This window comes from Silene latifolia, chromosome 8 (assembly GCF_048544455.1).
Source record: "Silene latifolia isolate original U9 population chromosome 8, ASM4854445v1, whole genome shotgun sequence".
In the NCBI taxonomy this organism is placed as follows: domain Eukaryota; kingdom Viridiplantae; phylum Streptophyta; class Magnoliopsida; order Caryophyllales; family Caryophyllaceae; genus Silene; species Silene latifolia.
This window is the reverse complement of record NC_133533.1, coordinates 103,047,015-103,119,103: the sequence shown is the minus strand read 5'-3', so window position 1 is coordinate 103,119,103 and position 72,089 is coordinate 103,047,015. Positions and strand designations below refer to the sequence as shown.

The following is a 72,089-nucleotide window of genomic DNA, read 5'->3' as shown; positions in this document are numbered from 1 at the left end:
CTTTAGCTATAGATCAAATCAACTCAACCCCCACATTCGTTACCTTAGACTAGAATTAGACAACTAATAATTACATCTGCCTCTCTGTGGTTCGACCTTGTTACCACTAGCTTCTGTTAGTTTTAATAGGTTTATAAATATTATTTTTGGTATTCACAACGACGGGTATCAAATTTTGGCGCCGTTGTCGGGGAGGCAATTGTTCTAATTTTTAGTTGTTTTATTTTAGTCTATTTCTTAGTTTAAGGGACATTCGTTCCTTAAACTATTCTCATATTCTTTTTGTAGTTTCTTCTTATGCGCAGGTCACAGGGTGGTGAATTAGTACCGTTCAATCCTGAGATTGAGAAGACTTTGCGCGAGTTGAGACGATCATCGAGAATATTACCGACAGAGGAAGAGCTGAGTACTCTGTCTAGTTACTACGAGAACGAGCTGTTCGAGGAGGATCCACCTTCATCTCCTATTTCCACTTCATCAGCTGAGACCGTCACTTCTCCAGATTTTCTAGAGATGGCTGAAGAAGCGACTATAGCAAGTCACTCTGAGCCGACAACTGCAAATCTATACAAGGGGTTCGAATTATCGAGAGCTGATAGAAAATTCGAACCGAAGTCTTCTTATATCAACTTGGTTGAGAGGAACCAATTCGGGGGAGCTGCAAATGAAGATGCAGCCAAGCATATGGAGATATTTATCGATTATATTTATATGTTTATATTCTCACTCCGCGATGCTGCAAGGGAATGGTACAGAGACCTGGACCGAGCTGCTAATGGGATCACCGACTGGAATTATTTGGCCTTGGCATTCTACAAGAAATACTTCTATGCCTCGAAGACAAATGCCATTAGAGCTCAGATCACGAGCTTTAAACAAGGTCCTGATGAGAACTTTCACGAAGCATGGGTCCGTTTTAAGAAGCTGGTGCGAACCATTCCGCATCATGGGTTTGAGAAGTGGAGCCTATGCAATCAGTTCTACAATGGGCTTTATGACGATCAGAGGGCTATCCCGGATGCGGCAAACAAAGGACCGATTCTAGGAGAATATGGGAGAAACTAAGGGGTGGAAGATCATTGATGACGTGGCCACCCACAAAGCTGAGTATGGAAATTCCAGGGGAAATCAAAGGAGAGCTGCTGAATCTCCTTCCGTAGCTGCATTAGAGGCTCTCACAGCGAGATTTGATAAGTACGAGTTGGCAGGAGCTTCAAAAGAAGGGATCTACCATGTGAATGCTGTTTTAGACGGTCCTTTCGTCTGCAAAGGATGTGGAGCTGAGGGACATATATCAGACAACTGTCCTAATCCCTTTGAGTCCTGTGCTGCCTTTCAACATTATAGGCAGACAAACACTTACTATGAGCCGAATGTCCATCCGAATCTGAGGTAGAGCAGCCAAAATGTCTTGAATCCGACTCAACCTCCACAGCAGCAGCAGCAGAATTATGTGCCCCCTCATAAGCAACAACAGTTCCAAAAGCCCCCGTATGTCCCTCAGCAGCAACAACAATCCCAAAATTCTAAGTTTGCCGAACTGAAGAACTTGTTGCTGAAGGAGTCCCAAGCTAGAGAGGTCGGGATGAAGATGTTAGAGAGCCAAATTGCCTAATTGGCTAGCAAGAATACAACTCTAGCTCCGGGGCATTTACCGACTCAAACTGATCAAAATGAGACCTTAAATGCAATTATCTTGAGGAGTGGGTCTACCCTTGATGGGCCCATTATGGTTGAAGACGTCACTGAAACGGATGAGGCGGAACCAAGCAAGGAAAAGGCTGTGACGAACAAAAACAAGAAAAAGACGACCAGCAGGTATGTCAGTCGATCGACTGACATACCCAGTCGATCGACCAGTCTGCGACAACCGTGGCTATCGTTTCTGTAGAAGTCAGTCGATCGACTGACCAACCTGGTCGATTGACTGACAGTGCTGCTGATAGTGATTCTTTTCGTCCTCCGATGCCCGATAACTTGAGGGATCACTTATTTCGGGGTACTACTGCCCCGAAAATATTGAGGCCAAATCCGACTGATGATGGGTCCGTTCCGGTTCCGAAGTACGACCCTTTGTCGATTAATGGCTCACATTTGAGACGGTCTGAACAAGGGTCAAGCTACAACAAGGAGAAGGTGGTGGATTTTTAGCCTAAATCCACCGATGCCGACATGAGAGATTTAGAGGAGAGGGCTAAGTTGCTACTTTCAGCCCCCTATCCGGAGAGATTAGTGCCGACGAAGGAACATGTATCATTTAATAAGTTTGAAAATGTTGTCCGTAGCTTAAATGTACAAGTTCCTTTTCTTGAGTTAGTAAATCAAGTGCCTGCTTATATGAAATTCATGAAGTAACTCTTATCTAAAAAGAAGTCACTTGAAACTGTGCACACTGTCGCACTCACTGAGGAGTCATGCTCTTATTTGACCCATACTACACCCCTTAAGCTAGAAGACCCGGGTAGTTTTTCAGTCCCATGTAATATTGGCACCTTTCCTATTGAGAAAGCCTTATGTGACTTAGGAGCCAGTATTAGTGTAATGCCTTTGAGTCTTGCTAGGAAGTTAAAGTTGAATAGGTTTTCAGTGACCAACATGACAGTAGAGATGGCTGATCGCTCTGCGGTACAGCCAATAGGAGTCTTAGAGGACATTCCTGTGCAAATAGGGAAGTTCTTCTTCCCTGTTGACTTCGTGATACTAGATATGCCCGAAGATGCCCACGTTCCTATTATTCTAGGTAGATCATTTCGCACACCGCCGCAGCGATTATTGATGTTGGTTCGCGTACTTTGACCTTTAAGGTAGGGAAGCACTCCATTGTCTTTGCCCGCATGCTAGGAAGAAAGACACCATGTGGCCCATCACTTGCAATACGGTTTTTGAAAAGAAATCTTATTTTATACTTCCTGATATGCCTATCTCTACCCCTACTCCTGTTGTGACACCTCCGCCCCAGACTGGGAGCAAAGTGGAGGAAGCTCCTTCTGTTTTAGATATTGCAGGAGCTGGTTTGGGGAAGGAAGAGCCACATGTCGCTCCAGCTGTGAAGGAGCCAATAGTTTAAAGAGGCGGTCTAGGATGCCTTAGCTATGGCACGGATGAGGAGCCCGAAGATGAGCCAGTCAAAGCAACGGAGTCCGATCTGGATTCCGACGAGTCCGAAGAGGTCATTGAATGGGAAGATGTCCGACATGTTGATTCGTTGATTTCTCATGGATCTTTGGAGCCGAGAAGAGTGCAAACGAGAAGATGAGCACTATTGAGGCTACCTCTTGTATCCAGAAGCTGACTAAGTGGGCCATTCCGTGGCCATTCTTGATCAACTATTAGTTGATTAAGACTTTTTCAAAAACTATACACTTTATTGCTTTCGTTGAACTTTTTATTGTTTTGTGTGCGCGAGACTTCGCATTTTAAGTTTGCTTAGGATTTTTAGTACTTTATACCGTTACTTTGGGTTTTGCGCAATTTTTGGCGCGGTATTATGTGTGTATGCAGGTTTATAGACCATACTAGCTCAAGTTCTCGAGCTAATTCGAAGAAATCAGAAAGTTACAGCAGTATTTCCAGTCGATAGACCGCCTACCCTGGTCGATCGACTGAGGTGCGACTTCCAGGAGCTTCTGTTCCTGTTCATTCCAGTCGATCGACTGCCTGCTATGGTCGATCGACCGTTGTTGTTGCTGTACCTGTTCACGACCTTTCCCCTGCTGTGTTTAGTCGTTTTGCGGAATTGAGGGAGTCTTTCCTCCTCTTTATTTTCCGACATAATTTTGTTTTCTTCAATTTCTTCATCTTATGCACGTAATTACCGCTTCCATATTGCTTTCTCGGTTTTATGCGTGGTATTGTTGTCTTTTCAGGTACCTATTAGTAGCACTGCTGGCTACTGAAACCTCCTAGCTCACGCTGGTTTGGGGAGGTTTCCTTTTGCTGCGCTTAAAGTCTTGTGAGTTCCTGTTCTTACTTCATATCTTATTTACTTAATTTTCTCGCAAATTCCCGTTTTCCTTTTCTTCATTACATGATTTTGCACAATGGGGACATTGTGCGGTTTGGTTTGGGGAAGGGTTTTGCGTCGCTTCTCATATGTTTTGTTTGCATTCACGTTTACATTTTGTCTTGCATTGTTGTTTAAATTTCTCCACTTTTTACAGAAAATTCAAAAAAATTAATTAAAAATTTCATCAAAATTCAAAAAAAAAATGCACGTTTATTTTAGCATACAGGTCGAGTCGGAACGGTAGTATTTCAATGATGACATTGCATTTGCATCTGTTTTATCGCCTAAGCCTTGCTAATTGACATGTTATTAGTAGAATCAATCGCATGGTCTACGAGTTTTCGACTTAGAAATTTGGCAAACTATTTATATTTTCTGAGATTTAGAGCCTATAACTGGTGTCATCTATGACCAGTTTATCTAGGATGTGAGTAGTTACTCTTTATGAGACATGTTTCATTAATTTGCATAAATATGAACTTAATCTGCTTAATACCTGTGTGCATTCGGTTTGTGGTTTGTTGACACATGTGGTAGAGGTCCCCTTTTCTCGTCTTACCCATAAGCTTCACACTGCCAAAAATAGCCTTTTATCCCGTTTACTATGTCCTACATTTAGCCTGCCCTTGTCAAGCTAGTAGTTTAGTTTTTGGGATTGTTACTACGTTTTTGGTGGCATATGCTCATTTTGAGATGAAGTTGGGAAGTTGGAAAATGGAAGAGGAAAGAAAGGAACAAAGAAAAAAAAGAGAAAGAAAAAAATGACTCGAAAAAGAAAAGAAAAAAAGAAATAGTGTTGTACTGTTCAATGCAGTCGATCGACTGCTCTACTTGGTCGATCGACCGACATTCGAAAAAGAAAAAAAAAATCAATCAATTCGCATAATTCAAAGTCTTTATTATATGGCGATTTTTGCTCCCATGTTGCATTTATATCTTATGGGGAGTTGATTATTTCGGAGATTGTGAGTTTTATGCTTGCTATAGCACCGTGTCGATTGAAGTTTGGGCAAGAAGTTAGATATTGTCATATGGTTTTGTTACGGTACTAGCTTGATCACCTGTACCCCCACATTCCCATAAATGTTTTGCCTTTCCTGCCCATTACCTCACATATCCCTTATTTACCTCGGCATGTGTCATGGTCATTTGTTCGGTTGGAATGCATATGTTAGTTAGAGATTACTTTCATATTATTTTGCAGGCATGTTCTTATAGGCCGTAGTTAGGTGAGTGTCACTAACAAAATGAATTCTTTCTATCTTTCACATATATTCACCTGTATTTATTGAGTGATTTGAGCGACCCGTGAGAGTCCAATTTGATAAGTCTCTATAGTTGACGGTTCAGCAGTTTTTGACGACTACATAACTCGTTTGCATGATTCACATTTCTAATTGATTGTTGGTTGTCGCATTAAATTGGTTTAGGCTTTACTTGTGCATTTCGCTCTGAGATTGAACTCGTTCCATTAGGTTTTTAGGATCGAGTCTAGTTCTTGCTTGGGGACAAGCAAGGGTTTGGTTTGGGGAAGTTTGATGCGTGTCAATTATATGATGTTTTACACCCTATTTTACACGCATTTCAGAGCTCATTTATGTCGATCGACTGGCCACGTGAGGTTTTGTTTCGTTTTAATTGTTTTAAATTCTATATTTGAGGAATCGAGTGCACGCGACTAGTTAAATGTTTAGTAATTGACTGACCCATTAGATCGAAAGATAGGGAAGGTTGTCAGACTACCAATTAAAACGACTAAATTATGCTAAGATCGAAAGATAGGTAAAGTTTAGATTATTAGTCACTTTTCAGGACGAGAGTCAGTACTAGTGATATTAGGGACCCGTAGCGAGATCGAAAGACGCTACTTGTTGAGAGTGGACCGAGAGGACCTCTTGTTTTCCCGCCTCATGTGTTTATTTCAGACCTACTTAGTATGCTGCTGCCGAAACTACAGTGAATCGACCATCCTTACACCCTTTTAATAATTGTTTTATCCGTTTACTTAGTTTGTTGTCTTTTGTTGCCTTTAGCTATAGATCAAATCAACTCAACCCCCACATTCGTTACCTTAGACTAGAATTAGACAACTAATAATTACATCTGCCTCTCTGTGGTTCGACCCTGTTACCACTAGCTTATGTTAGTTTTAATAGGTTTATAAATATTATTTTTGGTATTCACAACGACGGGTATCACTCACTATGTGAAAGATCACGATTGGGAGTGCTGGAGGATTATTCAAAACGGAGCGCACAAAATTCTTGTGGCATCCGAGGAAGTCACTACCTATGAAAAGAAAGAAGAGGACTATGTCGAGGCCGACTACAAGAAGGTCGAAAAGAACTTCAAAGCAATAAGTCTCCTGCAAAACGGAATGACTTCTATTGAGTTTGATCGGTTCTCTTCAGGTTCCACGGCCAAGGAGATATGGGATGGGCTTGAATTAGCTTATGAGGGTACTTCCATTGTTAGGAAGCACCGAATAGATTTGCTTATGCAAAAATATGAGCTATTCATTATGGAGCCTAATGAGTCCTTAGATAGTATGTCTGCAAGGTTTTCAAGCATCATAAACGAACTGAAAAACCTAGGTAGGAAATTCAGTACAGATGACATTGCTATAAAGGTTCTTAGGAGCCTTATTAAGAAGTGGCGTGCTAAGGTCACTGCAATGGAGGAATCACGAGATATTGAAACCCTATCCTATCAAGAACTCATTGGTGCTCTCATGGCCCATGAAATTACTCTTAACAAAGATGACGTTGGACCAAGTCGCAATAAGAGTATGGCCTTAAAGAGTGAAGAAGTTGACTCTGAACTAGAGGATGAAACTGTTCTGTTTGGACGTCGTTTCAAAAATAAGATATTTCGAAACAAACAAACAAAATCATCCTACAACAACAACAACAACAAATCTTCCAATAAAAAGGTTATTGAATCAAAGTCATCTTTTGCAAATAGAGGTTGCTTCAAGTGTGGAGAATCTGGTCATATGATCAAGGATTGTCCAACATGGGAGAAGATAAAGGACAAGACAAAGCGTAAGAAGACAAAGAGAGAATTCAAGCAAGTTATGATGGTTTCGTGTTGGGGAGACCTTGACTCAGAAGATGACGAGGAATCTGAAGACAACGAAGTAGCAAACCTTTGTCTCAGCAGTGTTAGTCTTGACCTAATCTCCGACAGCGACGATGAAAGCACAAACTCACATTCAAACTATTGCTTTCTCGGAGAATCAGACGAAGATGGCGATGAAGAGGTAGGTTACCTTGAGCTTAAAAAATGCGTTAAGAAATTGTCTAAAAGTGCCTTAATTGAATTCTTTGAACAATCTCTTGATAAGTGTCACGAACAGGATTTGGAATTGAAAGATCTAAAGGAACAGATTCTCGAAATCGCAGAAGAGAATCATACCCTCAAGGCTAAAGCTAAGAAGTTGAAATCTAAAGTTATAGCTGAGAAACCAACAACATTAGATTCTACTATGGCTGAAAAGAAGGAATTAGAGTCCAAAGTTATAGCTAATGAAGCTATAACTTGCGACCTAAAGCTTAACATCAAGCACCTTCAAGCCAAAGTTATAGCTAATGAAGCTATAACATTAGAACTTAGAAAAGCGAAAGAACTTTTGGAAGCTAAGGTCACATCTGATGAAGTAGTGATCTTAAACCAAAAGAAAGAGATAGATTCCCTTTCAAAGCAATTAAAGGAATCTAAAACCGATATGGTCAATGTTAAGAAACAACACACCGATGTTGTGCTCAGTCTTAACAAACGATTCCAAGACTTTCGTGATAACTTTAAAAAGGACAATAATGTAGATCACACGAAATGTCAAGAGGAAATTAAAAACCTAAAAGACTTACTTCTACACGCTAGAAAGGTCCATGATAAGTGGGAAGGTAGCACAAAAGTCCTAAACTTCCTAACCGAACAATCTGACAATAATATGAAGATGGGGTTAAGACATGAGTGCTACAGCCGTAGAGATCACTCTAAATGCAAATCAACACCTTTGGATTTTGATTTCAGAAAAAGGAAGTATGCTGATCTTCCTGAATACCTGATTTACAATTACTGTGGTCATACGGGTCACATCCAAATCAATTGTGTCAAAAAGGCAAATGATATACGAAAAAATACCGATCATGCTAAAACTGTTGACACAGTTGACGAGGATAAGGAAACCCCCACTAACGAACCTAACGAAGAAAGGAACAATAAATTTCGTTGGTTATATGACATGGCCTTTGACTACACCAAGAAACCTAGCACTTCACAAACCCTTGTCGATCTCAACCTAGTAAACCTACTTACAAGGGAAATAGTCGTGAAAGACCAAGAGAAATTCCTAGACCTAGAGAAAACCCTAACCCTAGAACTCCTCCCAAGCCAAGTAAACCAAGGGTTATAGAAATGGTTATTAGACAAATCTGGATTCGAAAAGATCTAGTATATAGAGAAACTAATCATAAGGGGCCCAACTTAGCTTGGGTACCTAAAAACTGTATCTAATCCTTTATGCAGGAAGAAGTGAAAGAAAACAATCAATGGTATCTTGATAGTGGATGCTCAAGACACATAACCGGAGATAAGAACCTGTTTCTTTCACTCAAGCCCTTCAATGGAGGAAAAGTGACGTTCGGGGACAATAAAAAGGGAAAAGTAATCGGCATTGGCAAAATCGGAAATTCTAAATCTCACGCAATCAGTGATGTCTATCTCGTGGACAGTCTAAAGCATAACTTGCTAAGCATATCTCAACTATGCGACAAAGGTAACAAAGTATTTTTTCATACTAATAGTTGTCGCATTATTATTGAAGGAACTAGCAATGTTATTCTAGAAGGCCTCAGGAAAAGAAATGTTTATATGGTAGACTTAAATGATGTGCCTACTAACTCTTTTTCATGCATAAAAGTCACACTTGATGATCCTTGTTTATGGCATAAACGCTTTGGTCACATTAGCTCACTAACCTTGAACAAACTCAAGAAGTGGGACTTGGTTGAAGGGTTACCTAAGATCAAGTTCGACCAAGAAAAGATGTGTGACACGTGTGCAAGGTGCAAACAAGTAAGATCATCGTTCAAACCGAAAAGAGTAGTAAGCACAATTCAAGCCTTGGAATTGGTACATATGGATTTATGTGGACCAATGAAGGTAAGGAGTGGAGGAGGATCCAGATACGTCTTTGTTCTTGTAGACGACTACTCAAGGTATGTATGGCCTATCTTCCTTCATTCAAAATACAAAACATTTGATGAATTCGATTGTCTTATGAAACGTGTTCAAAATAAATATAAGATTAATCTAGTATCTATTCGTACGTATCATGGCACCGAATTTGACAATCAAACTTTATAGAATATTGTAGAGTTAATGGTGTATGGCATAATTTTTCTGCACCAAGAACACCTCAACAAAACGGTGTTGTTGAACGTATGAATAGAACTTTAGAAGATATGGCACGTACAATGCTTTTGTGTAGTGGTTTACCTCGTAACTTTTGGGCTGAAGCCATTAGTACTTCTTGCTACATCCATAATCGTGCTATGATCCGACCTATTCTTAACAAAAACCCCTACGAACTCCTTAGAGGTCGAAAACCTAATATCTCCCATCTTCGTTGTTTTGGGAGTAAATGTTTTGTACACAATAACGGTAAAAACCGGTTAAGTAAGTTCGACCCTAGGAGTGATGAGGAGATTTTCATAGGATATTCATATCATAGCAAGGCTTACAAAGTCTTCAATAAAAGAACTCTCTGTATTGAAGAAAGTGTCCATGTTATCTTTAATGAAGATAACGTGTTTGATAAGCCTTTAAAGGATGAGGAAGAAGACTTGGATGAACCCGACTTTCGTCTTTCAAGAGACGATCCCCCGGAATTGGAATTGGAGGACAATGAGGTTGAGGGAACGAAGGATGAACTTGATCGTTCCTCAAAAGATAAAAATGGGAGAAAAACAAAGTTATAGTTGATGAAACTATAACATTGACTCAAGACAAGAAATCCCAAACCAATGTTATAGATAATGTTACTATAACATCGAATCCAAATCAAGGTGTAGAGTCCGAGGTTATAATCTGCTCTAATACAGCACCCGGATTGGATTTAGGGGGAACTTCCTCAAATTTCAATCCAGATAAAGTTGGGACAAGCTCAAATAACGATGAAGAACCAAGCACCTCAACAAAATGGAAATACAAGAGCTCACACCCCATGGACAATATTCCAGGGAATATTAAGAAGGGTGTTCAAACAAGACGTTCCTTGAACAACTTCTGCTCTTTCTACTCCTTCCTATCTATGATCGAACCAAAGAATATCAATGAAGCTCTCGCTGAATCTGATTGGATTATAGCTATGCAAGAAGAGCTACAATAGTTCGAAAGAAACAAGGTTTGGCATTTAGTTCCTAGACCAAAAGATCGTTCAGTCATTGGAACAAGGTGGGTCTTTAGGAACAAATTAGATAATGTTGGAGTCATTGTCAGAAACAAAGCAATATTGGTGGTCCAAGGGTATAATCAACAAGAAGGAATAGATTATGACGAGACTTTCGTACATGTTGCTCGTCTTGAACCTATTAGACTTCTGATAGCATTCGCCGCACACAAGGGCATGAAGCTCTTCCAGATGGATGTCAAGACGACATTCTTAAATGGTTATTTACAAGAAGAAGTCTTTGTTGAACAGCCCCCTGGTTTTAAGAATATCAAATTTGAGGATCACGTATTCAAATTAGATAAGGCCCTATACGGATTAAAGCAAGCACCTAGGGCATGGTACGATCGATTATCTAAGTTTCTACTTGACAGTGGATTCCGTAGAGGATCCGTCGACAAAACCCTATTTCTAAAAACTAAAGGTTCTGACCTTTTGGTTGTTCAAATATACGTCGATGATATTATCTTTGGATCGACCAACCGAAGCCTATGCAAATATTTTTCTGAGTTGATGACCTCCGAGTTCGAAATGAGTATGATGGGAGAATTGAAATTCTTCCTAGGTCTGCAAATACAACAAACCGATGAAGGCATTAAAATCCATCAACAGAAATATATCAAGGAGTTGATTCGGAAATTTGGAATGGAAAATTCACATGCTATGCCTACTCCAATGGTCGAGAACAAGAAATTGACATTGGATGAAGACGGTAAATCAGTTGATGAAACTACTTACCGTGGAATGATTGGGTCATTGTTATATTTGACCGCAAGTAGACCCGATATTATGTTTAGCGTATGCGTTTGTGCGAGATATCAATCATCTCCCAAAGAATCGCATATGACGGCCGTAAAACGAATTTTACGATACTTGATTGGAACGGCCAACTTATATCTATGGTATCCAATGGAGTGCAATTTTGATCTAGTCGGTTATTCTGATGCCGACTACGCAGGATGTTCTCTAGACAGAAAAATCACGTCGGGTGTCGCCACTTTTGTCGGACCGTGTATCATCACGTGGGGTTCGAAGAAACAATATTCGGTTGCTCTCTCAATCTTTGAAGCCGAATATATTGCTACAGGACCGGTATGTACTCAACTTTTATGGCTTAAGCAACAATTACGTGATTATGGTGTTGACGTAGAATGTATTCCTATTTTATGTGACAATACAAGTGCAATTATAATTTCTAAAAATCCCGCACAACATTCACGCACCAATCACATTGAAATAAGACACCATTTTATTCGAGACCATGTTGAGAAGGGAAATATAAAACTTGAATTTTGTAGTACTGAAAAACAATGGGCAGACATTTTGACAAAATCATTAGCTAGAGAACGATTTGAGACTTTACGGTTGGAAATTGGTTTAATCGGTGGTACCTAAGTTTCTGTATATGTTCAATTTTCCTATGACTGACTAGTTAAGTTGAGATTGTATGACTGTGTCCGTATATTGCGTTGCATGAAAAAATTCGTTTGTAGGAATATTTTTATCATAAATTTCTATATGTAATTTAGTATTTAATTGTTATACAAACTTATTCCTTATCACAATAAATAAAACACACCATATTTTTTATTTTTCCAATTCACAAAAATCTTTCCTAATTTGCTACTCTTTGTACACGCCTAAATATACTCCACATACAATTCTATTTCCTAATTCTTATCTTTTACCATAATAAATCTATCACTTAAATTCCTATACCTACCATAATTCCTATTCCTAATTAACACTTACCATAATTGCCTTCCACTTGTTAAACCTAGACCTAGACTAAACCTATATCTACCCCTCCCTTGCGTGTAACCCGTCCAAACACCCCCACTTGCATACTTTTTATCCTCTCAAAATTTTACCATCATCACAAATCTCCTTCTTTACACAAACCATCACCATCACCTCCTTTTTCAACTATCACCATCATCATGAATCCAACCCATGCAAAAACCACCCGATCATCAACCCGTCACCACCAAAACCGCCACTTTCATAACCAAACATCACCACTACCACCACATGATCCTAATTCCACCAATTTTCCTTCACCACAACCAAACCCAACTACGCCCCTGTTTCGTGGTCGGAACGAGTCGATGTCCGGAGGTAAAAGACGCCGTCTTTTCAAAGGAAAAAATAAGGTAGTTGTCGATGAAAGTGAAGCTGTGGAGGAACCCGAGGTTATAGTTCGGAATGGTGTTGCTCGTACCTTGCTTCGGGATGTTTCGAAAGCCGCGACCAAGGAAGGGTTAAATCGTGTTCGGCTTACTCATGACGAAAGCATCCTTGTTAATCGAGTTTTGAGGTATTCTTTTCATGGTGGAAGGTATTATCCGAAATCTTGGTTGGTTAATGTTCCCGCTCTTGCTTTCTTTGTTAATTTTCTTGATTTTCAAGGGTGGAGTCACATTAGTCAATTTTTGGGTCCTATTTATCCGGTGGAAGTTGTTCAATTCTTTGCTAGTGTGTCGGTTAAAAAGGGAGTCTTGCATGCCGTGGTTAATGGGGTTGATGTGACGGTCTCTGTTTCGGATTTTTGCTCTGCTTTTTCGGTTCCCGATGACGGAATTGAGTTAAATCCGAGACTTGAATGGTCTAATGTGGTGACTGAAAAGGAGTTGTTAGTGAAAAAGTATTTTGAGGAGATGACGGAAGGAGGTAATATTGTGGTTCGTCCTCTCTCGGCAAAAATTAAGTTCCTCTTGAACTTTTTGTGGAACACGGTTGTGCCGAGGAGAGGAGGTCGTGATAAGGTGTCGAGTTATGAAGCTATCATGGTCTATTCTTGGTTGGAGGGACAGAAAGTGAATTTGGGTAGTGTCGTGTTGCACCGTATAATCCAAACAAGTCTCACGTTAACAAAGGAGAAGTTGAGCACCACAATCGACTTACCATATGGGATGTGGGTGTCTCGGTTGTTGGAGATAAAATGAGTGGTGGGACAAGATAGTTACGGTATTAGTGCACGAGATTGCATGTGTGATAGGTTGATCAAGCTTATGGGTCTTGTTGTTGATGGACCCGAGTTGCTTCTTGTTAAGGATGTTGAGAAAACCCCGGGTGATTCGGGTTTGGGAGCTATGGAGTCGAAATTGGAAGGTTTTATGAGTGGTTTAATGGAGAAGTTTGAGGAGCATTCAACAAATTTGGCTACGGTATTAAAGCGGGTTGGACCATCTCGGTCTTTAGACTCGGGTTTGGATGCTTCTCGGGTGTACTCTTGGATGGAGGAAGTGGATAAAAGGTTAGCGGGGTTTGAAAGGGAATTGAAGGCAATTCGTGGGGAAGTGTTCCCACACGGTGATCGTCTTACTTTTCTTACAAGCCAAGGTGGAGCGTTGGTCATGCACGGGAAAGCTATGGCAAGTGATCAAGCGCTCACATTGGAGGCCACAAAAGCTCTCTCCCTGAAAGTGCTTAACTTTGAAAGGAGTATTCAGACTCTTTCTCAGCTTGTTCGGAGCTCGTTTGATCGTCTTGATGCCTTAGAGCATCGTACTAGGCCCGACTACGTGAACCCGTATAAGACCCACAACATTTGATTTCCTCTCGCCTTACCATATCTAGCCCTTACCTTATTTAGCCTTCTTTTTATTTTCTATTTGGTGTGTTTAAACATTCTCATTCGGCCCATTTTGGCAATGCACTTGAGGTTATGGCCCAAGTGTTTCATTAGATATGTGTTCATTCGGCCCATTTTGGCTTAAACATGTTTAATTGCTAAGTTTATATGATACTTATCTTTTGGATGCTTATGGTTTTGCGTGATATTTTTATTTCCTATGACGTTTTATCTCTTGTCTCGTCGCATATTATTCTAGTCATTTTTGATTTGTTCTTAGCTTTTTGATGATGTCAAGAGGGGGAAAGAACGTCTATAGTAAGCATCTACCTAAGTTTGCTCCTTGTCAAGACCAATTGTCTCTTAAAGTCCTTAAAGTTTCGGTTTTTGAAAAATCGTTTTGATCTTGCGTTGATCTTTATTATTAAGATGACGGTATTATATTGAGGGGGAACTACATACTTAGTCACAAATTTAGGAGGCTTGCCATCATCAAAAAGGGGGAATTTGTTGAATCATATAGCTTATATGTTTATGTTTTGATGATGTCAAGAGTGTTCTATATTTTATATACTTGTTGCGCGTAATTGTTTGTCTAAGTATTTTAGATTCAAATCATCTAACACAAGAAATAAAAGAAGTTGTGACTAAAGTATACAAGTCTCCATTGAAGATTAAATGATGTGAAGATTCATTCAAGATTTATATGAAGACGAAGTTCGTCTAGAAGATTAATCAAGCTTGGATGATGACGTAGCCTATACTCGAAGATCTCTCTGAAGATTAGAATAATATAGGTGATTATCTCGTAATGATAATCAAGAATGAGTTTCTTAAATTAGTCAAGTTATAGCTTTGCAGCTATAACATTACTAGTAAAAGAGCTCAATGTTATAGCTCTTCTACTATAACATCGAGATGCTGAGTTTTTACACACGACTTATTTTGTTTCGAAAATTGTTTTGATAATAGTTTAAAATTTATTTTAAATGTTTTAATGAAAGTGTTTATATTGAAGGAAAAGTAGATCTATAAACTTACATATTCATATATGTCTTAATTTAATTTGTCATAAAATTAAAGATGGATTTTATGCATGCAAACTAATAAACAATATAAAGAAGAAACCATCATCTTACATTGTGATTTTCGGATTTATGGGCACAAGTGAGTTCACCTACTCACTTGTTCTTGAGCTTTCCTTATGGATGAACAAGATTCAAGTATAGAATCCCTCCCAAAAGCATATACCCAAGGAAACTCATAATTAACCAATATTATTTAGATCTAGTAATAATATTAGTTTTACTATAAAATTGACACAAAATAAATTGCATTTTTGCTCTTGAAAATCTCGGTCAAGAGGGAGTATTTTTGTGAATTTATTTCTCTAGAATTATCATAAATTGTAGAGAGTTTTTTTTATTTTATTTTCTTACTCTAGAAAATTAGATGGAAAGAATGAATAATGACATGAAAGAGAAAAGCCATTGTCTCTTTCTTGTGGGATGGCCGAAATAGGCATTGGGTAGTATGCCCAATGCCTTTTGTTTTTGCTCTTCTCAAAAGCTTGTAGGGTTACATGGCTAGAGATTAGGCTTTAATAATTATGTTTTCTCATATTAAAATAATCAACATAATTATTCCACTAATACTCCTTCTAATTTTCGGTACATACAAGATAAAATGGAAGGTCCATTTTATTTTGTCATTTGTCAATTGTGACATATGTGATATGTTACTTGACATGTGAATTTGTAATGTATTTTTAACATATTAAAAATCAACATACTCATAAAATATGTCATTTACAAAATCGACTAGTAATTCGTAATTACTTGTACCAAAAAATGTTTCGAAATTATAAACTACAACATTCTGTATTTATAATAATTTATTCATTCCGTTTCAATTGTTTCTGTAAACAATAATTTCATCTAAGCAATAAACCAATTCGATTACTTAGACCGTGTCTCATTTAATCATATTTACAATAAGATACGTAAATTATACTCACAAAATCATCCGTCAATTTTAAGCAATTTAATTAACTCGTATCGGTATACGATTAATTAAATAATCAATTAAGAGTATTTCCCTATAGGTATGACCTAAGGGGATCAATCGATCACCACCGTCGCACGACGAATGTCAAACTCTAGTCAGCCAATCATTACCGATATGTGTGGACCAGTTGACTGTAAAATATTACATCCCACATGTATTCTTAAAATGAGATTTAATAATGATATTTAAATCATGTGATCGCACTATTGTTGAGGACACATTTCCCAACAATCTCCCACTTGTCCTCGACAAGTGTGCGTCACCAATTCTCTTGTCCTATTACTATCTCCCACTCAATGCAAGGTGTCTTTCAGTCGTGCTTGCAAAGTGATCATATCGAGAGTGGTTTCCTCGATCTGGAGAATAACTGATTGACCGGATTTATCTATCATAGATACCTTCCGAGCGTGGCCACGCATTTCCAGTTCATTACTCCTCGAGTGGCCCTGAGATATTGTTGTAACCCTGACAAGGGGATGGACAATTCCTATTGCACTCATTCCCTTCGACTAGCCACAGCCATCATAACCCAAAATATGCCCATTTGACCCCATTTACGAAGGTCGTAGTAACACAAATCAAAGTTAATCTGAAACTGTGCCATCTTAGGTGAATAGTCTTTAGTCAAAAGAATCAACTCATTAGAATACTATAGTAGCTCTCGCCACGACCAGGCTATATAAATTGCCAAAACTCTATAAGCGGTCATAAGGCCCGACAAAGTGTTCCTAACAGTCTGCCTATGTGATCGACTAGTCATCTCACATGACTCTATGACACTTGAACTTGCCATCAATCGCATCACACTCTAGTCACTTCGAGACGTCACCTCATATAAGCGACTATGGGCTAATACTATGTTAATCCGGGTTCACTTTAACGGGGTTCAACGTTTGCTCTACAACCCGTTTGGATGTAACAAAGTATAATAAAAAGTTTTAAAATAAAACTCGAACGACAAATGCGATTATCACACAAGAATAGTCAATGCCTGATTACTATTTCATGTTCTATAATCTACTTTGATCTTGTACGTAATTGTTCATTTCAATTCAATTGAAATGACATGACTCATCATGTTTAGCCTTTGAGAAGGCTTTGGTTAGTAGGTTTTATCAATTTCTTGTACCTTACTCAACCTCACCACATACTCGTTTTCCTTTGTAATGTATACATTTGCATTACAAAACTTTCTGAGTACGTGTCGAGATCCAATCAAGACATAGGCCCTCTAGCCTAAGAATAGCTCCCACTGTTTTCACAATGTGCGGGACTCATCCTTCTTGCACATCTCATGATCGCAAGTGTACTCAATTTCCGTTATAAATATCTCTCATTGTTCTTTATTGCCTAGAACGATTCTAGAAAATCTACTTCTTAATTAACATTGCCACAATGGTATCTTAACCATCCTAATGTGTTTTGATTATGGTTTTGTCGGAAACCATGCGCAATCTCAATTGTCAATTGTCACTTGTGTAACACCCTTACACAATATTGCATCATAAACACTTTGCTTTACTTCCTTAATGCTTCTACAAGCACTTAAGGGTAATCTTTATAGCTTACTTGGTAAAGATTACTTAAATTCGATTTTGAAAACAATTCATCATACTCAAAGCATATGAAATGTTATACATCATTTCTTTTTAATTGATTCGGCAGCGGCAGCAAATGAAATCAATCAATATGTTCAATTTATTTGAACTAGTCATGAATCTTATCAACATAAGACTTCTTAATCATGTGGATTTATCTTCATAAATCCGGATATTCAAGATGTATTATAATACTCCAAAAGTTTTAAATCATTCTCAATGATCAATATGTCATCCACATATCGGACTAATTAAAAATTCCGTAACTCCCACTAAACTCCATGTATAAACACAACTTCTCGACATGTGGATTTATCTTCATAAATCCGGATATTCAAGATGTATTATAATACTCCAAAAGTTTTAAATCATTCTCAATGATCAATATGTCATCCACATATCGGACTAATTAAAAATTCCGTAACTCCCACTAAACTCCATGTATAAACACAACTTCTCGACTTATCGAGAAATGTTTTATCACATGATCAAAATGTTGATTCCAACTCATTGATGTCCTACTTAAGATCCTCTCTTAAGTTTCACATTATCTTAGGATTGCAAGAATCTATAAAACTCATGACATGTATTGAATACATTCCTTCTATTGAAGAAGTGGGTTTTAGATTCACTTGTTGTATGCATATCCTCATAATGAAACACAATCCCTAAGAAGATCTAAATAGACTTAATCATTTAAATTAGTGCAAAACCCTTTGCAACCAATCTTGGTTTGAAATATCTCTTTATTAGTGCAAAACCCTTTGTCACTAATCAAGCCCTTTTGTTTCGGATTTTCATGGCTCTAAGCCTTGTATTGAGTTGTGACTTAAACACTCTAATGTAAGTCATATGTTCATTACTTTCTAGAAGTAATCAACTTGAATCAAACAATTTCTTTTGTAAGTTATAAGCTCTTTACTTTCTTTAAAAGTAGCATGAATTCATCATTTTTAACAAGTGACGAATTTAACCTCCTAGGTTTTGAAGAAACAATATCTTACACAAAACGTCTCATGTAGCCAAGAAAGAAACAATATCTTACACAAAACGTCTCATGTAGCCAAGAAAGACCAGTTTCTTGCGACATAACATTCTCTGTGGCTCTTGAATAATTTCTCCCACTCTGTCTTCTAGAAATAAACTTGTATTTTAGAAAGACAGCTTCATGAGCCGCAAACCCGTCGTACTCGTGATAATTTTAAAAGGGAAAAATGAGCATTTGTTTCTTGTGAAAACTTACAACCATGGTACCCTTACCATTTCATATCTCATATGATTCGATTTAGTGGAAAAATAATTTAGACAAAAAATGATAAATTCCCCAAAAGGATCAAGTAACTCAAAGTAACTTGATTGAAGTCCAAACCATATCGAATAGCGTTTGAATTCTTATCCAACCACACATTATTCCATAATGCGTGCTAAGAGAGATTAATTTGTGATACTATATCACAATTCATTTGGCTTATATCAAAGTCTTCACTTTGATAATCCCATCACGACTAAATCGTAATTCCTTGAACTCTTTGAAATTCTTCAAAGATTTCTCTATTTACCTTATTAAGTGAACATATTAGTGTCAACTTAACTCGTCGGTAAAGATAATGATCAACCTATTTTGGATCGATGATTTACAACCTCGATCTCCTTTTCAACCAAAAGGCACGAGACATCTTGCTTTGAATACAAGATACGCATATACCATTAACAATCTAATGGTTTCAAGAGTACTCGATAACTCTTTGCGTTCATCATTCCAAAATTTAAGGTTTAATCTTGGGTTACCAATTTGAATCTTACATCATCTACATGATATATCATTCTAGTTTGGTTTAGAATATAATCACCTTGATAATGGGCTAGCCATACATCAAATCGTGGTGTATAGGGTCACTAAAGTGAAAACCTCTTTTGTATCTTAACAAGTTTATATTCTTATTTAGAGTTTATGCACTTAATAGTCACAATTAAGTACAACTTTAAATCCAAAAACTAGATTGAGTACACAATTACTCTATCTCTCGACATTATTGTTGCTAGTCGTCATATTCTAATCATCCTATGTATCAAGTACAAATGATGAAAACCACCACTGGTTTCTAATATTGACGAAGTGGTACTAGCAAAATTTATGTTTAATCAAATAAACATTTAAAGAAGAAGGTCTCATTAGATGTCCCATAACTAACTTGTTGATTCTTCAATAATTTGGGTAGTTTTCTTTCTTGTGTCCAACATTTAAGACAATGGAAACTTTATCGGTCGGGATTGATAGGTTTAGTATCGTTATTTCTCAATAACTTTACTTTTAACATTACCTTGTATCAATTCCAATATAATTTTTACTTCTCGAACCTCGTCCTCATCTTAACGGTTTAAGAGAATGCTCCCACTCATTTCAATGAGTCTTTGCTTTGAGAAGCAAAATTGAATTCATGAAGATTACTCTTCATTTGTTCGTTTTAGTCATAAAACTTTCATTGAAGTGGTTGCGTTATTTTGGTCAATTACGAATTCTGAAAATCTAATCACCAAAACAATTTATCGCTTCAAGGTACTTAATTCAATTAAGTATATGAAACATAATCCATTGTAAGTAGAAGTGTTAGTCAAGAATCAAAAACCTGTTTGATAATGAATAACTTTAATCTATACTCTTTACAAGAGATCCTTAGCAATGGTTCTTTTGAGGTTTTAGAAGCAAATTCAAATTTGTCTTTAGTTACGATGTTTTAATGGAGATTTGTATCAAAATCGAAATGATATCGTATATGAATTGTGGTAAAGAAATAGAACAATATAAAACGGAATAGTGGAAAACTTAACATTTATCGTTTTATTAATACTTGTAAATAACAAGTAAATCATTTACATAGTGACCTCTACCCAACTATGATAAATGATTCCGAGATCCAAATTCATATTAACTTGGGCACGGGATAGCCGATGGAACCCTTATCAATATAACTCGGTGGACTAACTCTTTAATCGATTCTACTTTTAGAACCCTCGGTCGATAAAATTACTCTAATATTTATCAATAGCCCGGAACACATGCGGCTACGGTCGCGAATACTTCCGTTGAGCTCAATCCAAATTTCGAATAAATGTGTCCATGATCCAAATCCACATCAACTTGGGCACGGGATAGCCGATGAAACCCTCATCAACACGAATTCGGTGGATAGACATTTATCACCCACTTCCCCTACGTAACAAGGTTTGTACCCCGGGATGGCCGAGTGCACTCCCTCATGAAATAGGTTTTCATGGTTTCTACTTTTTGGTAAGGCTATGTCTCAATTGTTTAATTTTAGCGAGAGGTCATGTCAATTTATTATCTATCACGTTTTAAGTGAACTAAAGCGGTGAACTACGATAATTGTATTTGACACGGTCGATTAACTCGATGAAAGAAGATGCATGTTTTAGTTATGGCGATTTAGCGATGCATGCGACATAAAATAAAATGCAAGCATAAAAATAAATAAATCCTAGTATGGCCTTTCCTAAAATAGAAAAACTATTTAACTATTACATATTCGGAAATCAACTCCATTGGTCCCTTGAACTCCGGTTGAGGCACGCATCTCAAGGTAACACCGTCTTTATGTATCGCCATTCTTGAAGAAATCCGTCTTTGGGAACTCCGGAATGAATAAAATTACATAATAAATTACATAATTTCCTATTATACATTTGTAACTAAAATAAAATAAATCTATTAAATTACAAAACGGTGATACGAGATCACAATAAAATTACAACCGAATCGATATTCCCATACATTTCGGGAAATACCAATTAAAATCTAAGGCCATACTAAGTAAAATTACATAATTCAAAAATTACATAAATTAAAATTATGACAATCATAAATAAAATGCAGCATTATAATATGTATGAACATGCCCAATTTTATGCTAAATCGTCTTTAATTAGCCAATATCGTATATTACTTGGTTTTTACGGATTTGCGTGATTTCAACATTTTATAATCACAAAAATTACATAAATTCATATTTATGCATAAGTTAATTACCCTAACCTCTTAAGACTCAAAATTTAGTCTTCACTAATTATTTGACCATAATTAACTCATATTTATAAAATTGTTCATTAATGGACTAAAAAATACAAAAATAGGCTATAAACTTCAAATAAATCACAAAATTTCAAATAAATTCAAAATTTGAAATTTAAACTCATAAACATTCTGGAAAAATACCATGACACTCATAATGTTCAAAATATTAGGTCAAAAATTTCGAAATTTTTCCGGAAAAACAATGTTGCGGTTTATCGGTTTTAATCAAATAATCATAAAAACATGAGAAAAATTTTATTCATCAACTTTTCAATTTTATATATGAAAAAGATAATAAAATGCAACATTAGACGTTTTTCCTTAGTCATAGATTATGTTTTATTAATTTTTCACTAATAATGTCACTATTTATGCTATTTTTCTTCAAAAATCCATAAATCATGCAAAAAGACTTCACTATAGCCCATTATTTTACACACATCTTGTAAAATTGTATGTGACAACATATTAAATTTCTATGACCAGATTCGAAATTTAACTCATATTAACCTATTTTTCACCTAAATCCGAATTTAATAATGAAAAATCCATTTTTCGAGCATAACAAGTCCAAAAATTATGAAAATTTACAGGTTATCTCAAAATAATATATGTGACAACATATACAAAAATTAATGGAAAATTCGAAGTATAGCTAATTTTAGACCGAAAATGACATTTTTACTCATAAAATCATATTTAAATGTCATTATTGTATAATATGAACAATAAAAATCCGTAAATTTAACCAAAGTATCCTAAAACATTTTAGGACCAGAAATTTTAACATGCATGAATTAATTTCGTGATATATCATAATAACACAAATTTTACAAGTTTTATATGTTAATCTTTATAACTCGGAAAAACTTTTAACCGATTTGCATGCAAACAACCATGGCTCTTAATACCGATTGAAGAAAAAGTAGATCTATAAACTTACATATTCATATATGTCTTAATTTAATTTGTCATAAAATTAAAGATGGATTTTATGCATGCAAACTAATAAACAATATAAAGAAGAAACCATCATCTTACATTGTGATTTTCGGATTTATGGGCACAAGTGAGTTCACCTACTCACTTGTTCTTGAGCTTTCCTTATGGATGAACAAGATTCAAGTATAGAATCCCTCCCAAAAGCATATACCCAAGGAAACTCATAATTAACCAATATTATTTAGATCTAGTAATAATATTAGTTTTACTTAGACCTGGCAAACAGATCGGGTGTAAAACGGGTCACAAACCCTTCAACCCAAACCCGACCCGTTTAAATCTCGTGTCGTGTTCGTGTGGACCCACTTACATAAATGGGTCATCAAGCCTCAACCCTAACCCGCTAATATCGTGTCGGATTCGGGTCGTGTTTTCGTGTCATGTCAATATTTGGAAAATAAGTATATTTATGTGATGAAAGATAAAAAAATTAGGATTAATTTATTAAACAAGTCATTCGTGTAGGGTTCGTGTTTAGAGAGCTCAACCCAAACCCGACCCAATTAAATATCGTGTCGTGTTCGTGTCGACCCACTTACATAAATGGGTCATTGAGCCTCAACCCAAACCCGTTAATTTCGTGTCGGGTTCGTGTCGTGTTTTCGTGTCGTGTCATTATTTGCCAGCTCTAGTTTTACTATAAAATTGACCCAAAATAAATTGCATTTTTGCTCTTGAAAATCTCGGTCAAGAGGGAGTATTTTTGTGAGTTTATTTCTCTAGAATTATCATAAATTGTAGAGAGTTTTTTTTTTTCTTACTCTAGAAAATTAGATGGAAAGAATGAATAATGACATGAAAGAGAAAAGCCATTGTCTCTTTCTTGTGGGATGGCCGAAATAGGCATTGGGTAGTATGCCCAATGCCTTTTGTTTTTGCTCTTCTCAAAAGCTTGTAGGGTTACATGGCTAGAGATTAGGCTTTAATAATTATGTTTTCTCATATTAAAATAATCAACATAATTATTCCACTAATACTCCTAATTTTCGGTACATACAAAATAAAATGGAAGGTCCATTTTATTTTGTCATTTGTCAATTATGACATATGTGATATGTTACTTGACATGTGAATTTGTAATGTATTTTTAACATATTAAAAATCAACATACTCATAAAATATGTCATTTACAAAATCGACTAGTAATTCGTAACTACTTGTACCAAAAAATGTTTCGAAATTATAAACTACAACATTCTGTATTTATAATAATTTATTCATTCCGTTTAAATTGTTTCTGTAAACAATAATTTCATCTAAGCAATAAACCAATTCGATTACTTAGACCGTGTCTCATTTAATCATATTTACAATAAGATACGTAAATTATACTCACAAAATCATCCGTCAATTTTAAGCAATTTAATTAACTCGTATCGGTATACGATTAATTAAATAATCAATTAAGAGTATTTCCCTATAGGTATGACCTAAGGGGATCAACTGATCACCACCGTCGCACGACAGTAATGTCAAACTCTAGTCAGCCAATCATTACCGATATGTGTGGACCAGTTGACTGTAAAATATTACATCCCACATGTATTCTTAAAATGAGATTTAATAATGATATTTAAATCATGTGATCGCACTATTGTTGAGGACACATTTCCCAACATATATAATAAAGCCTGGTTTAGTGAGGAGTTCGGTTTTGTATTGGACGTTGATTAGTAGTCGTGATGGGTCAACTTATGAGTTGGACTTTGCTACTAGTTAGGATTTCAACAAAACTTCTCTTAAAACCTAAATTCTAACCCATATGTTAAAACTAGGGTTTGCACGAGTCACGAGGCATATGAGCCGTGACATCTCGTGTTACCTAGGGTATATTAGGTAAAGATTTTATTCTATAATAATATCTTTACATATCTTATATATTTTACTTAACATATTTGTTTATGATAAGAGATATTCTTGTTTTAGGAAATCTTATCATAATCTTAGAATTTATAGTAAAGATAATATTTGAATAAATTATATTCTATCTCTTGGAATATTCTTTATTATCTTTTAAAGCTTTTAGGAAGAGATAATAAGAAGATGTGATTTGTTTACATATCTTATTATTTTCGGCTATTAGGGTTTGTGAAAAAACCGTGTGGCCTACTCCTTCTTTCCTATAAATACTTTTCAAAATAACAAATCGGTTTTTCTGTTTGAAAACACACGGTTTGCTTTTTACAACATCTAAAATAGAGACCTTAAGCATAAAAATTGATTTTTATTTTACAAAGCAAACCGTGTGTTTTCAAACAGAAAAACCGATTTGTTATTTTGAAAAGGTCGTGTGTTTTTAGAGCTCGCATACTTGTTCTTATTTTATCGTTATAAGATAATAGTGCTTAGTTGATTTCTTACTTGTTCATTAACGTGAACCTTTGTTAGAATCATTAGTGCTTTCTTATTAGCATAAGTTAGTCACTCGAGTATTTAACGGTACTCATTGAGTTACAGCTAGAGTTAGTTGTACGAGTTGGGTTAGTAAATTTGTAATCCGTAGAAAGGTACTAAATTTATTAATCGAGAATAGTGGACGTAGGTTTCGACTTGTGAAACTGAACCACTTCAAAAACCGTGTGTCTCTTCGTTCTTTCGTTTGTTTCGTTTATTCCGTTTACTTTCTTTAGTTGATTAGTTAAAGTTTAATCAATAAACTTTAAATAATCAATTACATACACATAATCGAAAAAGCTTTAAAAAGTTTTAAATCCTCAATTCACCCCCCCCCCCCCCCTCTTGAGTATTTTGGATCAATAGACTCTTCAGAGGTTACCTGATTGTACTTCCATGCGGCTGGCTGATTGCCAGTTATGTGGTGTGAGGTATCCAAGCCCTTGTGGGGTTATCCTTTCTCCTGTTGGTACTGCTGTCAGATATAATCTTGTTACCAACTCGGCTGGTATTTGTCGAAGTTGACTCCTGCTGCCTGATTCCCCCTGGGTAAGATCTACTACCGGGGCCCGACCTGTTAGGTTCATATACCTATTATTAGACTCTTCTAATAGTGAACTAATTAACTTCTTAATTTGTGTGCTTTAGATCTAGTGCATGAATAACAAAATAAGAGATTAATGAAGAAAACAATGTCCCTTACATTGTTAGGTGGGTCGAAATATGGACACAAATAAGGTCACCTTCCTTATTTGTTCTTGAGCTTTAATATATTGGATGATCCTCTAAAATCCCAATGTAGAGATTCTCCTTTTGATTGCACCCAAGATTTAACCCTTATCACTACTAAATAATATTTGCTAGATATTTATTTAGTAGTCTACCTTAAAATTGATTACTAATACTCATATATTACACTAATAATATTAGTAATCTCATTGAACAATTTGGATCAAACTTCTCAAGTTTTTAGAGGAAAAACTATGAACAAGAGAGAGGTTTTTGCATGTGATGAATATATGCATCTTTTAGAGAGAACAAGTGAGGAAAAATTTATAACAACAAAGTGTTGTGTGCTCTTATGTGGTCCGGCCACTTTTCTCCATTTTGAGCATTTTTCTATTCTCATTTGTCTTATGCAAATAGTGTAGGTAGTAGGCTTTTAATAAAGTGTGTCATAAGATATTGGAGAATCTATCCAACAACTAAATGACAAAAACCAAAACTCTAGCATGCTTATGGTTTGGATGGTACACTTAGTGTATATGAGTCTATTTTTGTCTTATAATATTTGTCCCACAAATGCTTATAAGTCTTATGTTTAATTATCTTTCATAATTAAATATTAATTTGATCATACAACAATTATATGACAAATTAATAAACATATATCCACTCAACTTATTGAGTAATATTTTACCATTATATCAACATATAATGGGTCCCATAATAGTTAGTTAGTTAAATTTACAACCTCTTGTAAATGTAAATAACTAATTACCTCTACCTCTAAATATGTATAAAACCTCAACATAATTTAATAAATTAACATATTAATTCACTAAATTGAATCTTATTTAATCACATTACAATAAGATAGATATTTCCTCTTATAAATATAAATTGTTCTTATTTAAGGAATTAATTAACTTGTATCAATATACAACTAATTAACTTTACTGATAAGGGCATCATCCTTTAGGTGTGACCTTAAGGGATCAACTGACCACCACCGTCCTACGACAGTAAAGTCAAACTCTAGCAAGCCAATCATTACCGATTAATGTTGATCAGTTGACTATATTAATGAATCATCCCTTACGTATTCTTAATATGAGATTTAAACATGTGATCGCACTATTGTTGAGGACACATATTCCAACAATCTCCCACTTGTGCGAGACAATTGTGCGTCACCAATTCTCTTGTCCTATTACAATCTCCCACTCAATGCAAGGTGTCTCGCAGGTCATACTTGCACTTGATCATATCTTGAGTGGTTTTCTCGATCTGGAGTGTAACTGTCTGACCAAAATTATCTACCATAGATACTTTCCGAGCGTGGCCACACATTTTCAGTTCACTACTCCTCGAGTGGTCTTGAGATTTCAAACAACCCTGACAAGGGGGTGGACAATTCCTATCGCACTATTCCCTTCGTTTAGCCACAATTCATCATAACCCAAAATATACTCATTTGACCTCAGTTACGACAGTCGTAAAGCATAAATCAAAGCCATTCAGAAACTTGTGCCAACTTGGGCGAATAGTCTCTAGTCAAAAGAATTGACTCATAAGAATACTATAGTAGTTCTTGCCACGACCAGGCTTTATGAATTACCAGAACTCTATAAGCGGTCACTGCCCGACAGAGTGTCCCATACAGTCTGCCTATGTGATCGACTAGTCATCCCATATAAGTCTATGGCACTTAAACTTGTCATCAATCACATCACACTCTAGTCACTTTGAGACGTCACCTTCTATAAGTAACTAGGGGCCAATACTTCCAGTTCACTTTAATAGGGTTCAATTTGTCTCCACAACCCATTTGGATTTAACAAAGTAACGGGTGAGTTTAATAAAACTCAAACAATAAATGCGATTATCATATATGAATAGTCAATACACTATTAATACTTCATATCTTATAATCTTTAGTGTAACTTTTACACTAGTTGAAATGCAACAAAAGCTTGGCAAGTGGATATACCATATATCCATATATTTCAACTTCATAAATTGTTATTTCCTTCTATTCAATGTTAATTCTAATAACATGAATTTTATCTAAGTATATGTCTAGTCCTCTTACTAGACTTGGGCTCTTTAACTTGAAAGATGCTCCCACTGTTATCACATAACTTGTGATAAAGTCTTTGGTAGAGGAATCTACTCTCATTCCCTACGTTAACCATTTTATCACAATTTACTTAGATTCCTTTTGTAGAACTTGCAATGTACGAAACTAAAACACTTTTCTAGTCTCTTACTCCTAAGTCAATGAGACATCCTAGGATTTCGACAAATCCTTTTCGGTTTGGAAACTAAAGTTTGTGCAACCCTTCAATACATAACTTAGTATATCATCCAAACAATTGAACAAATCCTCAATTGTTCTTTAAGGCTTTCACAAGACCATCTTATGAATTAACCTGTTATTGACTTATTATGCTCCTAGCATATGTTACATCATGGCATGTGCGTCTTTTGGCATACATGATCGTTCCAATGGCGGAAACATTAAGAATCAACTTCATGTAATCAACAACTTAATAGGTTCAGTGAATGACTATGACTCCATCATATCAATTCCACTTTCATCAACATGAATAACCTACTCAACCTTGTTGATGTTAAACAGATACGAAAAATCTTATCATCATAAGACTCTCAACTCTATGCCAATATTCTCTCACATAGATTCATAAATCTAGAATACATCGCACCCTTTCCAAGTCTCCCAATCACTCTTCACAGAGGAGAGTATTGGTACATTATTCTCAATAAGTAATATGTTATCAACATATAAGACATGGGAAAAATAATTCTAGCTCCCACTTAACTTCATGTATAATCATGATTCTTCAATCATGTGAATGAAACCATTCTCAATTATCACATGAACGAAAAGTATAATCTTTTGATGCTTGCTTAAGACCATTCTAGGATCACTTAAGAAAGCTTTGCATAATATGTTAGGATTCTTAGATCTTTATCTAAGGTTTTCTGTTCCAAACACATCCTTCTCTAAATTCCCATTTTAGAAAAGCGAATTTTAATATCATTTGCCATTCTTCATCAAAATGAAATGCGGCGATTCCTAACATAATTTATTTTGATCAACATCTTCATGTCGATCTATGCACTTAGGTACTCTAAAGCTCTATTTACCTTTAAGGAAACCCTCGCCTTAAACTAAATCTACTCTTGAGTAACAATCTTTGGATTGTAATGCTATGGCTCGTATGCAACAAGGTCGATTTGGGATAAGGTCATAATACCATTACTTTCTAAAAGTAACATATTATCAATAAGACATGCGTGCTACACTCCCACTCTATCTTTATAGATTATAGTTTCATTACTTTCACAAAGTAACACATTAACTATATATTATAGTTCCATTACTTTCACAAAGTAACACATTAACTATAAGACATGTTTGTGATGATCTAATCTACTCCCACTCTATCTCTTAGAAATACCTCTATATTCTTAAGATATAGCTTTGTGAGTTACAAACATATATGGTGAAATAATTGGAAGTTTGTCTAGACTGACATGTTAGCACATAAAAAACCAGCTCTATCATGGCAGCTTGATTCATGTCATATGCGAACCTGATCCATGTTATTTGTTAAATAGACTCTCTATTTCAGGTATCTCCTGGTTGACCATCCGTTTAGAATTACTTGTCCGTTTTGGATTGCAAATTCCCAAAATTGAGTTCAATAACTCAAACCGACTCATATTAGTTTGATGTTATGGGTAGTGACACTAGGTCATAATCCATATTTAATAAATCAATTTCATTACTTAGATCTTTGTCACTACGATCGGATCGTAATGCTTTAGTACTTTGTTCAATTGGTTCTCTACATCATTTAGAAATTCCTTTAAATTTCTCAAATGCTTCACTTTATATTTGATTAAGTAAATATGCCCATATCTACTTAAATCATCGGTAAAAGTGCCGAAGTAGTCATAAATTCCCTTGCGGTGATGCTCATTAGAACACATACATCGGCATGTATTAGTCCCAACAAATCACTTGCTTGTGTCCCTTTACCACTAAAGAAGGTACAAATAATTTTGTGAAGGAGACAAGATTCGCATATTCCATATGATTGAAAATCAAATGGTTCATTAAACCTAGTCGACACTAGCTTTCAATGCGTTTCTGATTTATGTAACCTAATCGAAAAAGCCAAATGTACAAATCATTTGGATCACTATTATGAGTCTTTTGGTTTGTATGTTATAGATATCCTTAGTTGAGTTGGAAGTGTCTAAAACATGAATACCATTAAGAGAATTGACTTGGCTCCCAGCCATGTCAATTTTCAAACAAAATACAACGATTGTTTTTTATGGCAAAATATGAATCCTTCCATGTCTAACATGAAATAATGTTTTAGATAAAATGGGTAAATAATCACCATTAGGTAGATTACAACTCAAAGTTATTAGCTAAAACAAGTACACAAGTCCCTCTCGAAGTGGTGGCTACCCTAGCTCCATTTCCTTGTCGGAGATTTATATCACCCTTGTTTAGCTTTTTCACATTTCCAAGCCCCTGTATACAATTACAAAGGTGAAAACCACAACCGGTATCCCATACCCACGTTGAGGTGGATGTATAATTTATATCAATAAAAACGATTTCGGAAGAAATAGTACCAAGTGGAGTGACAAGTCCAACTTTGATATCTCCCAAATACTTGGGGCAATTTCTCTTCCAATGGCCCATGACATTACAATAATGACATTCTTCGTAAGATTGGGGACCCTTCTTGGTCTTGGTTGTGGTAGTCTCACTATCCATTTCCAATTCATTATCAGGTTTGGGTTTCTTACCCATCTTTGCCTTTCCTTTAATAATACCATACTCTTTTCAGTTGCAAGAACATTCTTGCTAGAACTCCCACTGAATTTAATATTTCTCCTTGTTTCTACAAACAAGGATGCCTTGGATTTAGTGAGATTTTCTTCACAAGGTTTTCTTACCAAAGGGGTAGGCATAAATATTGGAATGGGAGGTATGGAAGTGGTAAAATAGCAAAGATTTAAATCCTGACCAATGCCAATGCGTAATTCTCTAATCATATCATTGTCATACCCGGAGCATTTTTCATCAAATGATTGGAAGCATGAATTAATCGTGATTCGTGTAAGAGTATTAGATGAATCCATTGCGTATAAATAACTACAAAAACGGAAATAAAGGAAATAATTAACATCTATCATTTTAATACTACTTGTAAACAAGTATTGCATTTATATAGTGACCTCTACCCAACTATTATAAATGATTTCGAGATCCAAATTCATATTAACTCGGGCACGGTGAGCCGATTCATCCCTTATTAATATAACTCGGTAGATTAACTCTTTAATCGATTCTATCTCTAGAATTCTCGGTCGATAAAAATTACTTTAATATTTATCTTTAGCCCGGAACACATGCGACTACGGTCATGAATACTTTCGTTGAGCTCAATCCGAATTTCGATGTAATAACATTTTATTACCCACTTACCCAACGTAACAAGTTAGTATCCCGGTGATCCGAGCCTACTTCCTAATGAAATTGGGACTCATGGTTTCTACTATTTGGTAAGGCTAATTCTCAATTATTAATTTGTGAGAGGTCGTATCAATTTATTATCTATCACGTTTTAAGTGAACTAAAGCGGTGAACTACGATAATTATAATTGACACGGTCGATGAGTCGATATGAAATGCATGTGTTGTTATGGCGATTTGGCAATGCGTGCAACATATTAAAATAAATGCAAAGCAATAATAATAAATTCCTAGTATGGCCTTCCTAAAATAGAAAATCAAATAATCTATTACATATTCGGAAAACAACTCCTTTGGTCCCTTGAATCTTCAAGTGGCACGGCTTCCAAGAACACCGTCTTCATCGGAACATCTTTCCAATGGCACCGTCTTGAAGAAATTCCATGATTACAAATAATAATAAAAATACAAAGCTATTCCTATTATACATTTGTAATATGAAAAACTAGTAAAAATAAAAGTGATACGAGATCACATTAAATTACAACCGAATCAATATCCCCTTTCATTACGGGTAATATCGATTAAAACTAAAGCCATACTAAAATAAAATTACATAATTCAAAATTATATAAATAAAAAGACATTCAACAATTGAAATATGCAGCATTATAATATGTATCTATCATGCCAAATTATGTGCCAAATCGCCCTATTTAACTTATATCGATTATATAACCCGGTTTTATGTAAATGCGTGATAATAACTTCTTAAAATCACAAATTAACACTTAAATCACACTTAATTTCAAGTTAATTATCCTAACACTCTTAGGACTCAAAAATTAGTCATCATTCAATTTTTGACAATAATTCAACTTGATTTAATTTTATGCTCATTTTTTACCTTAAAATCATAACATTTATGAAATAAATCCAAATTAAATTACAATAATTTAAAAATTTGAATTTTAAATTTTTGAATATTATGGAATATTTCCATGACACTCATAATAACAAAAATCATGGTTAAATTTTCGAATTAATCTTGAGAAAATATAGTCGCAATTTATCGGTTTTATCGCATAAAATATTTAAAGTATCCAAAAAATAATCCAATCAATTTTACAACTTTAGATCCGATAAGTGGGATATTTATGCAACCTAAAATAATTTTTTCATGCCATGTAATTCATTTTAGCTATTTATGCTAAAATAGTCACTATTTATGCCATTTTTACACTAAAAATTCATAAATCATGCAAAATAAAATCATTTCATCTCAAAATTTACATACACTGTGTAAATCATGCATGTGACAACATATTAAAGTTTCATGGCCTAGTTCGAAGTTTAACTATTTTTAACCATTTTACCTCCTTTTAATCCATTTTTATCTCATAAAAATCATAAATCATGCAATATTAATCAAATTAATACGAGATTTTACACACAATTTGTAAAATCTGCATGTGAGATCATATAAAGTTTTCAAGGTCAGAACTAAGTTTAACCAATTTTAGTCATTTAACCTCCATTTATGCCATTTTTATCGTATAAAAATCATAAATCATGAAATATTAATCACATTAATATGAAATTTTACATACAATACATAAAATATTCATCTAAGGTCATACTAAAAATCACGTCCAGTAGTGAAGGTTAACTTATTTTAGTGAATAAAAGTTCATTTTACTAATAAAAATGTAATTATTTCACTAAAAATCATTAAAATGAGCAATAAATTACCATAAATCATAAAAATGACCGAAAAACATTTTAGGACCAAAATATATAACATGCATAATGATTTCGTGACTTAGTCTTATAAATCACAAATTACTAGTTTTAATTAAGTTACATTTAACTCGGAAAATCCAAACCGATTATGCATGCAACATCTTATGCTCTGATACCACTTGTTAGGTTCATATACCTATTATTAGACTCTTCTAATAGTGAACTAATTAACTTCTTAATTTGTGTTCTTTTGATCTAGTGCATGCATAACAAAATAAGAGATTAATGAAGAAAAACAATGTCCCTTACATTGTTAGGTGGGTCGAAATATGAGCACAAATAAGATCACCTTCCTTATTTGTTATTGAGCTTTAATATATTGGATTATCCTCCAAAATTCCAATGTAGAGATTCTCCTTTTGATTGCACCCAAGATTTAACCCTTATCACTACTAAATAATATTTGCTAGATATTTATTTAGTAGTCTACCTTAAAATTGATTACTAATACTCATATATTATACTAATAATATTAGTAATCTCATTGAACAATTTGGATCAAACTTCTCAAGTTTTTAGAGGAAAAACTATGAACAAGAGAGAGGTTTTTGCATGTGATGAATATATGCATCTTTTCGAGAGAACAAGTGAGGAAAAATTTAGAACAACAAAGTGTTGTGTGCTCTTATGTGGTCCGGCCACTTTTCTCCATTTTGAGCATTTTTCTCTTCCCATTTGTCTTATGCAAATAGTGTAGGTAGTAGGCTTTTATTAAATTGTGTCATACGATGTTGGAGAATCTATCCAACAACTAAATGACAAAAACTAAAACTCTAGCATGCTTATGGTTTTGGACGGTACACTTAGTGTATATGGGTTCATTTTTGTCTTATAATATTTGTCCCACAAATGCTTATAAGTCTTATGCTTAATTATCTTTCATAATTAAATATTAATTTGATCATACAACAATTATATGACAAATTAATAAACATATATCCACTCAACTTATTGAGTAATGATTTACCATTATAACAACATATAATGGGTCCCATAATAACTAGTTAATTAAATTTACAACCTCTTGTAAATGTAAATAACTAATTACCTCTACCTTGAAATATATATAAAACCTCAACATAATTTAGTAAATTAACATATTAATTCACTAAATCGAATCTTATTTAATCACATTACAATAAGATAGATATTTCCTCTTATAAATATAAATTGTTCTTATTTAAGGAATTAATTAACTTGTATCAACATACAACTAATTAACTTTACTGATAAGGGCATCATCCTTTAGGTGTGACCTTAAGGGATCAACTGACCACCACCGTCCTACGACAGTAACGTCAAACTCTAGCAAGCCAATCGTTACCGATTAATGTTGATCAGTTGACTATATTAATGAATCATCTCTTACGTATTCTTAATATGAGATTTAAACATGTGATCGCACTATTGTTGAGGACACATATTCCAACACGACCTTCATCCCCCGTGCTTGCTGGTGTGCTGGACTGTTGCCTCAGAATGTCTATCACCGCCCAGAGTTCCCTGTTCCCCTTCCTTGCCTTAGTTTCTGCCTTTCTCTGGTCTTCTCGCATATCTTCCATGACCTTCTGAAGATTCTCTATGCCACTAAGTAGGGTTTGTATTGGACTTGGTGGTGGATTAAGGCCTGAACTTGTTGTACCCCTGTCTGATCTGGGTTGGGCCGCCACAGCAGGAGTTTTGGGAGGTAGAGTGACCTTTGTCACGGATATGGTTCTTGGAGTGTGTCCGGGGGCCTAAGTTTGTGTCGCTGATGCTGGATTTTGAACTGGATTTGGTGGTATCGACGGCTGACCGCTTCCTGACACAGCTGCTGACGTTTTTTTGTCCATTATATGTCTAAGTAATCAACGATTGACGACTACAATGCCTCATGGTGGGCGCCAAACTGTTTTGGTAATTTTCTACCGAATTAGGTTAAGCGAGGTCAATCTGGTCGTGCTTGTTTTATGTTGTTTGGGTGTTCGTATTTAATGCAAAATAAAGGAATTAAATATGTAAATAAAGGTTGACACGTGAGATTTGGTGACGGGGAAAACCCAATGTGGGAAATAACCGCGAGAAGGGACGGTATCCTTCCAAGGATTGCACTAGCTTGTTAATACGAGAATGAGTACAATGGGGGCGATACGTAAATCTTGCTAGTACAATATGCTATATGTATGCGTGAGATCTCGAATGCCTTTCTTTCTTGTTTCCTTGGCTATTTATAGGGTAAGAACCCTAGATATGTCCTACTCCGTTTATGGTAAGCAATATTAGTTCTATCATAACTCTTTCCAAAAACGGGTCCTCTTCCTTCATTCTCCCTAATCTCCCTGAAATCTCCCTGATGACTTTGCAACACGCGGGCTCCTTATGCTCATGGGCTCCCCGTAATTAGTTAGCTTCCACGGCCCAACTCTTTGAACGAGAATGGATGGGCTTGTTTCCCACTAGGCCAATGTGTGGATTTTGGTCCAAACAGCAAGATTTCATCCTTCAACAAGCAACTCCACCCCTTACTCGGAAATCATTTCAACGCCATCTACACTCATTTCTTTTGATGAAAGTGTCACCTAAATGTTAAGAATCTCTCTCCTCGAGTTGAATCAAGTGGCATCCTTCCAATTTTTGTGTCACATCCACATTTTCATTGTTTATCAAACATCACCCGACTTCAACTTTAACTCAACACCTATTCACAAATCACAAAAACACTATACCCACATAAAATCCAAGGTAGGCAATCCATCTAACAACTATTCTAACTAATAACGGCATTTAAATCACGGAATTGAAATTGTGATATATAAAGGACAAGGAAAGGAATATTTACAAGTTGGCGGTTGTTGAGGGAGACCGCCAAACCTAAGCTTGCTTAGAATGAGAACTATTCATCCCCCAATATAAGGGGTTCTTCAAGTTCCATTTCACCTTGAGTGTCAATTTGTTGACCCTCATAGAAGTACTTCACTCGTTGTCCATTGACTTTAAAACATTCACCTTTCTTGTTCTTTAACTCGAATGAACCATATGCGTAAACGGTTACCACTTCAAAAAGTCCCGACCACCTAGACTTGAATTTTTCGGTGAACAATTGGAACCTTGAATTGAAAAGAAGGACTTTGTCCCCCACACTTATCTCCTTCCTCATGATTTTGGAATCATGCCATTGTTTGGTTATCTCCTTGTAAAACCTTGCATTTTCATATGCATCCATTCTAAGCTCATCGAGCTCATTGAGTTGAAGAAAACACTTGTTACCCGCAATGTCCAAGTCATAATTGAGTTCCTTCAAAGCCCATCTAGCACGATGCTTCAATTCAAGAGGAAGGTGGCACGAGTTACAAAAAACCAAGCAATAAGGAGTGGTTCCTATCGGGGGTTTTTTAAGTGGTTCTTAGTGCCCAAAGTACATCATTAAGCTTGTCACTCCAATCCTTTCGTGATTTGTTCACTACATGCTCAACAATGGCCTTAATTTGTCGGTTTGACACTTCCACTTGCCCATTTGTTTGGGGGTGGTAGGCAATTGCAACCTTGTGTCGAATACCGTACTTCTTAAGCAAGGCATAGATGGTGCGGTTGATGAAATGTGAGCCTCCATCACTTATAACGGCCCTAGTCACTCCAAAGCATGGAAGCATGTAGTATTTAAAAAGTTTGGTAATGACTCTTGAGTCATTGGTGGGTACGGCGATAGCTTTGATCCATTTGGACACATAATCCACCGCAATCATTATTTATTGGTTGTCAATAGAAGATGAAAATGGTCCCATAAAATCCACACCGCATACATCAAATAGTTCCACCTCTAGAATGTTGTTAATAGGTATCTCATCTCTTCTCCCCATATTTCCTCTTCTTTGACAAGAGTCACAAGAATGAACAAAGGCATAGGTATCCTTGAACAATGATGGCCAATAAAATCCACAATGGAGAACTCTAGCTTGAGTCCTTGAAGTTGATAGATTGGCGCCATAAGTTGTTGCATAGCATGATTGGAAGATTGGCATACCTTCTTCATGAGTGACTGCGGACAGCGGGGGCCCACGGGGGCTCTTGGAAGGAAAAGAGAAACAAGCGTTTGCATTTTTGTATGGAGTCGCCACCAATTTTTATGGGAAATTGGAACCGTTCGAATACCTCGTGTCATGTCAAGACACAAAGTAGAGACATGAACACTAAGCAATCGTTACCCTTAGCATTCTATTTCTAGAATGACTCTCGTAGATGTCAATGAACACGGGTGTTCACAGATATCTGGAGTAAGGGGTGAGGGTACGTATTAGGAAGCTCTTTTGATCGAACACCTAATCCCGCCCGCCTCGATAGCGGCCTCTACTAATGATTAGGGAAGTTATTCGTACTTGATATATCGTCGATTGTATGCATGCAATGCAACATCCAAGTTTTAATCCTAGCATGTGAGAATTAATACTAAGTCGGTGAACAATTAATTAGCATACAATTGGGTCGAATTAGGGATTTAATGCTCAATTACATGTGAAAACATTCAAGCAATAAAAGAAATACAATAATTATAAATTACAATAATGAAAATTACATTAATTACAACGGATTAGGCGATTTATGTCGAAAATACCTTTAAAACGGATAATTTGAGAAAAAGAATAAAAGAAAAAAATTACGAGAACAGAAGGTGATATTACGGTTAATAGTCAATTAATACGTAAGCTAAATAACTAAGTCAAGGCAAAAACGGAGTTCAGGGACATAATTCAACCGAACAAAGCGCAGTAGAGTCGCGTCCTTTGGAATAAGGCGCGCGACGACGATCTGCATCTGTTCTGGCTTTGGTCAGTTTGGCGGAATTGCGTGTTGCTAATACTCGTTGGTAAATTTAATGATTGATTACATTATTTACTCGGATGAAAGTGATTAATAGGTTATTTACATGTGAATGGGTCATAGAAACGATAAAACATGAATAAGACGGAATTAAACGAATTAATATAAGATGGATTAATTACAGGAGTGAAAGATATTAACAAACTAAACAAATTAAATCAATTAATTAGGTTAAACACAATGGATTAATGACGAATATGTGATAAATACGACAAAAGACAGATGAAAACTATATCAAAGACGAATTCCAGAAACCCAATATTGATGAATTGAATCTCTATAACCCGGAATTGAATTTAATGACGAAAACCCGCAAATATTGGATTATTTGAGATTTAAGTCGGATTTGTGATGATTAAAACATATTAATGATGATGATTATAATATACATGTGAATTATATGCTATCACGGTGAAGAATTAACAAACAAACAAAACAAGTAAAAGAATTTTGACGAATAACAGAGGACGAACGAAGAAGAAAGGAAGCCGGAACTGCGGCATCCTCACGAAGAGGCGCAGCAGGAACTGCGCTCCTTCGAAGAGGCGCAGCAGGAACTGCGCTCCTTCGAAGAGGCGCAGCAGTTGCTGCGTCCTTTCTCGACAGTTTGTCTACTGGAAATCCGTAAAAAGAGGTTTTAAAGCACGGTTTAGAAATCGGTTTTAATGAGGTATTTTCGACATAAACCTTACAATTGATGATGCAAGAAGTAAATACAATAAATAAAAGAGAGATTATACACCCTCAGACTTACATGTTGACGAAACGAGAAGGACTAAGATATCGATTAGTGATGCTCGACGCGAATGCAAAGAAAGTGCCCTCGTAAGAGGAAAACGATTAGATTAATTAAGTTGATTGATTGTGGAGTTGGTCAAATTGGTCGGTCATGCAAACGAGGCTGGTACTCAGAAGGACCCGAGCTTACGTGGTCGAATGTTCAAGCACGTAGACGCCAAAAAGTAAGAACAAAGTCTAGAATGCAAAGGGAGAAGAGAAGGGCGGACTCTCGCGTGAGAAATATGAGGAGCGAAGGCTCCTATTTATACTAATCACGTGGAGGAATTAGGGTTTCGGAGAGTCTTTGGAAGTGAATCTCGGAAAGACATGAAAAAGATACGAGAAATACGCAGAAAAGGGCCTGGGAAGAGGCGCGCTGACCCACTGCGTCTCTTGGAAGAGGCGCGACTGGTCTGCGTCTGTTCCCAAGGGATTTCCTCCTGCGGAAGAAAGATTTCTGTGTTTGATTTATGGTAGGACGGAAATAATTCGGTTTTCCTTAATATCTTATGTGAATATTACGGGAAATTGTTTACCAAAAGATAAAATTTATGAAATATGGAATAGAAATATCCGGAACATTCTAGAACATTCTGACTCGGGATTTAACGGTTATCAGAAAATGGAGACGGTTTTAGGCCCGACTCGAATGTACTCTAATTCTTCAAAAACGACCGTATCGGGACGTAGATGACAACTAAGAGGTAGATATTAATATTTGAGCAATCACTTGACGATAATCTTACGAATTGTCACAAATCATTCCGCGTACCAAACATGCGGCCCAATCATCACCGGGTGGTTTGTGAGAGGTGCAGAAATGAGGTATCTACAGTGACGCATCTTTGGTAAATACCATTACTGCACCTTCTACACAAGAAGGGGTCTTCCCACACATATCTCCTTGCTTCATATTTCAACTTCTTCCTAGCTTAGCTCCCAAATTCTTCTAGAATAAAGCTAGAACACAAGTAGTTTACAATGTCTGCATACCAAGGGTCGGAATTCATAATAGCCAAGATGGTGTCATCGGGTAGCCATTCAATAATGGGCATCCCATCATCAATACCCCATCTTGCTTTTTGTGTTAAGCTAGATAAATGGTCTGCAACGACATTTTCGGCACCCATTTTATCCTTGATGGTGAGGTCAAATTCTTGTAGCAATAGCACCCAACGTATCAACCTTGGTTTATAGTCCTTCTTTATCATGAGTTGTTTGAGAGCGGTGTGATCCGTGTAGACGATCACCCTAGAGCAAAGAAGGTAGGGGCGAATTTTTTCAAAGGGATACACCACCGCCAATATCTCCTTTTCCGTGGTTGTGTAGTTGCATTAAGTGCTATCCAAAATTTTGCTCACATAAGCTATGACATGAACCTTATTATATTGTCGTTAATCCAAGACCGACCCTAGTGTAAAGGTTCTCGCATCACACATTAGTTCAAAGGGGAGGTCCCAATTAGGTGGCTGCACAATTGGAGCCGTTACTAGATTTTGTTCGAGCCTACAAAAACTCTCATGACAAGAATCATCAAATGCAAAGGGAGTGTCTTTAGCAAGAATTAAGGTGAGGGGTTTAGCGCTTTTTGCAAAATCTTTTATGAATCTTGTTGAACCATATGGATATATATGTTTATGTTTTGATGATGTCAAGAATGCTTTATATTATATATACTCGTTGCGAGTAATTGTTTGTTTAGTCTCTTCAGATTAGACTTATTATTTGCAACGCTTAAAGAATTGTGATGAAAGTATACAAGAACATATTGTGACCAAGCCCTCAATCATGGATCAAAATATTACAAGATATTGAAGAATTATTCAAGCATTCATGAGACGATGAAGCTCATTTAAAGATTGATCAAGCTTGAATAACGAAGTAGCCTATACTCGAAGATCTCCTAAGAAGATTAGAATAGCGTAGGTGATTATCTCGTAATGGTAACTTAAGAGTGCACTTCTTATATTGGTAAAGTTATAGCTTCACAGCTATAACATTGCTTATATAAGAGCTCAATGTTATAGCTCTTCTACTATAACATTGAGATGTCATGTTTATAAAATACACGACTAAAATGTTTTCAAATTGTTTTTGAAAAATGTTTTTGTCTCTTTTAAATTTTTTAGCAAAAAGTATTTATTTAACAAGGAAGCCCATATTCATATTGAGTGTAGTTTTATTTTAATCTTATAATTAGTAATTATGCTGAATCAACTTATGAATTGAGTGATATTACTAATTAGGGTTTCTAATATTGCATACTCTTAAACCCTAAATCTAACCTAATATCAAGGTAGGGTTTTCACGAAAAACGAGGCATATGAGCCGTGATTGGTTTCGTGTAAGCTTAAGGATAAATTTTTTTAAAAAAAGATTTTATTCTCTAGAATTATCTTAACATAAATTTTATGTTTACCTTGATATGGTTATATATGATAAGGATATTTTTGTTATGGAAAATCTTATCATATCTTAAGATTTAAGGAAAAGATAATAGGAGAATAATTAATAAATTATGTTTTGAATATTCTCTATTATCTCCTAAGATTTTAAAGAAAGAAATAACAAAGATATGATTTGTTTACATATCTATTATTTCGGCCTCTAGGGTTTCGTGGAAACCGTGTGGCATGCTTCTTCCTTTGCTATAAATACTCTACTCTTTGTTACATTTGAAAGTAAGACCTTTGAGCATAATTTTGATTTTATTTTAAAAGCAAAAACCGTGTTTTACAAGAAAAAACCGTTTTGTTATTTTGAAAAGGTCGTGTGTCTTATATACTTGTGCATTCATTCTTTTGTTATCTTATAAGATAATAGTGCTTAATTGATTTCTTACTCGTTCATTAACGTGAACTTTTGGAAGAATCATTAGTGCTTTCTTATTGGCGAAAGTTAGTCACTCGAGTATTTAACGATACTCACTTGAGTTACAACTAGGATTACTTGTACGAGTTGGGTTAGTAAATTTGTAATCCGAAGAATGGTACTAAATTTGTTAATCGAGAATAGTGGACGTAGTTTTCGATTTGTGAAAGTGAACCACTTCAAAAATCCTCGTGTCTCTCTTTCTTTTACGTTTTCCTTACGCTTTGTTTTAGTTTGTTAATTAGTTGATTAGTTAAAATGTAATCAATAAACTTTAAATAATTGATTATATTTATACATTCGAAAAATTGGGTAAAGTTTGTAATCCTCAATTCACCCCCCCCCTCCTCTTGAGTATTTCGGATCGATAGACTCTTCAAATCTCCTATAAAAACCCGTATCACCCAAGAAACTCCTCATACCCTTGACATTGGTGGGGGAAGTTTCTCAATCACCTCAACTTTGGTCTTGTCCACTTGGATCCCTCTTTTGGAAATAACATGACTAAGAACCACTCCCGCTTGCACTATAAAGTGGCATTTCTGCCAATTCAACACTAGGTTGTAATGGATGCAAGTTTGGAGCACTTGGGAAAGTTTCTTCACACAATCATAAAAAGGGGTGTCATGGACACTAAAGTCGTCCATAAACACCTCTATGGACTTCTTTATGTAGTCCGAAGAGATTGACATCATTGCTCTTTGAAATGTCCCGGGAGCATTGCAAAGTCCAAATGACATTCTCCGATAAGCGAAGACACTGTGGTGATGCTTCTTGGGATGGATTGATGGGAGTTTGGGTGGATGAAGAGGGTTGAGTGATTATAGGCTCAATTGTGGAAGGTGGTGTATTTGGTGGGTTAATGAAAGTTGGAGATCTCCTTAGTTAAAGTGCTTGTCTTCTTCTCGCCCGCAAAGTCTTCTCGATCTCACGATCAAGTGGGAAGAGAGGTCCAATGTTGCACCTACTCATGCACTAAAAAGAAGATCAAATGGTCCTAATGCAAGAATGCACTAGGACAAGGGAAAGAAAACAAACAAAAAGTAAACTAAATCTAGAATTAAACAACTAATCAAATCAAATATTGCCGTCCCCGAAACAACGATGCAAAAACTTGATAGTGTTTTATATTTACTTCTACCGCAAGTGTACATTTTTACCCGTTGTAGTATTAGAAGGACCGGAGCCCAGGGACGTAATTATGGCTCTTAGAGTGTTTGTTAACCCCTAGTTTAGTTCTAGCAAAGCGATTGATTGATTAAAAGACTAATTAGGAAACTATAACTAAAACAAGTAAAGACTAGAAGATTGCTAAGAACGATTGAAGATAATAATTAAGGGGACTAGGGTGTTGGGTTTGCTAGTGTAGACAGGGGTCAACGAGTAGGTCTAAATCAATGGTCACCATAGGGTTGAGTCGGGGAAGGCTCCACCTCTCGGTGTGAGTCGGTCCCTAGATCAAGGAAAGTCAAGCCCTCGCTTAGACTAACCAAGACCGAGTAATTGTGCTTACTTCCACAAGTTAAGGCTGTCACCTTAACTAGTCAACAAATAGAGAAAGGCTAGAATCCGCATTCTAGCAATTCCACAAACACTTGGTGTGCACAACTACTCTATACCAACTACTCAATGGTATCCTGTAATTCAAGCTAACAATTGACCCAAGGAGTCTAAAATAGGTCCCATGTCACCCTAGTAAGGAGACTACTCACACATGCTAAGGATCACCACAACAACAAATGAAGAAGATACTACAAAACTAGCAATAAGAGACATGATATGAAACCAAGTTAACTAAGCAAAACCAAACATGTAAACAAATGAAAGGAAGTGAAATAAAGTTGAGAATTATACCAATACTAATTAAAGGAGGCAACTTGGATTGATAAAATGGAAGATGAATCTCTTCAAGTCTTCAAATTACAACCCAATTGCTAAATGTAAACTATTGGAAAGAGTAAATATAACATAAACTAAAGAGTAATTTACCTATAATTAAGGAAAGATTAATACTTTGATTAAGGAAAGATTACAAATATAAACTAGTTTTTCTCTCTAAATAACCCTAGATTTTCTCCCAAATGAAACTTAGGTTTTTTAATCTAGGTGTTAGCTATTTATATGGAGGTCTATTACAAAGCCCGCAAACCACAAAATATACGAAAATGGGCGGGTGAAAATTTTTACAGATGGGAAATTAAGTCAAAATTGCAAAATCTGGCGGAGGGCGAAATTTTCGCTCGACGGGTGAAATTTCACCGAGGCAATGACAGTGCTCCATTTTCAGCTCCAAAATGCTTCTTGGCCTTTTTCGTCCTTATTTGACTTCTTTCCTACCTTGCCCGGCTTGAAGACTTCGACTCCTATGCTCTACCTCATGCCCGCATAAGTCCTCCTAGCAAAATCTAAAGTAAAAGGTAGAAAACCCTTGAACTATACTCAAAAGACGAGTTGGGAATATGGGATTTAATTATAATAGAAAGCACTTTAAATAGCTAGTTGTTGCATGAACTAAGGGGTGAAAATGCCTAAAATCATTAGAAAAATGGGTTAAAATGTGGTCTTATCTCGGGATCACGCACACTTCCATCAATTCAACAATCGCTATGAATTTTGCATGTCCTAGATGAGTGGTAGTAACAACATGCCCTTCAAAGGCATAAAGATGAAGCATGATCACCCGAAGGCTCTGAAACGATGTGTCCTATTAACCAAAGGATCAGTAGAATTACGAAACTTGTTTAGAATAGCAAGAAGATCAACTCGCTTGATATTAATAAAGGCACGCGCCTCATTCTGAGACAATTTTAAAAGATCGTAGTACTTGTTGCATGAACTTATGATACGAATTTTACTCGAGAGAATAAAACTCGTATGAGTGCGCGAAACAAAGAAAGAACAAACAAGATCCGAACGTACTAGGTACGACCCGATCTAATTTGTAAGGATATTTGACAAACTAGACCTATAATTTGTCAATGGGATTGATTGAACTCAAGACCTATTGAGAAACAATCTAGTTAGACTCGAATCGCGTCGAAAACTAATCAATTTTGGTATGTGAACTACACTCCCAAAACAATAAAAACACAAGTTTTCTTTTTTTATCAATTTTGAATGAACCAGAATACAAACAACCAAGACTATAAATAGCCTAAGAAGGCAGCCGTTCAAAGACTCCAAAGGGCTACTAAAGATAAACTTAAACAAGCAATTTATGGCCATTAACTCTAGCTAATCAAGACCATCTCTAAATGCAACAATAAATGATAAATAAATGGTAATAATTCACCTACTAAGTAGGGAATTAACACCCTTTTATTAACTTAAAAACAAAGGTAAATTGTTGCTCGAAAGTCTCGAAAACACTAGCCATCAGACGGTCCAATGCATGAAATTAAGCATACGAAACGAACCATCGAAGCTATCCATTATCGGATCAGTAAGGGACAGTTTTCCCCATTTGGAAAGGCAAAAACAGGGTGTCTCGGGTCCCAAAATTTGAGGCACTCCTCCAGAAAGGCAGGTTGTACCCGTACCTGTCGATACTGGAATTATGAGACTCCCGACAAACATCCGACGATGATAGGACGACATGTATTAGCCAGTTGCCATTGTCATTATTTAGAGCTCATTTTACGACGTCGAATGGGCGTTGTCGGTGAAATATTTTATTTATTTAAATTATTATTTTATTAAATATAATTCTTTTTATTAATTTATTTTCTTAAAATTATTTTATTGAAAACAAAATAATCCTTGATTTTTAAAAATAAACTTGAAAGTTTAAATCGTTTTATAAATCATACTTGAAAAAACTCGATTTTTACGACGGTTTTATACGCGATTTTTGAGCTTGTTTTCCATTTGATTTCGGCAAGATTTTGATGCAATTTCGACCCAGTATCTCACTCCCCTCAACCCATGTTTTAATCCCCTTAGCCAACACCAAACCCATCCCAAATCCTCTCCATTAGTCCACCCAAATCACGTCCAAAACAACCCTTAACCCATGTTCAACTATTCGCAATCAAACCTATAATCCCGCTCTAAACTAACCAAAAACCGCAACCCATTATAACCAACCTATACCCAACTACCTTACCCATATTCTCGTGGCTTACCCACCAAGAAACCTCTCCAAAATATCTCTCAAAACTCTCACAAACACTCGTGGCGTGAAGAAAAGAAAAAAACAGCTCGTATGTACACTTGTCCCCGTCTCAAGTACATCCCCTTTGCCTCTCTTTCGTGATAAAAAAACAAAACAAAACTAGCCTACAATCATCCTTGCCTAAACTCTCAAGAAAATCCTCTCATAACCCTAACCAAACCCAACGACACTAGCATCAAACAGCAGCCAAAACTCTTAGACAAACCTAAAAAAACCCGATTGCCATATGTTCTCCTTTTCCCTACTTACACCCTTCGTCACTCACTATATATACCTCATCTCTTCCACACTTTAACTCATCTAACATCTCATGACACCAACAAACCATTTCAAAACAACAATCCTTTAAAACAAACCCTGTAAAACTCTCAAATTCATACGAAAAACAAAGTGTGCAAATACTTCGTTTTTGTGTTTGTTCTTGATGTGTTGACACGCCTAAACGTCGCTATAAAACACGGTCAAATTAACAATTTATATAGCACAATACGCACGCACTAGTTAATATTAATTATAAAACAAGTAAGTAGCAAGTAATGGGATCGAACCCAAGAGAAGGGGGGTTTGCAATGGTGTAATCAAAAGAGCAATTAGAACAATTGTAACAAATTAACAACAAGTATGTAAATAAAAAGGGGGAGGGGGTTGGTTAGGTTTGATTTTTAAGCAACAAATTGGAATTCAAATAAGATTAACAAGCAAGTAAGCAATTGAAAGTAATTATCAAATTTGAGAGGAAACATAATCCAACCCAATTAGTGAACGACTTTGGTCGATCATAGACAAAATCAATCCCTTAATTATATATTATCACCCTATTGTGAAGATTACTCTCCTAAATCTCCTTAGTAGTGGTTAAATGACAAGGAAATCACACTTAATCAATTAACCCAACTTATCAATCCTACAAAGTAGAAATCACATACATTGGTTAAATTAATAAGAAGATAAAAGCATGAGAGATTCAATAAGAGTAATTAGACACAATGAAAACACGATTAATGCCTAATTACAGTTTAATCCTTTACTTGATGATTAAGCCAAGAATAAATCACATTCATTAGCATAATGACAAGGTGTTGCAAAGATGAGATTACAAGGAAATCATACTTAATAATCCCAACAACAATAAATTAAGAAACTTGATTTAATTAAGCAGCAAGGAAATCACACTTAATTACTCAAATCAAACAAGATTTCAAAAATTCAAACAATAAACACAAAGGATTAACAATTAGGGAAAGATTAGAGTGTCTTACAACCAAAGTTTTCACCTTTTGGATTGGATTAAGAGAGGAGATTAGTTCTCCATGCTAGATCTAAAAACCCAATTAAGATGATAATTATCCCAAATTACAACTTGATTAACAAAATAAAGCATAAGATGATGAATCCCTAATGGTATTCACCTATATATAGTCCTAGGTTAAAGAGGAAATGATGGTCTTAAGTTGGATGGAAGCTCGTAATCAAAACGCATAATTCCCAGAAAAAGCGCACGGTGCGCCCTTTTGCTTTGGGAAAGGCGCACCGTGCGCCTTTTGTCTTTGAACTCTCTTCAATATTTTCATTTGCTTCTTCTCTTGGATGGTTCCTTCATTGATCTCTTGTAGCTTGGTTCCAGGCTTCCCTTGGGACTTAGAACCACCCCGATCTTCCTCTAAAACACGATCAAATCCTCAATAACTCAAGACTCGGAATTGGTTAATAAAGACATAAGTCAAGCAAAACCGCTCCCTAATGTCGCTTTATTATGCACAAAATGGACTAATTAGATGGTAATGATGTGAGCTTATCAAACACCCCACACTTGAGCCTTTGCTCATCCCGAGCAAACTATCGAACCCAATCAATTAATCTAAAGACTCATAAGGAAAGCGTGGAGGAGCTCACAAGGCAATGCTCTCTTCTCTCACGCCCCAACCTTCTTTTACCACCCTCATCATTTTACCTCATGGTCACTATTCAATCTCAACATGTTCCATAATAAGATAAGTGATCCAAATCCTCCATAAAGAGTCGATCTTCACTCAAGCGCCCTCCTTATACCTTCCCTCTTCTAAAAATGTTTCTAAATCCACCAATTCAACCATCACATTTCCTTCACAACTCATCACCATTCTCCTTATTATTCCCCCTTATCACTCCACTTGGTTCAACACAAGGTCACCATAATCATCATAGCATCTCTTAGCTCAACAAGTAGGCAAACCTCAATTTCCTCCACATTTCACACAATTCCGACAATTCACAAATTAATTTCCTCAACAAAACCAGCAATGCATACAACAAGCCAAAGCAATTCAACTTCTTTGACTTTGGACTACCTTCTAGCTCATGGAACTCCAAAGAAGATTAATGAGAAAGGGGAAGGTGAAGTGTTGGAAATTGATGATGACAAAAGTGAGAGGGAGTTGAACATTGGGGTTAGAGATTCTCACCCCAATATTCTCTCTCCTCCATTAGTTTCATGCACTAATTTCCCTTCCAACCCAAGACTGAAATCCGATAAGAAGAAGCCAAAAATATGGAGGAATAAATCGAAAGGAAAGAGGGTATGTGACCCCAATCTTGACAAGGAAGAAGAATCGGAAAAGGATAAGAAGAAGCTTAATGAAGAAGTGAACCGAAAATGGCAAGAGGTTCAACATGCCATGAGTAGGTTACATGTTGTGATGATAAAGGTGAAAGGCTCTCGTTGTGATGCTAGTGATTATGGTGAGAGAATGGTGGGGTCCCGAGATGATGACCCCGATTGAATGGAGTCCGAATGAAGAGGTTAGTTGGAGTTTCCAAAGAACCACCGCTTTGGATATACTCATTCCCTTAAACTTTGCATGCATTTTAATTTAGTATGCATTTAGTTACTTGTAGTATATTAGAATTAGTACCCATGTAGTTGCATTCATATAGGATTGCATTAGAATTTGATTTCTAGTAATATATATCACATTTTGTAATTGCATTAATATAGTGTAGTTTGCATCGCATTCAATTTTGCATTTAGAATAGAACATGCATTCCATTCTTTAACCAAAAATCACTAAAATTTTGAAAAAAAAAAAAAAAACCTCAAAAACATGTATTTCATTTCTGAATTTCCTCCATACATTTATTTCCATTGAAAATTATGTAAATAAATAAGTGTGGGGAGGAATTCTATCATTTAAAAATACAAAAACAAGTTATTTATTTTCAAATATTCAAAAAAATCCAAAAATATGTTCTTTTATTTCAAAAATTGCCTCTTAATCACACTTCCTCCATCATTGGATGTTGTAAATATCAAGTGTGGGGAGGAGGCCCAAAAAAACAAAAACATGTTATTTCGAATTTAAGAAAATTACAAAAACAAGTTTTTAATTTCAAGAAAATTTTCAAAAATACAAAAATATGTCTTTTATTTTTCCTATTTCTTCCCTATATTTCGTTCCATTGAGGATGATGTAAATTTTAAGTGTGGGGAGGAAAATATTCACTTTATATATATTTGTATATATTTACTTGTAAATTTAAGAAAATTTCAAAAATGCCTAAAAATGTAAAAAAATTCAAAATTCCAAAAACATATGCATTGTGTGTGTGTGTGTGTGTGTGTCTGTGTGTCTGTGTGTCTGTGTGTGTCTGTGTGTGTGTGTGTGTGTGTGTGTGTGTGTGTGTGTGTGTGTGTGTGTGTGTGTGTGTGTGTGTGTGTGTGTGTGTGTGTGTGTGTTTTGTCTAACAAGTGGCACAGGCACTTGAAACACTTGAAGCAAAAAGATATTAGAAGACGCTTGGTATAATGTTCCTATCTCTTTCTCCTTTACCACCCTTTTGCTTTACTTTTTTTGAGTATATGGAGGAGGACGGGATTTTGTACTTTGGATGTTCCCTAGGGGAACTTGTGGTTTCTGTTGTTGACGTGCTGCTAGGATTTGACAAATTGGTTGCACGTTTCAATTTTGTATCATTTACATTTCCGCATGCATTTGTAACATGTAAATATGTGTAGTATTTCCTTATGTTTTGCATTGAGTTTGTATATAAATGTTTGGCTAAAATGTGGTCTAGGGAGGGAGTATGATACCCATATGATGAGATACGTCCCAATTGTGCTTTCCCCCTCCGCGTGGCTCGCACCCGTGTCCATATGGTTAGTATTTGGGAAAAAGGGCATGTCTAACAAGTCTTAACCGCCCTGTGAGATCGGGAGGACCGTAGGCTAGACCTAGACCTAGACTTTGACCTAACTACTTATAAGTAAGAGATAGAGCCTCCTTTGGGGTAGGTTCGTCCATACCCAACCCCCCGTTTAGGATTGTGAGTAGGTCTTCTCGCGAAACGTGTCATGTAAATACGCATAAATGCGTCATTCATTCCTTAGACCATGAAATGCTTATTTTTGTGTACATGATTTGAAACAAACTCGTTGCATACATTTTTAACCTCACATTGCCAAATTGCCTTTGTTTCGACCCTTTAAACTAGCTCCACTTTTGTTTATCCCTTTTGAGCCTTAGCCTTTCATTTGGCATACCTACTATACTAGCTACAACCCAAAAACAACCGACCTTGGTCAAGAAAGTTGTCTATGAGTTTGTGGTAGTATGAAGAAGGGGATTTGATTCTTGGTTTAATGGATGTGCACATTCCATTTGTGTTGAAAGTTTGGCTTCTAATTTGGCATATTACTTGAATAAGGGGTTTTGAAAAGAAAAGAAAAATAGAAAAGAAGATAATATGAAAAGAAAAGAATTTTACTTGTTATGTATTTGAATTATGTTTGATGAGAAAAAGCCGAGCCAACACTCCTTATGCATCATTAAAGGAGTCGACAAAGGCGTTGCAAAATAAAGGGCATATGATGTTTTTCCAAAGTGAGTCGGGTTTACACAATTTTTGTTTGATTTTGGGAAACAAAATTCTTGTTAGGGTGTAGACGTTGTTCATTTGTTGCAATAAAGTCAGGAATGAGGAATTTTAAAAACTCCTTGATATGAACTTCACATTATCCAATGGTTGCTTGCACCAATCCCGTTCCAACCTATCCCTAAGCCCCGTTACAACCCTTTGTTTCATTTTGTGTGCATTCTCCCTTTTTGCATCTCACATGGTCATAGGATACGATTACAAATTATATTGCGGGCACGATTCACGAGTCGTAGTAGGAGAGTATTTTGGTCACGTTTTGCATAAGAAACACTCGTTCTCCAAATGTGTAACGAGTGAAAACCGCGAGGAAGTCGATAATCTAGGTCCTCTTGGTCATGGGTCTCTCTTGGTTGAATCTTGAGTCGTGCCATGTAATTCTTGTAGGACTAGCCTTGTTTCCCCTTTCCCGCCTTAGAATGTGTTTCTTTGGTTTACGTGGTCACATTTGGGTTGCTTGGGCCCGTCTTTAGTGGTTTGGCACCTCGTTGGAATTTTGAGACGGTATCTCCCGACCTAGACCTTTCATTTTTGAAAGCAAAGCAACTTTGTTAGATTGAGGGAAGCGGTTTGACTTTTGTGATGCATCTTATATGTTGATTCGTGCTTAAATGTTTTGATGTGTCAAAATTTTCCGCAAGGCCCCATTTGCCTTTCAAGGAAGCACATACCTCATTGTATTTCTTGTGAGTTGAAGAGACGGAGAAGGCTCGTTAATTGCCTTTCATCGGATATTACTAGTTTAGATAGTCCTTTTATATTAAGGGTTTTAGATTAATTTAATGAGCTTACTCGAGGACGAGTAAGGTTTAAGTGTGGGGATATTTGATGAGTAATACTTTAGTCATATTTTGCCCCCATTTAAAGTTTATTCCGACTCGATTTTGCGTGCTTAATTGATTAAATAACTCATTTAATTACTAATTTTTAATAATTAGTCGTCTTAGTTTGATTTATTAATTACTCGGATTCTTATATAATATTAGTATTACTATAATTTTATTATAATAATGTGTAGGCAAGGAGGAAAAATGAGACAGAATAGCAAGCGAGTTAAAGAAGTGAGACGGGTCAAAGCTATAAGTCAAAAAGGAGGGAAATGAAGGTCAACCTTTGACCTTAAACCATCAAAGTCAGCATACTCCCACCACCATTAATATCACCTATAATATCCATCATTCATCACCTTCATTCCTAATATCAATAAACCATTCATCAAAAAACCACCACCTCAGACCTACATTTCATTGTCCTCTACATCATCACACCGAAATCATCAACACCCCTACCTACAAGTCTGCAACGCACAATAATCAACAGCAACCCATGCCCGTCTTCGAGTCGAATCGAGAAACCACGAAATTTTACTCTGCTCCTATGCATTACCATCGATTCCGTTACCACGACGACTTTTGGAGTAGTGCACTCGAGCTCAGACCAACTACAAGATTGAACCCGACACTCACCACGAGTGCTCCTCCGTCTCACACCATCACGTGAGCTACCTTCAGCCACCGTGTCCCTGCATCAACCATCACGCCAGCCATCAGCACCGCCAGCCCAGCACCCCCTTTGGCCGACAACCACCATGAGGCAACAGCCACCATCGGAAAGCACCACCACAACCACCGTCTCCTTCTCTAACCAACAAGCAACAACAACAACAACATGTTACCCCTGTCGTGCTGCTAACAGCATCCCACCACCGGCTAGGAATACATCAAGTGTTTGGTCCAATTAATTGATGTTCTCGGTGCCGGCATAGGCCCCGGCGGCCGTCCAACCGGCACGCAACACCACGCATCATCTCGCATAAACAAATTGTTCTCCCTGCCGGTGCACCGGCTCCCACACACACCTCATCAATTTCTTCTCCTTGCTTCAATGGTTTTGGTGCCGACGCCTGGCACGGCCGCCGGTGGGCCGGCAGAGCCTTGATTACCGCGTTATTGTCTTTGCTTTTCCCCTTTTCTTTTCTTTTGTTTTGTTATAAATGTCCCCTTCCCCTTTTTATTTAGTCGGGTCTTTGTTTGATGTAGTTAGAGTTTATTATTATTATTATTACGGTTTTTCTAATGTTAGGGCACGCATTAATACTTAGTTAGGCATATGTTAAGCATTATCCATAACTAAGATTATTTCATTTACCTTAATTATCTTTTATTTTCTCTCTCAATATTTTTTCCTCCCACCAATATCTCTCCCTCTCTCCTACATATTCTCTCGTTATGATTTCCATAAGGCATAAGCTATGAAGTTTGACTTTTTTTTTTACTGAAATTCATACCTAACTTTTTTTAATCCGTACAATCATTTTTTATAGTAGTAAAACGTACTGAAATTATAAATTGCCAAGATACAAAAATTATAAATTAGAAGTTCATCACATGCAATAAAATTTCTAATGTATTCTACTCCTTTATACAAAAAATGAGATTTAAACCTTCTCGGGCTTGGGCATACATTTTTTTTCCCTCTTTTTAGCGGCAACAACCGAGACGGTATTTATGTGAATGTTCTCCTTTAATTGAAATTATTTTCCCTTCAAATTTTTCCCCTCAAATTTTTCTCTCAAATTTTTATAGTACAATTTAAGTGTCAAGAATGAGATTGAAAGTATGGTCAAGCAAACATGTTAAGCAACTTGGTTGACATAACTAATTAAAAACTATGGCGAATTATTATTGAACAAATGCACAATTTAATTGATGATTTGTATTGGTATTCAAGATACAAAAATTTATACTGAAAATCAACACGTAAAGAAAAACCACATAACTTGTGCGAGGGGAGTACAATGCATCAGAACCGATTAAATTGATTATCATTGATTTGGGGTACATAAAAAATTGTATAAGTTTATTGATGGATATGTTCTTTAGAAAAAAAAATTAATTGAACAGTGAGAAGGGAGAGATATTGGTGGGAGGAAAAAATATTTATGAGAGAGAAAATAAAGATAATTAAGGTAACTAAAAGATTCTTAATTATGGATAATGCTTAACCTATGCCTAATTAAGTATTAATGCGTGCCCTTAGGGCACGCATTAGAAAAACCGTTATTATTATTATTATTATTATTATTAGGAGGGAGATATATTATAAGTCTCTCTTATTATCCTACACACACTTCCAATTAGAATAGTTAGTCTATTTTTCTTTCAACATTTTAGAACCCTAAAATATTCTCCTCTCTCAATATTTTTTTCAATAAAAATTGTAATCTTTCTTTAATTATAATTTAATTACTCTCTAGTTTATCCAAGTTCTTCTCTTTTTATTAGTTTACATTTAGTATTCGGTTGTAATTAGAAGATAAGAAGAAATTCATCTCCTTTATCAAACCAAGTTCATTACTTTCCTCTTAGTTGGTATAATTATCATCCTTTGTTTGCATTTGCTCCATTAGTTTACATTTATTATCTTACTTATTTGTTATTCATTCAAAGTAGTAATCTTTATCATGTTTACCATGTGTGTTTGTGTATTGTTGCACTTTGTTGTTGATTTCTAACCCATGAAAATGTGCGAGTAGTTTTATCTAGAGCATTAGGGAGATCTTGGGTTGTCAATGGGTGTGAATTTGGGTTATTAACATATAGATTTGGGTGATTTGTTGGTCTTCATTTTCATGCACATGAAGTGTTTGAACGAAAGTTTGATCCTTTTCCTCACATGTTTGGCTTTTCTTGGTGCCTTTTGCTATTGGATGACCTATCTTGGTGCTTAGCCTATTAGAAAGTCGATGTGTTATATGTGTGATGAGTTTATCTTAATCGAATGAAAGTTTGTTAAGGAACTTAAGGTGACTAAGAAATTAGGCGTAAACTCTTGACCATTGTTATCACTCATATCTCGTTTTAACCTTGTTTCATGCTCTCTTACCCAAGTGAATCCAAAGGCTCTAGTTTTTCCCATCTTTGATAAATTAGTCTTTATCTTAGCTTAGTTTCATATTTAGTTTGCACATTAGTTAAGAATCAATCAACCTCCTCCTTTGTTTGACTAAACTAAAACTTGAACAAACTTTGCATACAACCACACCATGTAACACCCCCATCTACCAAGGAGCCTTAACAATACCTTCCCCAGCAGATAAGGGCGTTACCATCTCGGTTGCCCGAGGACAGTAATAATCAAATGCCGATAAAAGACCGTTTATGTTATATTACAAGTGATTTACAAACCAACAGACGATACAAATATACAACTCAAGACTACTACAACTATGTGAAGTTATCTCTGCCATGACTCGTGGTAGACTCGTCCCTCCAAGCACCCAGCTAAGATCCGAACATTATCATGCTAAGACTGATTGCTCACCATAGTGGATCACGGCAGACACAACAGAAACAGACAACACAAAAAAACTACACAAGGTCAGTGACTGAGATAACAGATATACAAAATCAGACACAACACAAGTACAACAGCACACACACCACACCTCCTCCAACCAACCACACACCTCTCGATCGCCAAGGTCCGGTCTGCCCGGATACCAATCGCAACCAGTAATCCTCACCGCCAGTGGGGGACCGCAGCCGTTCCCACCTAAGCCCCGCTCATCTAATCCGAGCAATAAACCAATGTTCCTTAATGTGCACATCCCCTCCCGTGGCGGGTTCTGCGGAGGGCGAACTACGGGCGTGAAGACACTCCCGCAAGTAACTCCACTCAGCCGAGGGCGCACCTCGAGAACCAAAGACAAACAATCACAACCAGTTGTACAACAACAAACACCAACTACCATATCAACACAACATTAGCAACTACTACAACCATTCAGCAATACTGACTCTACACCAACCAAACAACATCAACAGACACTCTAGACCATCAACAATACTGAGTAGGCGAACCTACCTTTAGCAGGCCGCAGTGATTCTGCATTCGATCACAAGATATCAACCAACCATGAGAATCACTTATACAATCAATACAACCACCTATTAATACCACTACAAACCTGACTGAAAAAAATGATGACGATGATGATGACGATAACATACATATACATAGCAATCCGGCGTAAAGACAGCTACCCGACTCAAGCATTCCATCCCTAGGGTGTAAGCCTCCTCAAGGACCTCAAGGAAAGGGATTATGGTGAAGGATAAAGGAGGTGACGGCATCTAGGTTTACGAAGAAGGTGCATAAATAATTTGGGGTTTCACGATTATCGATTTATAATTCTCGCTGCAAACCCGTCACTCGATCGAGTAACTAACTTACTCGATCGAGTGACCTCTACTCGATCGAGCTCCCAAGATACTCGATCGAGTAGCCTCAGCTAGATCGAGTACCACAGAAATCAAAGCTCACCACGTCACAAGCCATCACTCGAGGAGTTTCCCAAGGTCAAGATCGGTGTCTAAGGTCAGTCAACGTCGGTCAACGGGTCCCTAAAAGGACGGGTATTACACACCATCCTTGTGGACTACTTATTTGGGTTTTGTTTTTGATTCGGAATTGACGTCAAATCCGACAATCAATCGACCTATTTTCTTTGGGTTTTTAGGCTTAGAAATAAAGAACTATTTTGAGATTTTATATTGATTTCAAAATATGCAAGAAAGATTGTTGTATTTTTCTCCAACACAAGCATCTCTTATTTAAAAAATGAAGAGGTGCGATAGTTTGACCAAAAGTCACATCTTTTGAATCAAAAGGCACATATTATGAATAAAAGGATAAATCTTTTCAATGAAAAATCCATAACCTTTTAATGAAAGGACACAATGGTTTCTTATCCTTTCAATGAAAAGACACAACCTTTAAATGAAAGAACACAATGCTTCACTTTTGATATAAAACATCTTTCAATGCAATAAATAACATCATCATTTATGATCATAGCACACGAATCATGAAAAAACAGAATGGGGCAAACAAATATTTCTTTGTTGAAAACATTCCGTAATGATACAAATATTTCTATATAAGTGTGCACTCCGCACTCCCGCACTCATATTATAATATCTTATAGTTATATAATACTTTGCACAAATCCCGACTACAATTAAACGACCTATAATTAACTCTAAAATCACAAACAATTTTGCTTTTTTTCCTTTACAACGATGAACTTTCATAATAATAATAATAATAATAAAAAGACTACTTAGCATTCGACTACATATTAGTAATCTGGTAATCAAGTACAATACAAACAGAGGAGCACTAGCAACCCCTAAGCAACTTCCAAACCTAGTTAAAATTTGAAATGGACGAAACTAAAGAAGAAAGACGACGTTTCTTAAAAGGTGGGTGATATTGGTCATCGAATTGAATCATGTGAACGTCTTTTCTTTAATAGATTTTATTAACATCATCACCAAGTTTTCATTATCTTACCTAATCTATTTTAGGGTCTAAACTATTTTTTTATAAAACAAGATCTCATATTTGCATTATATGATTAGATTAGAAAGGCTTTAGAGTATCCATAATAGAGAGGATGATGTGTCTTCTTAGCACGCTCTCTCCTTTAAGAGGACATCCTCTCTGTTATAACACATATTCTAAATATCTTTTTAACAAGAGGAAGGTAATCACTTCCTCTAAGTTTAGAAGAAAGCATACCCTGGCTCTTGTGTTCACTAATCACACACTATTTGTCATATGAACAATAATTCATTTACTTTTTTCTTTTATAAAAGTTGTTACAATACTTAAAGTAGGAGAAGAAGCATAAGATGATTCTCTATTGTGTGAAAATATATTTAAGAAGGGGATGAATATAGTGAAAATGAAGGTGGGTTATAGAAAAGGTGATGTGTCAAAAAATAAGAAAGTGAAAGAAAAAAGTAAGAAGATCATTCGTCTATTACCCGTGTTCTTACCCCTAGCCGGGTTGGTAGAGAATAAGTTAAATTTCTATATTAGAATACAAGTGTTTATAAGAGATCACCTTGCAAAACTAGCTACATGAAAGGATATTCACGTATGCATGATCCTTCTACCAAATTAAGCAGATCAAATGTGGATGCAGTTTTATATAAAAAAAAAGTAGCCATAATCTGACTCCCTATATTTATGATTATAATGTGACTATTGTTATGGCAAGAATAGTCAAATAAATAGTACACAATTTATGAGCAAATTTAAGGCGGATAAAGAAGAGCGATAACCTTAGGCATGGTAGGCATCTTAATTCTTAAAGATTTACCAAAGCATAACGGTAATAAGAGGAGGGAAAGATGAAGAATCTGAAGACATATTTTCTCCTCATCCTCCTCCTTCCATTCATCTAAGAGAAGTTAATTGTTGCTGGTTGTATAACTTGTGCTTCTATTAGTTTTGATTGCATGGAGGATTTAATTATTTTCTGGAAGAAATGTCTTTTGGAGTATCTTGTTGATTATATAATCTTCGATACATACGAAATACTTCGCTACATTGAAGATCATTAGGTTGTCAAAGGTTTTATCAATATTTTTCTAATGCGTGATATCTATGGGATCTACTTTAGTGTTGAAACTCACATGTAAGACCTTTTTCTATAGAAGCGTTATTACTTATAAAGGTGCCCTCATGGTTTCAACAAATGGTCTTCTGAAACTGTGAAGTCCGTGATATTTCCTTTGGCCTGTTTGTGGTTCATGTTTGTGGGTTACCTTCGGAATATTTGAACATGCATGTGGATAATATTGTTGGGCAATTGATTGGGGATCAATATGCTGTTAAACCCTTCTAAGTTATTCTTAAACTATAATACTTGACCTGCCACCGTCAAAACATAACCCCGAGGTGGGTTAACTTAATATATTAACCTCATAGAGTGTAACATAAAAGTGTTACATGAATATGATTTTCTAAAATTAGGGTTTGCATGTACCTGAATAAGCCTCTTGTCTTGGGTTTCTTTCTTGGTTTGAGTGATGGATATCTTGTTTGGATTCAATTTAGGTATAAGGAGATCTTTAAATATTGTGTGTTGTGTGGTAAACCCGTAGATTAGCTTAAAGGGCAGTTAATAATATGCATTTATTTCCTTGTTCATTTGTCCTAATAAAAAAAGTTTTAATTTGTACATAGATCCTCTGATATATTGTTATGTTGTATTCAACATTTACGTTTATCTTTGTATACGTATATGCATATATCTTAACTTATCATATATGCCATAACTGTAAGCATAATCACAAATCACTACTACTAAAAACTTTGGCAAGATAGCAATGTCTTTCGTGGTTTTTTCTTTCTTACTCTTATCCTTGTTCAACAAATTAATAATAGAAATCATCACATTTCAGCGACATATCATGATTTTGGTTGATTAACCTACCAAACAAGAAATCTACAATCGGAGCTTAAAAATACAACAAAATAATATGACATATTTCAAAGGGCGAATAGTTTTCAAGTCACCCATTCACCCATTTTAAAATTTTCTTTAACTTGCATATTTTCAAATAAATAAACATAATTACTACTATCGACGTGATAGCTCAATCTTGGCGTTAACTTGATTTTTTTATCACTCATAAATAGTTTAAGCTAACTAATTATACACATTTGCTCTTCGCAGATTATAGTTTTATTACCTTTTATGATTATGATTTAGCTTTTGTAAATGAAAGTTGAACTCCCTTGAGTGCATCACACTAGTTAGGATGTATATATAATTTACCATGTCAACCGTAAGATTTATGGTAAAGTACAGATGCTTCAGAATATTTGACCTTATGAGCAAAAAATAATGTTAATTATTGTAGTACCCTGAGAACTAAGGGAGATTTATTTGCAATTGTAAGCAATTCAAATCTACTTTGTCTGATCTAACTCTTCACTAATTTCGATCTGATAAAACTTTTAAGAGATTATATAAAAATATTTAACATGGAAAAGATCTTAATTTTGAATTGCTATATTGTTAATATCGTAAATACATTTTGTCGAGATTTTATAGGGGATTGCAAATAATTTAACGAACTAACAAATTATCCTTACTTGTCTTACTTTAAACTTGTGGAAGACGTGATGAGCGGAGCAGATATATCTGATTACAATGGCGATAATCTCTTAAATCAATTTTGATTACCTCCAAGATATTACATGGAGAATCGAGTTACTTGTGTCACAAGATTCGTAATTTTTGTAGGTTAAAATTATTGTAGACAATGGGAGACCGTTCTATGACGTAAACGTAAGATACACTTAGATGATACTTGAGTCACAGATACCGCTTTCCTTAGGTAATATTCCGACCCTTATAGCCTTAGGTTACACAGGATTTCTCGCAGGATAAAATAAGTACGCCCTTTGATTCTTAGGCTTAGAAATAAAGAACTATTTTGAGTTTTTATATTGATTTCAAAATATGCAAGAAAGATTGTTGTATTTTTCTCCAACACAAGCATCTCTTATTTAAAAAATGAAGAGGTGCGATAGTTTGACCAAAAGTCACAACTTTTGAATCAAAAGACACATATTATGAATAAAAGGATAAATCTTTTCAATGAAAAATCCAGAACCTTTCAATGAAAGGATACAATGGTTTCTTATCCTTTCAATGAAAAGACACAGCCTTTCAATGAAAGAACACAATGCTTCACTTTTGATACAAAACATCTTTAAATGCAATAAATAACATCATCATTTATGATCATAGCACACGAATCATGAAAAACAGAATGGCGCAAACAAATATTTCTTTGTTGAAAACATAACGTAACGATACAAATATTTCTATATAAGTATGCACTCCGCACTCCCGCACTCATATTATAATATCGTATAGTTATATAATACTTTGCACAAATCCCGACTACACTTAAACGACCTACAATTAACTCTAAAATCACAAACAATTTTGCTTTTTTTCCTTTACAATGATGAACTTTCATAATAATAATAAAAAAAAAAGACTACTTAGCATTCGACTACATATTAGTAATCAGATAATCAAGTACAATACAAACAGGGGAGCACTAGGAACCCCTAAGCTACTTCCAAACCTATTTAAAATTAGAAATGGACGAAACTAAAGAAGAAAGACTACGTTTCTTAAAAGGTGGGTGATATTGGTCATCGAATTGAATCATGTGAGCGTCTTTTCTTTAATAGATTTTATTAACATCATCACCAAGTTTTCATTATCTTACCTAATCTATTTTAGGGTCTAAACTATTTTTTTATAAAACAAGATCTCTTATTTGCATTATATGATTAGATTAGAAAGGTTTTAGAGTATTCATACTAGAGAGGATGATGTGTCTTCCTAGCACCCTCTCTCCTTTAAGAGGACATCCTCTCTGTTATAACACATAATCTAAATATCTTTTTAACAAGAGAACGCTAAGGTAATCACTCCCTCTAATTTTAGAAGAAAGCATACTTTGGCTCTTGTGTTCACTAATCACACACTATTTGTCATATGAACAATAATTCATTTACTTTTTTCTTTTATAAAAGTTGTTACAATACTTATAGTAGGAGAAGAAGTATAAGATGATTCTCTATTATGTAAAAATATTTATAAGAAGGGGATGAATATAGTGAAAATGAAGGTGGGTTATAGAAAAGGTGATGTGTCAAAAGATAATAAGGTGAAAGAAAAAAGTAAGAGGGTCATTCGTCTATTATCCATGTTCTTACCCCTAGCCGGGTTGGTAGAGAATAAGTTAAATTCCATATTAGAATACAAGTGTTTATAAGAGATCACCTTGCAAAACTAGCTACATGAAAGGATATTCACGTATGCATGATCCTTCTACCAAATTAAGCAGATCAAATGTGGATGCAGTTTTATATAAAAAAAAGTAGCCATAATCTGACTCCCTCTATTTATGATTATAATGTGACTATTGTTATGGCAAGAATAGTCAAATAAATAGTAGACAATTTAGGAGCAATTTTAAGGCGGATAAAGAAGAGCGATAACCTTAGGCGTGGTAGGCATCTTAATTCTTAAAGATTTACCAAAGCATAACGGTAATAAGAGGAGGGAAAGATGAAGAATCTGAAGACATATTTTCTCCTCGTCCTCCTCCTTCCATTCATCTAAGAGAAGTTAATTGTTGCTGGTTGTATAACTTATGCTTCTATTAGTTTTGATTGCATGGAGGATTTAATTATTTTCTGGAAGAAATGTCTTTTGGAGTATCTTGTTGATTATATAATCTTCGATACATACGAAATACTTCGCTACATTGAAGATCATTAGGTTGTCAAAGGTTTTATCAATATTTTTCTAATGCGTGATATCTATGTGATCTACTTTAGTGTTGAAACTCACATGCAAGACCTTTTTCTATAGAAGCGTTATTACTTATAAAGGTGCCCTCATGGTTTCAACAAATGGTCTCCTGAAACTGTGAAGTCCGTGATATTTCATTTGGCATGTTTGTGGTTCATGTTTGTGGGTTACCTTCGGAATATTTGAACATGCATGTGGATAATATTGTTGGGCAATTAATTGGGGATCAATATGCTATTAAACCCTTGAAAAATTCTTAGGTCCTCCGGGAGGACCATTAATGTGTCCTCCCTAGCCAATAAGAAGCCTTCATGCCTATATTTGTTTTATATTTACCTTTATATTTATTATTTTAAATAGCCATGAATACTTCTTATTGGCTAGGGAGGACACATTAATGGTCATCCCGGAGGACCTAAGAAGTTTTCTTAAACCCTTCTAAGTTATTCTTAAACTATAATACTCGATCCGCCACCGTCATAACATAACCCCGAGGTGGGACAACTTAATCTATTAAACTCATAGAGTGTTACATAAAAATGTTACATAAATATGATTTTCTAAAATTAGGGTTTGCATGTACCTGAATAAGCCTCTTGTCTTGGGTTTCTTTCTTACTTTGAGTGACGGATATCTTGTTTGGATTCAATTTAGGTATAAGGAGATCTTTAAATATTGTGTGCTGTGTGGTAAACCCGTAGATTAGCTTAAAGGGCAGTTAATAATATGCATTTATTTCCTTGTCCTTTTGTCCTAATAAAAAAACTTTTAATTTGTACATAGATCCTCTGATATATTGTTATCTTGTATTCAACATTTACGTTTATCTTTGTATACGTATATGCATATATCTTAGCTTATCATATATGCCATAACTGTAAGCATAATCACAAATCACTACTACTATAAACTTTGGCAAGATAGCAATGTCTTTCGTGGTTTTTTCTTTCTTACTCTTATCCTTGTTAACAACAAATTTATAATAGAAATCATCACATTTCAGCGACATATCATGATTTTGGTTGATTAACCTACCAAACAAGAAATCTACAATCGGAACTTAAAAATACAACAAAATCATATGACATATTTCAAAGGGCGAATAGTTTTCAAGTCACCCATTCACCCATTTTAAAATTTTCTTTAACTTGCATATTTTCAAATAAATAAACATAATTACTACTATCGACGTGATAGCTAAATCTTGGCGTTAACTTGATTTTTTTTATCACTCATAAATAGTTTAAGCTAACTAATTATACACATTTGCTCTTCGCAGATTATAGTTTTATTACCTTTTATGATTATGATTTAGCTTTTGTAAACGAAAGTTGACCTCCCTTGAGTGCATCACACTAGTTAGGATGTATATATAATTTACCATGTCAACCGTAAGATTTATGGTAAAGTACAGATGCTTGAGAATATTTGACCTTATGAGCAAAAAATAATGTTAATTATTGTAGTACCCTGAGAACTAAGGGAGGTTTATTTGCAATTGTAAGCGATTCAAATCTACTTTGTCTGATCTAACTCTTCACTAATTTCGATCTGATAAAAATTTTAAGAGATTATATGAAAAGATTTAACATCGAAAAGATCGTAATTTTGAATTGCTATATTGTTACTATCGTAAAGACATTTTGTCGAGATTTTGTAGGGGATTCCAAATAATTTAACGAACTAACAAATTATCCTTACTTGTCTTACTTTAAACTTGTGGAAGACGTGATGAGCAGAACAGATATATCTGATTACAATGGCGATAATCTCTTAAATCAATTTTGATTACCTCTAAGATATTACATGGAGAATCGAGTTACTTGTGTCACAAGATTCGTAAGTTTTGTAGGTTAAAATTATTGTAGACAATGGGAGACCGTTCGATGATGTAAACGTAAGATATACTTAGATGATATATGAGTCACAGATACCGTTTTCCTTAGGTAATATTCCGACCCTTATAGCCTTAGGCTACACAGGATTTCTCGCAGGATAAAACAAGTACGCCCTTTGATTCTTAGGCTTAGAAATAAATAACTATTTTGAGTTTTTATATTGATTTCAAAATATGCAAGAAAGATTGTTGTATTTTTCTCCAACACAAGCATCTCTTATTTAAAAAATGAAGAGGTGCGATAGTTTGACCAAAAGTCACATCTTTTGAATCAAAAGACACATATTATGAGTAAAAGGATAAATCTTTTCAATGAAAAATCCAGAACCTTTCAATGAAAGGACACAACGGTTTCTTATCCTTTCAATGAAAAGACACAACCTTTCAATGAAAGAACACAATGCTTCACTTTTGATACAAAACATCTTTCAATGCAATAAATAACATCATCATTTATGATCATAGCACACGAATCATGAAAAACAAAATGTTGCAAACAAATATTTCTTTGTTGAAAACATTCCGTAACGATACAAATATTTATATATAAGTGTGCACTCCGCACTCCCGCACTCATATTATAATATCGTATAGTTATATTATACTTTGCACAGATCCCGACTACACTTAAACGACCGACAATTAACTCTAAAATCACAAACAATTTTGCTTTTTTTCCTTTACAACGATGAACTTTCATAATAATAATAAAAAAAAAAGACTGCTTAACATTCGACTACATATTAGTAATCAGGTAATCAAGTACAATACAAACAAGGGAGCACTAGCAAACCCTAAGCTACTTCCAAACCTAGTTAAAATTAGAAATGGACGAAACTAAAGAAGAAAGACGACGTTTCTTAAAAGGTGGGTGTAACACCCCCATACTCGAAGTGCCTTACCAGGACCACTCAGGTATGAAGACATTACCATCTCGGTTACCCGAGGCAATGATAATCAAACAACAATAGAGAAATAATGTTTATTATAAATAGTTTAGTGAATAGATACAATCCTCAAAACCAAACCAAAAGTACGATACATTATTCCAAACTGACTGTCTAACTGAAATGTAAATAAACTAAAGGCTACAGCGGAAGACTCCTATCATCATATCGTGGCATCCCAGCTATCCCAGTACTCATCTCAATACCTGCTCAATATCTGCTCACCATCCCCGAATGGATCACCGCAGGTTTACAAAACAACACCGGGGTCAGTACTAATCACACAATCAACATGTATAACAATAATGAGATAAACAGACAGCTTAACTGTCATACACACACACACACACACACACACACACACACACACACACACACACACACACACACACACACACACACAGCCAACCAATTCCCATCATCTCAATTCTGACTGTCCACTAGACCAGCCCTGCCAGTGGGGGACCGCAGCCGTACCCACCAAATCCCTGCTCCACATAGTGAGCGATAACCCTGTCCATTAATGTGCACATCCCCTTCCGTGGCGGGTTCCACGAATGGCGAAACTAGGGCGTGAAGCCACTCCCGCAAGTGACCCCACTCAGCCGAGAACGCATCTCGAGAACCAATCAACAACAATCACAACCACAATCACAATACAATTATTATATCAAACATTCAATTACAACACATCACCAATATCCCATTATGGGACTAATACTTTGAGTAGGAAATCCTACCGGAAAGTACAACGATCGAGACGGTATCAACAATTTGTATCAAAAAGCCTCTTCTACGAACCCTCATCCTATCATATAACACATAGAGGCTACACATCACATACTACACACAAAAACCCCCAATCTCTAAATTAGGGTTTAACCAAATCAAGGGAAAAACAATAAAAAGGGTACATAGATCTTACCCTCGACGCAAGGAACTCAACGTGCGAATAACGACAAGAACTGACCGTCTGAACTCCGGGAATTGCTAAGAATGCGATTAGGAAGATGAACTGGTTGCTTTCTCTCTTAAACAAGGATTTAGGTTTTGTAAAAGTGATTTAAAACAATGACGACGATGCTTAAATACCTTAATCGCATAATTAACAAAACCCGAGAAAACTTCCCGTAAAACCTGGACACTCGATCGAGTACCCAAGGTACTCGATCGAGTACCCCTTACTCGATCGAGTATCCCCGCTACTCGATCGAGTACCCAACAGTCGAAACTATTTTATTTCGCAACTTACCCTTACTCGACAGAGTAAGGCCTACTCGATAGAGTACCCCAAGACTTATAAATACGGAGTATTACAGTCTTCCCTCCTTAAAAGGAACTTCGTCCCCGAAGTTCAAACCACTACTAAACAAAGGTACTCCCACGACATTCCCGACTCAAAAGCCAAACAAAAATTTAACATAAAATATGATACTAACCCAACTCATCCCGAAAAACATACCGACACTACATATAAAAGGTGTATAAAACTCTTAAAACTGCTCGCGATCATCTCCTACCCCCCTAAAAGAAACAAGGTTACGTCCCCGTAACCATACATACCTGATCAAAGAGGAAAGGGTAACGCTCTTTCATAGCTTCCTCTGGCTCCCATGTAGCTTCCTCGGTCTCGTGGTTAGACCAAAGGATTTTGAGCAAAACTGTCTCACCACCCCTAGTCTTTCTAACCTTTCGGTCTAGAATCTGCTTAGGCACCTCAAGATATGATAAGGACTCATCTAGCTCTAAGCTCTCTGCCTCTAACACATGTGACGGGTCACTCACATACTTCCATGCACTGCGATACATGAAACACATTATGCACTCTCTCTAACGCACTTTTGGTAAAGCCGACGATAAGCAACTTCCCCAACTCGCTCTAAGATCTCATAAGGCCCTATAAACTTCTGACTTAGCTTGCCTTTCTTCCCTTATCTCATAACTCCGCGCATAGGAGAAACTTTCAAAAGAACCTTGTCCCCAACTTGAAACTCTATATCCGTGATGTAGATCTCGCATAACTCTTTTGCTGTCTGAGTTGCTCTCATCCTTTCCCCGATCATCTTAAGGCGTTCCACCATCTCATGCACCATCTCTGGTCCTAAAACCACCTCAAAGACTTTGTCGTCCCAACAGATTGGACTTCTACATCTCCTCCCATACAAAGCCTCAAACGGTGCCATACCAATACGGTGTGATAGGCTGTTGTTGTAAGAAAACTCTATCAAGTCCAACCTCTGCTCCCGGCTACCACCAAAATCCATCACACAAGCTCGCAACATATCCTCAAGAGTCTTGATTGTTCTCTCGATCTGCCCGTCTGTCGCGGGATGAAATCTTTGTACTCATCTTCAAAGTTGTTCCCAACGATTCCTGCAACTCTTTCCAAAACCTCGATATAAACCTCGCATCTCTGCGAGGACACTATGTCCTTAGGGACTCCATGTAACTTAAGCACGTTCTTTCGATAGGCCATAGCCAATTGTGCCTTAGTCCATGTATCTTTCATTGGAACAAAGTGAGCTGACTTGGTCAGACGATCCACTATCACCCAAATCATGTTGTTACCTTGTTGACTCTTAGGCAAACCCACAATGAAATCCATGGAAATGGATTCCCACTTCCACTCAGGCACCTCTAAAGACTGAATCTTACCTTGTGGTCGTCTCTGTTCCCCTTTAACTCTCTGGCATGTCAAACAACGGGACACAAACTCAGCTGTCTCTTTCTTCATCCCAGGCCACCAAAACGTTTTCTTCAAATCCTTGTATAGCTTGTCTCCACCTGGATGAACTGAATATGGTGTGCAATGCGCCTCTGTCATGATCGTCTTTTTCAACTCCTCATCATTAGGAACACACCACCTACCATCAAACCTCAAACTACCATCTGTATGAATAGAAAAGCGAGACACTGTCCCTTTCTCTACTCCAGCTCTCCACTCAACTATCTTAGGATCCAAAGCCTGTTTACCTCGAATATCATCATAAAACTCAAGTTGTACTGTCATATCACCCATGGCATCTCCTTTCTGCATCATATGTATCCCAAAGCTCGCTACCTCATCCCTCAGCCTCATCAAAGATAGAGATGTACACAAGGAATGTACACTCTTCCTACTCAAGGCATCAGCAACAACGTTGCCCTTCCCTTCATGGCAGATGATTTCCATGTCGTAATCGCCAATCAACTCCATCCACCTCCTCTGTCTCATGTTCAACTCCTTCTGCGTGAAGATGTACTTAAGACTCTTGTGGTCAGAAAATACCTTAAAGATTGCTCCATAAAGGTAATGTCTCCAAATCTTGAGAGCGAACACCACTGCACCCAACTCCAGGTCATGAGTAGGGTAATTCTCCTCATAAGGCTTCAACTGCCTAGAAGCATAGGCAATCACTTTACCATTCTGCATTAACACACATCCCAGCCCATTCTTCGAGGCATCCGTATAAACCTCAATTCTCGCTCCCTTCAGTAATGCTAGGACAGGAGCTGTGGTCAAACGCTCCTTTAATGTTTGGAACGCCGTCTCACAACTCTCATCCCAACGAAACCTGTTCTCCTTCCTCATCAACGCTGTCATCGGTCTAGCTATCTTGGAGAAATCTTTCACGAACCGTCTGTAGTATCCAGCTAAACCCAAGAAACTCCTAACCTCGGAACATTCTTTGGTGCTTCCCACTTTGTCACTGCCTCAATCTTCGCCGGATCCACAGCTACCCCATCTTTAGAGATCACATGCCCCAGAAAAGCAACTTTCTCTAACCAGAACTCACACTTGGACAGCTTGGCATACAACTCATGGTCCCTCAAAGTCTGCAACACGATCCTCAAATGCTCCTCATGCTCCTCCTTAGTCTTAGAGTAGACTAAGATATCGTCGATGAATACCACTACAAACTGGTCCAAAAATTGTCCAAGATTCTGTTCATCAAATCCATAAACACTGCTGGCGCATTAGACAACCCAAACGGCATCACCACATACTCGTAATGGCCATACCTCGACGTGAAAGCCGTCTTTGGTATGTCCACCTCTCTAATCTTCACCTGATGGTACCCCCGACCTCAAATCAATCTTAGAAAAGACTGTTGCACCACTCAACCGATCAAACAGGTCATCTATCCTTGGCAAAGGATACTTGTTCTTTATCGTCACACGGTTCGACTCCATGTAATCTATGCACGACCTCAAGCTCCCATCTTTCTTCTTCACGAAAAGAACTGGTGCTCCCCAAGGCGATACACTTGGTCTAATGTATCCCTTCTCTATCAAATCATCCAACTGCTTCCTAAGCTCCTCCATCTCCTTAGGACCCATACGGTACGGTGCCTTAGAGATTGGCCCCGTCCCTGGCTTCAACTCAACGGTGAAATCTATCTCCCTCTTCGGTGGCAACCCCGGAATCTCCTCTCGAAAAACATCTCGCAAACTCTCCCACCACTGGTATCTCATCAACTGTCGGAATCTCTATCCGGTCATCCCTCATATGGCACAGGATCAAAGGACATCCCTTCCTCGGATAAGACTTCAAGGTAACAATGAATCAACTTAACTTTGGGTTTGACTAGAAACCCACGATAAGACACACTAACACCCTTTGGACCTCTTAAGGACACTTTCTTTTGATGACAGTCTATCTTAGCTTTATACTTTCCTAACCAATCCATCCCAACTATCATCTCAAAACCGTTAAAAGGAAACTCTAGCAAGTCTACAGGGAAATCAACTTGCCCAACTATCAAAGATACATCTCTAAACAATCTCCCACACGATACAGACTCACCCGAAGGTATGAAAACTTGCTCACTAACAGACTCATATACTCTCAAACCCAACTGTTTAACATGACTCGAAGACACAAACGACTGAGAAGCCCCGAATCGAACAAAACAAAGGTAGGAATACCATTAACAAGGAATGTACCGGTGATAACGTGCGCATCTTCCTCAGCTGCCTTCTTCTCCATCATGAATAACTTGCCACTGGTCTTCTGTCCACCTCCCTGGACAGTACTGGCTGATGCGGTCGGCTTAGCACCCGACCCTTGATTGTTGTTGTTGTTCGTCGGTGTTTTCTGATAAGAATTACCGCCGTTGCGGTTGCCTCCACTCTGTAACTCGACTTCCCGGTTTGGCCATGATCATGCCGGTCATGTTGCTCGCGAAGCTCGCGGGTCTCGAAAGATCCTGGTGCACTCGTGCACTCATGTATCTTGTGGCCTACACCACCACAACCATAGCAAGTCACTCCCCAACTATTACTCACACTTCCACGGCCACGCCCAAAGGAAGCCCCAAAGACTAAACCCGGACCCGAAGAAAATCCTTTAGATCGATTGTGGTTGCCTTTCTTGTGATTCGATTGGCCACCACCCTCGCTCTCGGACTTCCTCTTCTCACCACCCGACCTCTCCCGAGCCATTTCCACCAACCTCTCCGCTCTCCCAGCCCTCTCATAAGCTTCCTTAACATCAGTAAGGATCCCCACGGGTAACTTATCCATAATCTTGGTGGTCAATCCCCTCTCAAACCTCAATGCCAAATTCTCCTCACTCAAACCCATGTCCTCGGATACCTAGACTTCTCATTGAACAGACTGTAGTACTCGACCACGACATCTCGGCGATCATCTTAAAACCATCAAACTCTTCTCTCAACTTACTCCTCACATGTTCCTAAGTACAAACTCCTTTCTCACAACCCTACGAAACTCCTCCCAAGGTATAGCAGGTAAGCCTTGGTTGGTATATATTTCCTTAGCACTCACCTTCACCGAATCCCACCACTTGCCCGCCGCCTCCCTCGGATAGAACGCAGCATGTTCCACTCTCATCTCATCCGGACAATGAACCAAGTCTAAGATGTTCTCCATCTCTCTCAGCCAACTATCAAGCAGATTAGGCTCCCCAACTCCCTTGTACTCTTTCGGGTTAAACCTCGCAATATAGAGGCTGATTTTAGAATGATCAACCTCCTTCTCCTTATTCTTATCCTTGTCCTCATTCACTATCTTCAGGGTCTCAGTAAGAGCATCCTGGTGCTCTAACATCTTAACGATGTCATCCATGGTCATGAGCTCAGCTCTCGCATACAAAGCACTTTTCTTGGGCGGCATCTTGAAGCTATATAAGAAAGGGTAAACATAAACACACGTACTAAACCTCAAAACACGAAAACACGCTGCCCAGAACCCACTCGATCGAGTTCCCAAACACACTCGATTGAGTAACGGGCTACTCGATCGAGTTCCCCACGTACTCGATCGAGTACCCAAACTTCAGACCCCAAACAGACCTTCTGATCTCTTACCTACTCGATCGAGTATCTAGGCTACTCGATCGAGTGACCCCCTACTCGATCGAGTACCCCTAGTTACTCGATCGAGTGCCCCAAAACTCGATTCTGGACTCAAAATTGCCAAAAACCCACCCGATCGAGTCAGTCCCACTCGATCGAGTAACACTAATTCATAGAAGCTACCCGCATGTTACGTCATATGCTAACATGCTAAACTTTATAAACCACATTATATCATAATAAGCATACTACGCATCTTTTCTACTATCTACGAAACCATTTCATCATGTTATTAAATGCCACATTGTAAATCATCCAACATGTTATCATCTCATCAACAAGTTTCCTCATATCACCATTTTCTTTCACATGCTCAACTTTCTACTTCAACATCCAACAATTAACACATTCCATCACATTCGTAAACAAGTTAACCAAACACACATATGACTCGACAAACACTTCCCCCATGTGACCGGTTCAAAGTTGTAGGGCGACCCCTGCGACTTTAGGACGTCTCCCAAGCCTTTGCACTAGCTCCTACAACTTTTACCCCGGGTTCATTTTTAATTGACTCCCTATGTTCATTAGGTTCATTGGTTACAGGTTTCAGGATCGTCGCTCTGATACCATTTGTAACACCCCCATACTCCAAGTGCCTTACCAGGACCACTCGGGTATGAAGACATTACCATCTCGGTTACAGAGGCAATGATAATCAAACAACAATAGAGAAACAATGTTTATTATAAATAGTTTAGTGAATAGATACAATCCTCAAAACCAAACCAAAAGTACGATACATTATTCCAAACTGACTGTCTAACTGAAATGTAAATAAACTAAAGGCTACAGAGGAAGACTCTTATCATCATGTCGTGGCATCCCACTATCCCAAAGTACTCATCTCAATACCTG

General features: G+C 36.5%; 1 protein-coding gene and 1 non-coding gene across 2 annotated transcripts; both read right to left on the bottom strand.

Moving 5' to 3' along the window:
- Positions 1-846: 846 nt before the first annotated feature.
- LOC141598028 (small nucleolar RNA R71) lies at positions 847-953 on the bottom strand. The gene has a single exon (XR_012523231.1). It is a non-coding gene; the product is annotated as a small nucleolar RNA R71 (small nucleolar RNA).
- A 35,157-nt stretch (positions 954-36,110) lies between these two features.
- Positions 36,111-40,002, bottom strand: LOC141595614 (uncharacterized). The gene is made up of 3 exons (XM_074415577.1): positions 39,866-40,002; positions 36,637-36,841; positions 36,111-36,536 (listed from the first exon to the last, which is right to left on the bottom strand). The coding sequence occupies exons 1-3, from the start codon at positions 40,000-40,002 to the stop codon at positions 36,111-36,113; spliced, it is 768 nt and encodes a 255-aa protein (XP_074271678.1).
- Positions 40,003-72,089: the final 32,087 nt, after the last annotated feature.

What these genes read in the sequence shown, in the direction of transcription:
- LOC141595614 (XM_074415577.1), bottom strand. Translation starts at nt 40,002, where the DNA reads ATGGGTGCCGAAAATGTCGTTGCAGACCATTTATCTAGCTTAACACAA. An exon ending in ATTATGAATTCCGACCCTTG is followed by an intron (nt 36,842 to 39,865) that starts GTATGCAGACAT and finishes TGGAGTGACTAG; the next exon opens with GGCCGTTATAAGTGATGGAG. An exon ending in GGAGTGACAAGCTTAATGAT is followed by an intron (nt 36,537 to 36,636) that starts GTACTTTGGGCA and finishes CTTGAATTGAAG; the next exon opens with CATCGTGCTAGATGGGCTTT.